This window comes from Monodelphis domestica, chromosome 4 (assembly GCF_027887165.1).
Source record: "Monodelphis domestica isolate mMonDom1 chromosome 4, mMonDom1.pri, whole genome shotgun sequence".
Lineage (NCBI taxonomy): Eukaryota > Metazoa > Chordata > Mammalia > Didelphimorphia > Didelphidae > Monodelphis > Monodelphis domestica.
In genome coordinates, this window is record NC_077230.1 from 217632423 (window position 1) to 217704511 (window position 72089).

Consider the following 72089-nt stretch of genomic DNA (forward strand, 5'->3'; position numbering starts at 1 on the left):
TATAGAAGTATATGAGGCAGATGGCCGAGGGGTAGGTTGTGACTTGGTGTGACAAAGGTGCAAGGCATTTAAAGGTAGAGGAAATGTAGAAGGGGATTAGTCAAGGACTGGATCAAGACTATGGAAGAAAGAAAGAGTGATGAAAGAAGTATGGACTTGGTGAATTAGTCTATCATTTTGATTAGAAACAAAGATAGGTTTGCAATTAAACTTGGAAACTAATTATCATGTAACTGAATCAACAAAGGTAACGAAATGGATGAAAATATATTTAAGTGGTTCTGATATGTCTTGCATTGTGTTAAGAGCTGGAAATGCAATAAAAGGTGAAACAGCCTCTGCTTTCAAGGAGCTCTTATTCTAATTTGAGGAAGAGAACACTTTCAACATAGTTCAACAACATAAGCCTATGTGTAGCCCCTCTCTACCTGGATCTCTCCAGCACAAAAAGGCTCATGAAGGATGAACCAGTCATAGAGGGAGCCTTCTCTCATGCCACCTGCCCCAACCCTCCTGCCTGAATACTGACTTAGCACCCCACTCCTGTAGATGTAGACCTTCCAGGTTGACCCACACATCAGTTACCAAATCCACATTTTGTTTGCTTAGTCCTGGCATTGCTCCAACTATCAGTCACTTTCCCTCTTTCCCAAGACTTGTGGGTTGGGGTCCCTCCAGTCTGTTGGCCTCCATGGTAGATATGACCATTCACAACTCTTTAATGAGTATAATTCTACTAATAAGATAGACTGTTGAGTCTTCCCATTGGTCTTGCTACTGAACCCTAAGGACCATCAGACCTTTCCATTCAATCTTCTTCTGAGTAGGATGAGCTGAAACACTAGTTGATAAAAATTCTTTTGGAGTTAGAAGCTACACTCCTGAATATTCGTCATTTTACTACTCTCCTCCTCATGACTGGAGTTCCTTTTGTCTGCTTTAGTATGGAACCCCAGACCTCCTAGCAACCACAGGTCATCCACAACTGGTTGGTTGCCTGGGGTTTAGCCGAACATCTGTGTGGCCTCATTTTCCTACATCAGTCAAAAATGAGAACTTGGGCTGGTGGAAAGGCAGAAAACAAGTATTCTTGTATACTAAATTACTTTATATAAAATCATTAAACACAGGGAGTTAGAACAATCAGTATGAGACTTGTCTGTGTTCCTTCAATTCCTAAACCTAATTAGTACACCAATATAGCTATCATTTTTCTCAAATATAAACAATTTCTCTGATGGGGGGATTTGGCTTTTTATAATCAGCTCCAGTACTTTACTGAGCAGTGGGAAATAACTCTTTGTCAGGTGTGGGAGGAAATAAGATCATCAGCCAGATGACAAAAGTACTCTCTCAGAATGTATCTTAGAGACTGCTCTGAAATAAAGACAGCTGTAGGTCTGAAAAAGTTGCCATTTAATTTATAATCAAAAGGCTCATTAAGTACATAGAATGAACAGTGTTCTAAGAGAATAGTCTTGATCACATCTGTCATCCTATCCATAAAAACTTAAATTATCTAATAAAACTTACCACAGAACAGTTGGACATATACTTGAATTATATACAATATTTTACAGTAAGTTAAAGCACTCTAAAGGTTCCTTATAAAATTAGACATTTACATTAATCCAGAGAATTCAAACGTAGTTTTTATACTTTGAAATAAAAGCACAATTGTTTACATAATTCAAAAAAGCATTCATTGCTAGGCATTGGCTTCATTTGGAAATCCAATCACTACACTGAAGACAAAGAGTAAGAAATGTAAACTATTTTAAACATTAAAATGGATAAATGTTCTTTGGGGGAAAATACATTATTTTATGTGGGTGTGTGTATAAGTTTAAAGTGCTTTATTTTTATTGTTTTATACTTGCTATAACTTTACAGTGGAAAGTTAAATCAAAGTGACCACAGATGACAAAATTCTAATTTTCTGTTTTTGAGATATTCTCCAACTCCAGTCTCCATATTTAGAAAGAAAATTTGCAATAGAATTAAGCTTTTGAACTCTTGAGCAATTAATGATATTTATTCCTGTTTAGGATATTAGCACCTCTACTTTCACTTAGTGAAAATGTCCTACATTTTCCATTTCCAATGCATTGTCATTTGACCCTCTGGGAAAATGGAAATAAGATTTGTAGGAATCACTGTGGGTGAAAAATGAAAAAGAAGAATTATATATTGTTTCAATTCCTGAATTTAACCTTGCTCACTTGGAACTAAAAAAAGATTCCAAAAATTATTAAATTTTTTTTAAATGACCAGTGTATCTCTGAGGGATGTGGAAATATTCTTAATGTTCTAGTAAATATGTTTCTTTAACCTTTTTGTAATCTTGTCTGTATATTTTCAATTTAACTTTTTAAAGTAATTTTAAAAAATGTTTAGAAAACTTCAGACTAAGACTTCATAATTTATTCCTAAATTGCTTGTTTGTTCATTTTAAAGTTAAAACCATACAGACCTTTATATTGTGAAGAAGTGAAGTTAGCAAACTAAAATTATGTTATTTTAATCCACTAAAATAAGGAAAGAATCCTTTCACTCTTTGAAACATTCTTTTACTGTGGTTGGATATTATTTATACTATTTCATTATATTTTCTTGTACTTGCTTTTAAAGCAATTTAAGACAACATTTTTTAAAGCACTTCAGGTGGGACACTTGAAACGTTTTAACATATTGGAATAAAATCGGAAATTTTTAATGATAATGTAGCTTAAAATATCTTCTTTCACAGAATTAAACTTAATCTGGAACATTAAAAAGAGCAAGGAAATAGTTTAAGGTGCTACTTACTTTTTCACATGTCCATCAGTGAAAATATTTACATTCATTTTTATAGACACAATTGGAATTTCACATGGTGAATGCTACCATAATTCAAGTTTTACCATCTCTCCACAATAAACCGTAATTTCCAGAGATGAAGTGAATAACTGAAGGAGATTTTTTTAGTATTTAACTTAAACTTTGATATACAATATATCCTACCCTAAAGCTAATGGGGAAAAGTAGAGTTGGGCTGACTTTTAGCTTCTTCCAGCAATTCCAGATATAAAAGGCACTAAAAATACTTAGTGCTTATAATATTACAACATTTTACATTTCTTGAGATTTCATTAATTGATGTGGACTGAGATCCCTGGACACATGAGAATGTATTTTATCAAAGAAAATGGATGCATAAAACCAGTTCCTAATACCCCAATGAAAGTTATTTGACAATGAGTGCACTAACTTAATACTGATGGCAAATCAATGAAAATAATTACAAGGCCATAAACCTTCGCTTTTATAACGAGGGAAGATGCCCATTTCAGCTTTTAGAATTTCTAGTCTGCTCTTTAAAAGCTATTTCTTCATCTATTTACATGATATATGAGAAAAATTATTTTGGCACCTGAGTTGAATAAAATAGATTCACAGGTCTTTGAAGAATCTAGAGTTCATGAATCTTCAAATACAAAGTTGTATAAATGATTATATATGGAAAACTTTCACACGTATATACAATACACATAATTTTTCCTTTAAAAACGCTTGACAATATTAAGTAAATTCAATATTAAGGCCAAAGAACCGATCCCCTGGCTGTTAGTAAAAATGGTGCTGTCTGAAAGGTATTACTGAGATATTTGGAGTTTTAAGACTTCTAGGAAGGTAACTAGAGGTGTTTACCATTTTTTAAGCTAAAAGCTAGCCCTTTTTTTGTGATGTAAGAGGGCCACTAGGTCATGAAATCTTGTTACCTTGGCTTAAGAGGTCTTACTGGGATGACAAAACAGGCTAGTGAAGGCCACTCTCTTTGTAGACTTTTCGGGTACCACCTGATGACACTCTCTGGGGGAGATCCATCAAAAGAGATATACTTTAATCTTCAGTTATTACACAGACCACTTTTGAACCTCATGGAATTTGTTTCATACAGAAAACTCACCATTCACCATGAGCTGTGTGTAGAAAAGACATACTAAGGGACTTGTTACCAACACTATTTAAAAATAGCTCTTTAGTGGATCTTATTCAGTCGTACTTTAGGGAGACTGCACTTTAATACTCTCTTCTCACAGCGATTTGTATTTTGAATGATTGATTTTAGATTCTTAGTTTTATTATTCTGCAGCCTTAATTCTTTTACTTACTTCTATAGCTATATTTGGCCAAATACGCTTCTATCTTCAATAAATATGGCAGTTTTCAAAAAGAAATAACCAGAAAGTTTTGCTAACTGTTTTATAACCACATTCCAAATGATATTTGATTGGGTATATTGGGGCGGGGGGAGGATTATTAGAACTACACAATCCAAGTTCAGAAGTTTTCCTGAGTGATGAACAACAGAGGAAATGCCTGCTATTTCTTTTATCAAGAAAAACATCACATTCTTTTTTGTATTATCACATTCTTTGCATGATGTATGCAAAACCAGAAAACTAAGAGTTGACATGCTCTTTTCAATTGCAATAGAGCTCCTGGGTATTTAGGTGGAAATGTAGTAAATGGAAAAGCTGAATTTTATGCTATTGTAAATGAATTCAGTTTATAGAAGGATAACACAACAATTATCCTAAGGGAAAATAAAAGACTAACTTTCAATTTCTTCATTTTGATGAATTTATGTCATAGCCAAAAAAATCACCAAAAGTACTCAATACTGTATAGCAACATTTTGGCAAACCTAGTGAACCTTAGCTTAGTTTCTCTTATTTACAGAATACATAGGTAAAAATGTTCAATTTCCTGTAATCATACCAGCTTTACAAAATTAATGATTTTTAAAGTAATATTTGAAATGTGCAAATATACTAATTTAAATTTTATTCTCTGATGAGTTCTGTGGTTCCAAGATAGGGAGGAAGATCTATTAATATATGAACCAATACTTTAACACAAATATATTTCCTTCAATCTTTCCCCAAATCAAAAGTGCATTTTCAGTATAAGTATACGATACATGAAAGTACAAAACATATCAACACTGCAGTGGATTTTAAATTCAGTTCAAATGATGAAGAGAAAGTTGCTAGCACAACAAATCTGGAACAAGTTCCTGGGGATTATGCAAGGAATCATCAAAACGAAATCGTTTGGAAACCGTACTAATGTCCTCAGGAATATTCTCCTTATCCTCTCGGTCACCACAGGTTCCATTACAAGTAGATTTAGTGGTTTTGTCTTCTGAGTTTCTGACTGTGTGCTCCTGAGTTTGAGAAGAGCAGGAAGTTTCTTCAGGATGAAACAAGTTTACAAAGTCCCGTTGCTGGAGCCAAGGATGAGAGAGACAGTCTTCTGCTGTCGGCCTGTCCCTGCGAATGAAATGGAGAAGGTTCGTGAAGGTCTGCTATTACGTAGAGAACGCGCTCAGTTCTCTGGACCGCTTCTTTGAAACAACAAGCCCTAATTTGGAAAGGGAGGCTAACAGAACTAGCCCTAAAGTCTCAATAACCAGACTTGATCCAAATTCTGGATCTATGCTCACATTAGAAATTGCCCAGGCTTCCTTTGCTATGGCTTTTCTACATTCAAAGGAGGAATAATACTATCTACTTTACTTCTTAACTGGCACGGTAATTAAGATCAAAGAAAAGAAAATGTTCTGAATTCTTTAGGCTAATTCCAGTATGCAAAAATATCATGGTTAACATCATCTGGCCAACTTCCAACTGCACTTAGATGGGCAGATACAAAGTCCAGTTTCTGAGAATTTCCTTAACACTTTCACACAGTTACTCTAGCCAATTTTAGATTTTTCTTATTCAAAAGCATTACATCTAATTACTCTGACATAATTTCAAAAGATAATTATTAGCCAAGTCTTAAATTTATTTTTAATGTAACAGGTATGTGTTCATGAGAGGCAACACGACTTAGGGGGTAGACTGTTGGGACTATGACTTGGAAATACTGGAATTCAAAACTTCCCTCAACTATGACTAGCTGTGTGAACCTGGGTGAGTTACATAACCTTTGTCAACCTCAGGCAACTTTATGAGGCCATCAATCAATAGCCAATTTCAACCTTTGTTGGTGGAGGGAATTCTCATACATGGAGTTCCCAAACAAATGAAACTAAAGGTCCTAGATGCACTAAGTCATACTGTGTGTATATACAAATATTTATACATACGTACACACATATAGTGTCAAATATAGTAAAACAGAATGTTTTTTTAAATATTCGAGTTAAATATTTTTACTTCTTCAATTTGACCTTAGCAATTTTTCTGAATTAATGAGGGTATCCACATGTATCCTCTATTGATTAAATAGTTTGCTTATTGATAATATTACTTACTCTGGGTTTTTTACTAAAAGACACTGAATAAAGTCTTTGGCCAGCTGTGAGACTGATGAAAACAGTTCTTCAGAATAATCCACATTGACCTGAGAAATATTGAGGTATGTTTCTTGATTGTCTTCTCCCACAAATGGAGATGTATGCATTAATAACATGTATGCAATTATGCCAACATTCCTGAAAAAGAATAAGAAGGGATTTTGAGTTAAATATTTCACCTTAAATTTTGCTAGGAAGTATACTAGAACCTTATATCCATGTGATGCAATGTTATAAGTGAAACTGGCTTATAATAAGGTTGTTTAAATACTTTGGTAGGAAGCAACTGGTTTGCTCAATAAAGTTAGGTCTAGAGGTTCAAATCTGGTCCCAGACACTTCCTAGCCTGGATCAGTCACTTAACCCTCATTGCCTAGCCCTTACCACTCTTCTGCATTGGAGCCAATACATAGTACTGATTCTAAGACAGAAGGTAAGGCTGAAAAATAAATAAATGCTTTGGTCATTATTCCAAACTGTATCGCTAATACTTTAAATACATGCCCAAAACAAAACTTGCCATTGTCCCCAAACAGACTCTTCTATCTGACATTCCCCATGTTGGCCAATCCCATTCCCCAGGCTTCAAACTTCTGTGGTCTTTAGCTCTTCTTTCTCCTTCAGTTTCCATTTCTAAACAGTTACCGAATCTGAGTGAGTCTTTATCAATAATCTGTCTTGAATGTCCTCCTCTTTCTGTTCACATGCCTCAGTTAGGCCTTTCTTCCCATGACCTGGCCTGGTGCCACAGCTGCTCTAACTGGTCCTGGTAGTTCGTGTCTAGCTTCCCAGCCCTCACTTTCCTGAGGGTAGATCTTCCTTATCAAAAGTTTGGATGGTTTTAGCACTGTACAAAACCTTTCGGGGGCTCTCAGCCGCTGTCCTTCCAGGATAAATCACAAATTCCCTAGCTAGTCATTCAGGGTCCTGTATGAGCTGCTGCCTCCTCCTACAAGGCCTGGAGACACCTGAGGCTCGAGCTTCTCAGGTCACAAGCCCCTCAGTCAGTCAATGAGTCATGTGCCTTCCTTCTGTGCTGTCATCCAGCAAAATCAAACACTTTAGTCATCTTCTGCACGGGTCTGGTGCTTTCCTAACTCAGTGACTGTCCATACCACTGACCTAGGCTTGCAATTTCTTATCCCAACCTCTTCTTCTGCCTTTTTAAAACCTCAGAGGCCACCTCCCACTCCAGCTAATCCTGATCGCCTAGTCAGAAATTACCTTTTTTCCCCCATCTGCCTTTGCACAACACTTTGTGCTTACTGCTCTTATTCTGAAAAGATTGATTCTCCAATTGTTACTATATACATGGAGGCAAGACGAGGTCAGCACAGGATCAGGCAGGGGCTAATGGACCAGTTTGAGGCTAACATATCATGAATGAAGAGGAATAGTAGGGAAAATGACTGGAAATATAAATTGAAGCTAGATGGAGGGCCTTGAATTCCAGGTTAAGAAGTCTGTAGTTTATTCTAGAGATAATAGGGAATTCGAGCAGCAGAGAAATGCAATTCGATGTCTCCATTAGATATATTACTGTGATAGCAGAGTGAGGGCTGGAAGGATGGTCAATATAGGAAAGACTGCAGAGAAGGAGGCCCCTGAGAAGGTCATCATCATAATTTAGGTGTGAGGCAATGAGAGGCTATTCAAGGGAACAAGCAAGGTGTGAGGGAAAGAGAGTAAGGGCAGAAGGGATATTTTGGAGGCAAATAAGACTTAGTGGTTGACTAAATGTGGGAGTGTGGAGAAGGGATATGATTCTAAGGTGCTGAGCCTGAATGCCTGAAAAAAAATGGTGGCATCAAACAGAAATAAGAAAGAAAAGGGAAAAAATCTAGGACAGCGTTGGTGAAGGTTTTCAAGTTCACATGCCCAAAATGCACCTTCAAGCTACCTGTGAGCCCCCTGGATAACCCCAGAGAGTGGAGGGAGGAAGTGCTCACTTTGGGCAGTTGGAAAGACAGGTAGGCATGCAAAAATGTCCTTCGGCACTGGGAAGAGGGGGAACAGAATAGCTCCCCAAGTGCCAGCTCTGCATGGGCGCCAATACTTTACTGACACTGATCTGGGGGAAGGTGAGTTCAATTTTGGAACTGTTAAGTTTAAGGTAACAGAATGATTAAAGGGAGAATTTGAGCAGACAGGTGGAAATTAGAGGGCCTTTTATCTCAATATAATGTACATAATAAGTATTTATAATTTAAATTTATTGTATAATGCTGGTAAATGTTTTTTCAGTGATTAATGTGGCTGAGTCAAATAATAAGTAGAAAACAATTTTTTAAAATGAATATAGTGAATGACTCTCTAACATTAAATGTAGCTATTTGCAATTAGTTTCGACATTTCCTAAAGCTTGTAATTAAAGATTATGAAATAGAAAAAAATGTTAAAATGGTGAAGATATAAAATATTAAGATTAACAAAAACTTACCACATGTCTGTTGCTGTGGTAATAGGATCATAGTTCAACACTTCTGGGGCTGAAAAATAAAAGGCAAATTGTATATCATGTGCAAATTATTTTATATTTAAGTTGCTTTTCATGTTTGTTTAGATCTCTCATGATATTATTTAACAAATTTAATGCAGTGCCAAGCATGTAGTGGCTAATCATTAAAACTATTTGTCAATGAATAAATTGCTCAAAGAGGTCCAACCAAATGGCATCGGTTGGGTAGCAAAATTTCACTATTCCAGACCAAGTGTTAGGAGAGTCAACCTGAAGAAACAAAAATGGCAAATTCTAGACTATTTTACATTAATTATCATAAAAATAATTTCAGCACATTATTCTTTAATTCCAATGACCAAAGGAAAAAGGTGTCTCTGTTAAAGCTGTTAGAAAACAGTGGTCTATGTTACCTTTCTTTGACCCAAAGAGTACAGCAGTGAGCATAGCTACTCCCCAGAAATTAAGTGGGTCTGACCAGTTTTGTTGGTCCGCACTGTTGATTTTTTTCCCCCACCCTGAGATGCCAGCATTCCCTGACTGCCACCTGCAGTGCTAGGGAACGGGGACACACCCTTTGACTTCTAGACATTTTCAAACCATGGATTGAACATCTGGTTCATAAACATCCTTTATGTTAGACGGCCCCACCTCATACTCTCAAAGAGCTTCCGTTCTGCCAACCACCTCAACGTTAATAAATCCCAGTTGCATTCCTGATCTCTTGCTGGCCAGGTGGCTCATGGTACTGAATCATGGTACAATACTTCAGTCAGCAACAATAAAGTCCCAGAGATCCCACCAAAAATATGCTGAATAAATACATCCTGGAGATGAATGTCCCAAATAATTCTCTCCACACTACAAATGATCTGTTTCTTTCTTTCTAAAAATTAATTTGGCTATAGAAAGTAAAGGGAAAATTCTTACCTAGGTACTCTGGAGTTCCCATTATTTCTCTCAGTTCACATGCATTCCCTATTTTCCGAGACATTCCAAAATCTACAATTTTTATGTCTCCAAGTGGAGAAATACTGCTTAATAAGATATTCTGAGGCTGCATAAAAGAAAATACAAAGATAATTAATGTCCTATGCAATAGCTTATTCTTTGCTAAAACTATAGAAATAATTTCAGGAAAGAAACACATTAAATTTTAATTCATTCAGTTTTAGCTATTTTGGAATTACTCAAATGTGAGGCAAAATGGGAATATAATATAAATTTTATATACATATATATAATATGTATAATCTTCCCATTTCATATATATATATACTTAATCTTGTAGCTCATAGTTCCAAGTTTAGGTTTTATTACAAGTACTTTTTATAAAGGAAAATAATAGTACTTGGTCTCCCAGATTCAAATAATTTCAAATCATAATTGTGACTTATCTGTAATTTCACTGATATGGGGAATTACTGGTGGCTCAGAGGAAAGAACACTGGGGCTAAAGTCAGGAAGTCTGTTGTTCATTTGTTTCAGTCACATCTGACTCTTTGTGACCCCATTTGGGGTTTTCAGGGAAACCTGAATTCAAAATTACTAGCTGTGTGACCCTGACAGTCATTTAATCTCTGTTTACCTTCATCCACTGGAGAAGGAAATGCCAAACCACTCCATTATCTTTGCCAAGAAAACCCCATGAACAGCACTAGCATGTTTTGGTCTCCAGGATCACAAAGAATCAGACATGACTGAACAACTGAATAACAATAACAAAACTTCTAGTACCAAGGGAGGTCAAATCGGCACCTGCTCTGCAACTGTTTTTAGAAAACTGATTGCCTAGGGGACTATGAAGGTAAGTGACTTGCCCAAGGTGATACAGCCAGTAAGCTTTGAGGATTTCACACACACACCCCTCCAGGTCTTCTAAGGCCCATTCGTTTAGGCTAAGATACTTCTTTTATGTTCTCTTTTTGAAGTTCACAATTACATAATTTATGATCTTCAATGTTTTATAGGCATAAAAATATTACACTACTTAAATGTCAAAGTTGATTGATTTAACATGCTACATTTCTATTTTAGTAATCATAAAAATATAATGAGGACAGTGCTATTATTTACATAACAGAAATGTGACTACACTTACTACCTCATTCATCTAGTAATCTCAGGAAAAGAGGTGCCCCAAATAGACAACTTTTCTAAGTAAATTAAGTTTGTCTTGTCCAGACCAACCAGCATTTTTATTATCACAACTACTTGAACTTAGAGCTTTTAAAAAATTAATACAATTTATCCATATATATCCCAGCCCCTCCCCACATTTCAGAAAGTATCATTTAGGAAACAGACATGTTCATATGTTTCCACCTTTCAGTTCACTCTTTGGAGGTAACATTAACAAATTATTGTTCCATTATTAATTCTGTAGTTATTATGCATGATGTCCTCTTGGTTCTACTCATTCCACTCTTCCTTATCTTATGTAGTTCTTTCTAAGTCTTAAAAAAAAAACAACAGCCTGCCTGCCCCTCATTTCTTATGGCACAGTAATATTCCACCACTGTGTGTTTAGCCATTCCCCAAGTATTGGGCATTCCCTCAATTTCCAATTCTTTGCCATCACAAGGAGCTGTTATAAATATTTTGGAATATATCAGTTATTTTCCTTTTTCCTTGACCTTCTTTGGAAACAGACTGGGTCTAAGGGTGTACACAGTTTTACAATTCCAAATTGCTCCCCAAAATAGTTGGATCAGTTCACAGCTTTGCAACAGTATATTAGTGTCTCCTTTTTTTCATATCCCCTCCAACAATTATCATTTTGCCTTTCTGACATTTTAGCCAGTCTGATGGATGTGAGATGATACCTCAGATCATTTTGGTTTGCATTTCTCTAAGTGGTAGTGATTTAGAACTTTTTAAATATATCTAATATATGACTTTGATTTCTTCATCTGAAAATTATCTATTCATATCTTTTGCCCATTTATCAATTAGGGGATGGCTCTTAGTCTTATAAACTTGGCAAAGTTCTATATATATTTTAGATATAACACCAGTCTATAATTTTTTTTTACCAATTTTCTGCTTTCCTTTTAATCTTGAGAAATAGTTTTATTGGTACAAAACTTTTCAATTTGATGTATATGAAATTATTCATTTTACATTTCACAAAACTATCTCTTGTTGATACATAAATTCCTCTCCTATCCATAAATCTGATTGGTGATATGTTCCCTGTTCTTCTAATTTTCTAATATCTTCTTTTATGTCTAGTTCATAAATCCATTCTAATCTTACCTTCTTGAATGGTGTAAGACATTGGTCTGTATCTACTTTCTGCTAAACTACTTTCCAGTTGCCTCAGCAATTTTTACCAAATAATGATTTCTTGTTTCAAAAACCTGGATCTATGCTTTTGTCAAATATAAGGTTATTATAACCTTTTAGCTATAGCTTGTGGTATGTCTGTTCTGTTTCATTATTCTATTTCTTAGCCAGTATGGACAGTTTTGATAATTACTGCTTTATAATGTCATGTAAAATCACGTACTGTTAGACCTTCCTTTATGTTTTTTCATTAATTCTTTTGATATTCTTAATCTTTTGTTCTTCCAAACGAATTTCATTATTTTTTCTAACTCAATAAAATATTTTTAAAAGTTTAATTGAGATAGTATTGAATAAGTAAATTAGTTTAGGTAGGATTGCCATTTTAATCATATCAGCTCTGCCCACCCATGAACAATTAATTATTTAGCTCTGACTTTGTGTAAAAAGTGCCTAATAATTGTATTCTTATAGTTCTTGTGTTTCTTTTGGCAGGTAGACTCCCAGGTATTTTATTCTATCTGTGCTTATTTTAAAAAGAGTATCTTTCTATCTATTCCAACCTTTCTAATGTAGATTACAAAACTTAAGGTAAAGGGAAGGTGGTCTGGATGACTGCCAGGAAGTATCTGCTGGGCTAAAACAAAAATGCAACACATTTTTAAACATAAAAGAACCTTTGGAAAAAATAAAAACAGATTACATAGATCCTTTTCTTGATTTTTCAAGGCCATCTTAGGAACATCAATTATTTCACTATCCTATATTTTGTCCTCCTCAGGGACTAATAAGGCACATAAGTCTTATTTACTTTCTATGTGGAATTATCCAGATGTAAAGTTATTTTTTTGGAGCTGCTTTTTATAACTTTTCTATCTTCTTCTTGCCAGGTTTTCAGGATGCCTAACTCTAATAGCTCATCATATCCTTAATTCCTTGTGTCTAATCTTTTATAATAAATACTATCTTTCTCCAAATGACTCTTCCAGCCTTATCTTAAAGTAAGATCTTTCATACTCCCAGCCAATCTGACCTCTTACTTGTCCACTAAATACTCTCAGTATATTGCTTTAAAACCTTTGCTTATATCATTTATTCTTGCCCCTAATCACGGCTTAATGAAATGTTACCTATCCTTCCAGGTCCAAGCCCAAATGCTACTTACTCCATAAAGTGTTCTAAATGGTCCTACCACCAGAAGTAACATCTTTCTTCAAAAACCTCAAAATACTTTGTTTTTTGTTTTGCTCTAAATTTTTTTCCACATTACACGTCAATACAATTTTTAATAATTGTTTTCTGATATTTTATGATCTGGGTTCCTGTGTTATTCATTATACAATACAGACTTTCATATTTATTATGTTGTGAAAGAAGATGCATATCACTTATAATAGAGAAAAATTCATGGAACACAGTTCCTTATTTTTTTGTACACATGAAGAAAGTGTCTCCAAAAACCATTCTGACATGTCCTGCCAAGTTGGAAAGACATCAAGTAGAGGCTATGAGGACTATATTTTTGTCATCTAAGAAGCTATCTACCTAAATTTAGAGAGGCTCATCACCAGTTCTGGCCACAGGCAGGGATGGATTTTTTTTTTTTTTAAGAAAAGACTTCACCAAGACTGTCTACTAAGAGTCAAAATATCCATAGTAAATGTTGGACTTGGAGTTGGGAAGACCCAAGATTAGACTCTGCTTCAGACACTTAAAAGCTGTGTAATTGTGGGAAATTCATGTAACCTTTCAGCCTCAGTTTCCTCATCTGTAAAATGGGAGATAAACAGCACATACCGCAAAGGATTGTGAAGTCAAATCAACACAGCGGAGGTAAAGTGTTATACAAATGCTATATATTATTATCATCTTTACTAGTAGAGGGAATACCTGCACTGGGCAAAAATTCTGTGGTATTATGCATAACCTTTCCTTACTTACATACATAAGCTCTTTAAGGGCTAGTACTATCTCTTATTTATTTCTCCTACCACTTTTATAACATATAGGGTTTATTTAATTCATTCTTGAATTTAGAAGTATGAGTTGAGAAACCACACAATCAAGTTGGCTGGATTTGTGTCTAAAGAACAATTAAATAGATTCTGAGAGAAGATCTCTAAGAGTAAATGGCATAAATTGAGTGTCTATAAGATCTGGTTTTGGAGCTTTAAGAACATTTCTGCTCACTTCCCTGTTTTTAGCTATATTCTAGATAATTGAGATGACTAAATGATCTGTGGACAAGGAAAGTATTACTGTACACTGGCTTCTATTAACTTGGGGAGTCTGTGATAATGTCCTATGGAGTGGAGGTTGTACTATGAAGAAATGATTTCTTTGGGAAATTAAGTTTATCAAATAGTTGAGAGGAATTTTTAAACCAATCTAAAATTTTTTAAGGAATTTAGGAAATATTTGTAGACATTTATATGCTGAGAACTAGAGATATTGATTGACCACATCAAGATGGAATATAACTTTACTAAAAAACTGTTAGCAGTTAGTTATAATTCCTCTATATCCTTGACTTTTCCACTAATTTAGACTAGATAATTTATAAATTAATACAAATCCATGAGCCTTCAATGTTCTTATAGGAAGGAGTATAATATACAATTACATTTTTTATAACCACTCATTGAGTCACTTTCAGTTGTATCTGACTCTAGGACTCCATTTGAAGTTTTCTTGGCAAAGATAATGGAGTGCTTTGCCATTTCCTTCTTCGGCTCATTTTTATAGATGAAGAAACTGAGGCCAACAGGGTTAAGTGACTTGGTCAGGGTTACCCAGCTAGTAAAAGTCCAATGCCAGATTTGAACTCAGAAGGTTGCATTCTCCTGACTTTAGGCCTGACACTATCTATCACATTACCTACCTGCCTCATATGAACCTAGGAAGAGGCCTACGTAACATATGCCAAAACACATGCCCAAACTGGAGGATGCCAGCATATTCTTTGACCTTGCTTCCTCCAGTGCAAACTAAATAGGAACAGAAACACTGCACGTAACAAGTCACATGTAATATTACCTTCAAGTCAAGGTGCACAATATTGTTTTGATGTAGATAAGAAATTCCTTCCAGTATTTGTCTGATAAGTCTGATGATATCATTTTCAGAGACCATTTCAACTAGGTCAGGTAAACATAGGTTGAAAATTTCTCCACCTGCAGCACTGAAAGAAAATCCAAATAAAATCAAATTGAATTTTTTTATACTAGGAGATTTTTTTGGAATGCAACTTTTAACCAAAAAAAATTTCTATTATATTTTTTAAATTGTCTGTTTAGCCCACATATTCATTTAATAAGCTGAAAAGAAATGGATAGATTTAATGAAAAAGAATAAGAATGTTTATTATGGAAATTATTTATATAAAACTGGGTATTAGAAATCAAAGCTATTATGATTGTCCTATTTGCTTGCCCCTGTAAATTAAGTACCACTAAGAAAAGCTGAAGACTGGATAACAATCAATATATATTTTTGATGCTTTTCAACTAGATGACCGAAAGTAGGCTTATATAATTTCCAAAGTTTAGGATAACTTTATCTTTAATGCATTTGTAACCTCTTTATATTAATGTGGTTATGTGGATCATGGAAAGAAAAACTACTATTTTAAAAAAGCATTTAAAAGTCAAATTAAAATCCTATTATAATTTATAAAACAAATTTCAACATCAAACCAATTCCACAGCTTGCAATTATTTTTAGTCAATTTGATTGCTAAAAACACCAGAATCAGGTAATAAAGTCTCTAAATTAAAATTCAGATGCAAAATTCATCTGTCTTGATAAAGATTTAGCAAATTCATATACAAGGATCAAATAATTAATATTTTAATGCATCATTTAGTCTTTCTAAAGGTCTTAAGAAGAGTTTATTAATTTTCACTTGTAAGTGCAACATACTTAATATACTTTAAAAGTATTTATCATTAGTAAATGAGGGGGAAATTACACTCAAAGCTTCACATGTTTGTTTATTATATACAATCACAACTAGGATAAAAATAAATGTTAACTCTGGAGCTTCTCACTAACCTAGAAATTTTAAAAATATACATATTATCAGAACACCAAAAGGCAACAATCATGGCCAAAGAGTTTATGAACATTATACTATCAGAAGTTGGCTAATTATATTAAAGCAAAAGGATACTTGTTTCCTAGTTGATGACAGCTATGAAAGGTTACATGTTTTTAGACTAGGAAGGCAGGTTAAAGTTCTAGGAAACTGAAGAGACAGGAAGAAATCTAGAGATAAGAGAATTAGAAAAATGACGCCTGGGCATGTTGACCAGCATATGCTTTCACAATAGGAAAGAGAATCAAGAGTGAAGAGAGAAGACAGAAAAGTTCTAAACCCTGTGGGGGAGGGAGCCAAAAACACAAAACACCTGTACCTCAGAAGCTGCTAAAGGCATTAGTGTAACATGCTGAAGGCATACCAATTAGTAAGGCTCATCACTGTTTGTTATATCTAATATTATTGTAGCATAATGATACCACCCTTTACAATTACATTTGCAAAACAGCATAATTACTTTTAAAAGACAAGGGAGTATATGTGTATTTTATAAAGACTACCAGAAAAAAAGTAAAAATAGGAAGATTCTAGCACCTAAAAGTTAAAACAAATGTAGCTACCACAATGACTAGACTTTTCACTACAAAGCAACCAAATGTTTTTCTTAAAAAAAAACAAAAAACATTAATAATCAAAAGAAAATTGTAGTTTGTTCAAAATATTCTAAAAACCCTTAATTAGAGGAAATAAATGAAAAATGAAATCACTTTTATTAATAAGGGTGGTCAGGATGAGATAGCTTTTTGAATTGAAATCCTTTCTTTGAATTTCTTTTAGGACCTAAGAAGGCAGTTGAGTCTATATAATTAAAGAGCTAGAGGGAAAATGTCACCGAATCTATTGCCCTGTGTCTAAATTCCAACATGATAAAATGGCAATTTTCTTGGGGTGCTTAAATGTTGCACTAATTTTCTCATTATACATTGTAAGAAAATAGGCATGACCCAAAGCCTGGCATGGATTCTAGGCAAAACAATCCCTTACTCACTTCTGAATGTTTTTCAGGAACATCACAATTCTAACAAAATTCAATGACAGTGTAGGTGTCAATGAGACTTGATTTAAGAGTAATTTCCAAACTCAGAATTATAGTTTTTAGTGAGGATTTTGGTCCACAAGTAGTATTTCTTAAAATCTTGTTACCAGATGGTGAATAAATATTTTATCCCCATTTTGCGACTACAGAGAAAGTGCTACAAAGGGCCATTAAGTATTCAGCTAGGGAGACAATGACCAGGTGCTCTATATTCATATCATATGACTTTTGAAAAGTAGAGCAGCTAAAAATAAGTCTTTTCTCATGATCTAGTGCTTTATGCTCTAGATCACATTGACTTGTTATATTAATAGTCTAAGGTCATTTTACTTTTTTCACCTGAAAATGCTGACAAAGAGGTACTACGGTTTGGAAAAGTGATTTAAAAGTAAAAGCAGCAGTTCAGGAAAAGGACATACAGATAAAAAGCCAAGGATTAAGTTGAAAATTTCTTTTCATTTGACAGGTTGTGTTACTAAGAAATAGTATAATCCCTTTTAAGTTCATAATGCATTCAGTAGGCCTCACAAAATAAAGGATTTATAGGGTCATCAGTTTAGAATTGGATGAAACTTTAGACATTTCTAGCCTGATTTCATCATTGTATAGATGGGGCCCCTGAGGTTCAAGGGTTTTTGTGGGAGGAGGCAATTTTTAAAAAAATGTTATTTTAAAAAGAAATTCCTTTTGAGCTCTTAAAAGCCATGTCAACAAAACATGAGCAGGCCCTACTGGGCCTGAAATGCACCAGGTGCGAGTCTCAGAATCCACCTATGTTACTTAAGAAAGCAGTTTAATTTAGTTAAGTCAGAAAAAGTCAGTCAGAAAATAACCCATTTTTTGTCTGCAGCAACTCATGGAATCATCAATTCAGACATGAAGATATTGTGCTTTGCAAGGTGGGCAGAGTTCTCATACTAATGTTATAGAGCTTTAAAAATATTTAACGATTTAATGTAACTAGCAATTTGCTGGACCCTCACCAAAGCAAGGCGATTATTTTTAACACCTTCCTAATCAAATCCCTGTGCTACTCACCAAGTGGCTTTTCCAAGCTGTTCATGCAGCCTATGGTTTCTCCTCTTCCTACTCCTAGACTTAAATATTTCACTGAAAAAATTGAGGCTCTTTGGCTTCAGCTCTCTTTTCTCCTCTCCTCCTCCTCTTCCTCCTCCTTTACCCACCTCCCAGGAAGAGATGGCCTTTCTCCCAATCAAGGTAAATTCTGTGTGAACTCTTGATCCCATTCCATCTTCAGTCTTTCACTGGCTTTGTTGCTACTGCCTATAAAACACATTCATATGCATTCTATCCTTGGAAAAATCCTCACTCGATCTGACCATCCTTGCTAGCATTAACACAATTCTCCTGCCTTGCATGGCCCAATTCCCTGAGAGAGATGTCTGCAATTGGTACTTCTCCTTCTTCCCCCTCACTCTCTTCTAAAATCCCTTCGGTCTGGCTTCCAGTCAAATCATTCCATTGAAACTTCCTTCTCCAAAGTTACCGATGATTTCTTGCTTGCCAAAACTAATGCTTTTTCTCAATCCTCATTATTTATCTTTATTGATCATCCTCTTCTTGAGACTACACTCTCCTGGTTCTCCTCCTCCCTGAATAGTCAGTCCTTCTTGGTTTCCTAGTCTTGAGACTGGCTTATTATTCAGATTTTGTCCACAGATCAAGATCTGCCCTGGAACCTCTGTTCTTTATCTATACAATTTCACTTGGTGATCTCATTAACTCCCCTGGATTCAATTATCACCTCTATACCCAGATGATCCTCAGAGCTGTTTATTCAACCCTAATCTCTCTTCCCTGGCTGCCAGGTGGCACAGCCGGTGTTGGGCCTGAAGTCTGGAAGACCTAAGTTTCCATTTGGCTGCAGATACTTACTAACTGTGTGATCCTGGGCAAGTCATTTCACCCTGTCTACCTCAGTTTCCTCATCTGTAAAATAAGCTAGAGAAGGAAGTGGAAAACTACTCCAGCATTTTTGGCAAGAAAACCCCAAAAGGGGTTACTAAGAGTCAGACATGAGTAAAAAAATAACTGAATCACAAAACAACAATCTCTCTCCTGATCTCCAGACTTATACATCTTCAACTGCCTATTAGATGTATGAGAATGAATGTTCCATAGAAATTTTAAACTCAACATGTCTAAAATTGAATTATCTTTCCTCCCCTGATCCTCTTCTCTTTCTAAATTCCCTGACCATCAAGGGCACCGCCATCCTCTCAGTCATCCAGACTAGCAATTTCAGTGTCCTTCCAGATTCCTGATTCCCATTCAACCACCCAAGTCTGGCTGATTCTGCCTGCACCTCTCTTTGTAGATATCCTCCATGATATCTCTAACTACATCTCCCTCTGTCCTCTGACAGGGCCACCACCCCGGTGCAGGTCTTCCCTTCCTCATGCTCAGATAGTGCACTAGCCTGCTGGCCAATTTCCTTGCCTCAATTCTCATTTCTGCTCCAGTATGTCCTCCACCTAGCCACAGACTTGCTCTTCCTGAAAGCTGGGGAACTCTTGCCACATCATCCCCCTAGTCAATAAACGCCAGTGTTTTGGCCTTCTTGCTTTCTTGAGCATGATGCTCCATCGCCTTATTTCTATATATCCACTCTCCTTCATTGGATATTTCCTTGTTAATAAATAAAATCAAATGCCCAGTCATTTTATAGTGCACTACAGTTAAAATGTTGAAAGAAGAAAAAGTATTGGCTTTTTGTATAACTTAACTAGATGTGTTTTATGGAGCTATAAGAACTAAATTCGTATTTTAAGGGTCATTTCAAGATTAAATTAAAAGAATGTAGAAGTCATTATCTGAAAAAAAACCTTAATAAAATCTTGGCAGATGTCATCGGAAGGGATATACATTTTCTTTTTTAATTAATGAGGACTGGATGTTTTTAGGGTAGGCAGATATCAGACGGTATATGCTGCATATATTACTTTGTATATAAGTATACTAACAGCTTATTTTTAGTTTCAATTTTAAAATGAAATAAAGTCATCTTACAAACCCAACAATTATGCTCTGCTGGCATGGCTTTCAAGAAATCATTAAGAACTACATTAGATATAATGTTTTATTCTTTATACAAAGCATGTTGTTGTTAACATATTGCAATTCTAGTTATATGTAAATTTTGAGGGGAACTCTCTTCAAATCATGCTTCAGCCTGAGTTATAATTTATGGGATTTCAAAGCTATTGTTCTTGTATTGAGTTACTGCAGGTCACTGAAAAATTTCTCTAATTTGTATTATTATTTCTTCTTTATCCCAACCCATAGAAAGATATCTGCATAGAACACTAGATGAAATTTATAATTAAGGTAACATCTACTCAAGATTTTTTTTTTGTGGGGGAAGTAGAAAAAAGAGAAAATAAATGCTTGCTAATTGAAAAAAAATCTATTAAAAAAGGAGAACAACTTGATCACTTCTAAAACACATATTTCACAAAGATTTCTTCCCACATCCCTCAAATTTAATTATAATAGCTGATATGGATAAAGTACTTTAAAGTTTACACTGGACTTTTCTAGTAACCTTATAAGATACATTGTCTAATTATTATTATCATCAAATTGGGCCATAGGGAAGTTAAGGGACTTTTTCATGGTCATCCAACTAGAAGACATAAGAACTGGGATTTGAAGCCAAATTTCTCATTTCGAAGTCTAGTGCTCTTTCCACTATGCCAGCTTACTGCCAACTTAACAACACGGAGGGTTTTTTGACAGTTTTAGTTAGTTCTTATCATTGAGATATGTAGCTAAAATTGATTTTCCTAAGGTAATAGCTAGTGGGTCAATAGTAGGTCTGGAAAAGGAATTTTTTTAATAAATTGAACATGGCTGATATTTTCAATGGTTAGTGGGGCCCAATTAAAAAAAAAGAACTATCTTTAGCCTACATAAAGAATTTAGACTCTGATTCTGGTTCAAAGATGGTTCTAATGAACTGTTTCAAATACAAAATTAAATGTGAGTGGCTTAAGCAAATATAACTAGGTAATATAAAGAAAAGAAAGTAAAAGTTTCTAAAGACAATTTTGTATTTCTCAAACTTAAAAAAAGATTAGATTAAAGCAGGAAAGAGGCAGAAATTTTAGTTGGTAGTCATGTGATTGGGTATTTTCTTTTTAATGTAAAAAAAAATTCCTTAATGCAGTAAAGAACTGAAGACAAAATAGTTAATAGTCCTTAAGATGGTACAGAAATTAGCAACTAATTTAAATTGTTCTGAAAATATTTATTTTGTTTCTTTACTTCTGATGTATCAAAAATAAAACAAAACAAAAAACCCTGCTGATCAGTTACTACTTTAAAACAAATGCCAAAGAATTGATAAAATGTATACTTACTATTCCAACACCAAAATGATTTCATTTGAAGTTTCATAGACTTCATGGAGATTAATCACTCGGGAACTAGATGCTGTTAATTCTAACACGGCAATTTCATGTAGGATCTCTGATCGACAATCTTGGCCTCTTCTTCTCTTCTTTAGAAATTTAGCCGCATATTCTTGGTCAGTGGATTTTGAAATACATTGTCTGACCACAGCAAATTTTCCTCTGAAAAAGAGAAGTCAATAATATTTTTTAAACATTTCCATTCTATCAAGGGATACAAAGATAAAAGAGTCCAGAGAGAGAATAATTCCTCTAAAACCATCAAAGCTTTCAAATATCTATCACTTAGATATTTGCCATATCCTGATTTCCAAACTAAGACTACATCTTAAACAGTTACATAAACAGTGTGCTCACTTCATCAAACCTATTCTGATAAAGTGGGTGATAATAATTATATACTTGCTTAAGAGAATGAGACAACTCATTGTCTTAAGAGTAAGAGTTGTTCTTTAGAATTCTAATAGATACATGTAAATTATGATTCTAAAGAATAAAACTGATGAAGCAAATTAAGGCTGAAAAAAATTGATGAGTGATTATAACTGGTGAACCTGTGTGAGAAGAGAAATTAAAAAATTACTCCATCTGATTGATTTTTAAGGTTTAAAGTTGGGTCAAGATGTATTATTTCTCCTTAATACTCTTATTGAGTACACATGTAATAGATGAAATTGACCAAAACAAACAAGCAAACAAAAATCAGCCCCATAGCAAGGAGGCACAGATATTTTAAAGCACTGCTTTACAGCTCTTTGAATTTTCCCAAGTATTAGTATTTATAAAATTAAATATTAATAAAATTTATTGGCCACACATAAAATTATTTGTATTCATAACTAAGGAAATAAATCTTCTGTGGCATTTTTAATTTAAAGATTTTAAATACTTTATAAACACAAAAAATGTTTATATTTATTTTATATCAACTCACTAAAATGTAAAAAATTTATTTCTAAAAACACACACAGCACATACACAAAATAGTCTCATTCTCACTTTTTTAGTTCTAATCACTAGAAAACAATTCCTTCTAATAATGTAATTCCTTTAAAAAGTGTGATTTATTAATCTTAATAAACCTTACTTTGGTGAAAAGCAAAAACTTTAAAGCAAAAGTTACAACTAAAAGGTTTTTTTTTTTTTTAAGAAATAATCTAGAAAATAGGAAAACGTCCCCTCCCTTAAGGTCTCCATGGTCAAATGGAGGAAAAGAATTAGCAATCAATATATACAAATAAGTTTTGTGCAGGATGAATAGGAAATAATTAACTAGAATTAAGAGATTTGGGAAAAGCTTCCTGTAGAAGATGAGATTTTGTTTGAAACTTAAAAGAACAAAGGGGGAAATCAAGGTGACATAAAAATGGAAGATATCTATTTATGCAAGGTACCTGGATATTGGGTAATTAGGATCACTAACCAAAAATAAGGCCTTCCTCCAAATCTTTCAGATTTTAATTTGCAGATGTTTATAGTTGCATTTTAACTTGTAGATGTTTACAGTTACATTTTATGAGATATTTTTTAAAGGCAGTATGGAGAAGTAGTTAGAAAGCCTGACTTGGGATTACAAAGGCAAGTCCAGTCTCTGACAAAAAGGGCTATTTGACCCTGGACAAGTCACTTAAACCCTCGCTGCATCAGGCAATTCTCCAAGACTATAAACTGCCAAAGCTGCATCAGCACAAAGAGTTTTCTTACTGGGAGTGCCCCATACCATGAAATCACAGGACCGGTCTTATCCCTATTTTATAAATCAGACGTCTGGCACCAAAGCTAAAATTTTCATTTGTATGCTATTAAATCAGGTTATTTAAATTGCTTTTGTCAAATGCCAGGTAATCTATAGCCAGGTAATGAATTTTCCTTCAATTCTGAATTGCTAGTGACATTTTAAAAGTGTAAATGGCACCCTGCTCCTCAAAGAAATTATTCCATATTTAATTGCAAAATGGAAGAATAAGGAAAATGAGTTATGCATCTTAACTTGGCATTTGAAAGCCAAGTTTCTTAATAATTCTCAATTCAAGAACTCAGCAGTTAAAGTACTTTGTAGCTATTCTATTGCATTCTAGAATACATAACAAAATTTGAAAGACAAAAAAAAGAACCCACAAAGGAAGTTGACATTTATTTCTGAATCTGCCTCACCCTTCCAACCACAAGAAGTTCTATGAAAACTTGCTTCAGTTTAAAAAAAAAAAAACTTAAGAAACTTTACCCAACATATTCTAAAAAACAGGAACCCAAGTTTCTTGAGAATAGTCAAAACTTCACTAGTGACTTCTGTATGTTTTCCTTCTGTTTACTTAAAAGTTATGAGTTTTTTTTCTGAAATACTTTATGGGAATCAAAAACAGCTGAATGGAAAGCTTTATCATGCATCACCCATTAAATCTGTGCCTGTCTGCATTCTAATATGCAAAACTACAAACTGCAACAAGATCCTAATTTCTATTTCCCAGGCCCATGAGCCAATTGAAATTCATGAACATATTCAAAGAATATTTTTTAAGTTCATGAAAGGAGAAGTGCCAGCAGTTTCAATTCAATTCATCAGTGTTAAAAAAAAAAATCCAATATTCACTTAATGATTTATTAACCCATCCCAGCTAAATGCTACAGTTTTGTTTCTTTTTCTGGAGGGGTGAGTGAGTTATTACAATGGAGAGTTTAATCACTTTCCATCTCTTTACTAAACCGGTGCCTCACATATATAAGCATATTTACACTACACATCAGGGGCAACTAGATGGCAAAGTGGATAGTCAGGAAGAATCTTCTTCCTAAATTCAAATTTGGCCTCAAACACTTAGCTGTGTGACCCTGGGCAAATCACTAAACCCTTCTACCTTGGTTTCCTCACTTGTAAAATGAGTTGGTGAAGGAAATGGCAAACCATTTTCTTCGTCAAGAAAACCCCAAATGAGATCACAGAGTCAGACCCGACTGAACAACCACAAACTATATATTTCATTTAAGTCAATGATTTTTCAATTTTAATTTGATGCCTCATTTGTAAAAAATTAAATAAAACAAAGCCCCATTTTAATTAATGATTTTGTTTTTATTATCAAAGATTATCATATCAATTATCAAATCAAAAAAATTATCCAAGATTAAGTGCTCTTAATCTCTCAAACTATTACTTGACAAAATATTCTAAAGTCCCTAATTCTTCCCCCATGCCCTTGATACCAACCCCTTATTCCAACAATCACCCTCCACTTCTTTCCCCTATATCTTCCATTTCTACAGATCTCCCCAGTGCTGAAAAACAAAACTGTCCCTTAAACCTTCAAACCACTGGAGAACAATGTATACGGTAGCTGAAATATTATACACTGATCAACTGTGAAGGCCTAACCATTGGCAGCAAAGCAAGTCTACAAGCTAATCACAAGGGACTCATGCAGAACTATTGGAATCTGGGTGCAGATCAAAGCATGCCATCTTCCACTGTATTTCCTTCAAGAGATTGTGATTGTATGTGTGACATGTGTCCTCTCTCATGACATGAGCAATATAGAAATATGTATTCCATGAAAGTATGAATGTGACCTATATCAGACTATTCGCTGCCTCGTGGAGGGTGGGAGGGAGAAAATCTGAATTTTAAAATGTCAAAAAACATTTGTCAAAAGTGTTTCTATGTGTAACTAAAAAAATAAAAACATTTTAAGAAGGAATAATAATAATAAAAAAACCAACTTCTACCCCATTCATGTCAGCAAGGCCATTTAGGGCACATCAATGCCAAGGCTATACTTAATCCAGTGTAGAAGTTTCCTCACTCCACTGAAACTGCTCTCTGATAAAATCACGAATCTCATCTCCAAATCTAAAGGCCTTTCCTTAATCTGAGGATTTTCCTTCTACTGTATCTCCTTAGCACTGGCCACTAACTCCCCTCTGCTTTATATTATCTCCTCTCCTGTTCCCCGATTTATTGTCCCTAGCTTCCTTCCTATCATCAGCCTCTTTCATAGTCAGAGATCATCCCCACACTACATTGCAGTCTTCTTTCCATGATGCTTCTCCTTTATCCTATAGTTTACAAAAGGACCCCCCAAACCACCACACAATACAAAAAGGTAAGTCAATATTTGTTAACATATTTAGGAAAAGTAAAATAGAAGAAAGGACATCATTGTTTCTGTTCCTTTTCTCAACTAAATAAAATGATGTTATATTTCCAGGGCTATCAGGTAAACAATCTTTCTTAAATACACTTATCTTGCACATTCTTATTACTAAAAGATGTACAGTTTTGCCCTGGGATCTATAACTTAGTTCCTTCCAGAGGCACTATTTTAGGATCCTAATACAGGCAGACAAATAGTTAAGGCCACGTTCTTAATCCTTAAAAATATTCTTGATAGTATGCCAGAAAAACAAATTCAGTAATTTACCACTACAGTCGATGTCCATAAGTGTTCTACAAGGAGTTCCTTTGAAAAAGGGAAAAAAAAGGGGCAGCTGGACAGCTCTCAGTAGATTGAGAGCCAGGCCCAGAGATGGGAGGTCCTGGGTTCAAATCTGACCTCAGATACTTCCCAGCTGTGTGACCCTGAGCAAGTCACTTAACTCCCATTGCCTAGCCCTTGCCACTCTTCCGCCTTGGAACCAATACACAGTATTGATTCTAAGACAGAAGGTAAGGGTTTAAAAAAAAAAAGAAAAGGGGCAAAAATGTTAAAGCATAACTATAAAAATAATAGCAAAAAATTAATCATTTAATTTGACTTAATGATACTAATCTCTCATTCCCATTAGCAGTTTCCTTACCTTCCTAGTTCTTTAGATGTAAGCATGTAAAAATTGTTAAAGTTTTCTGTCTTTATTGGAGTTTGGATAGATGTTGACAGCATGCCTGAGAGGCTCCGGCAATCAAATCTTCTTCTGGACATGTTGAGTATAAGAATATTCTTTCTGTTAAAAAAAATACAATATATGATGCTATTTCACAAAGACAGGATAAGTGTAACATCGTATAATTACAAATATAGTTGGTTGGTTGGTTGTTGTGCTTTTGCATTCAAAGAGAACCAGAATGATAGTATTGGCGATGCCCTTAAACTCACAGGTAAGTTAGACTGAAGAGAGGCAGAGCTGCACAATGTTGCCTCTTTTCTAGAGTCACCGAAGTCCAGTGGTGAGACAAAGGTCAAGACAACGAGTGATTCAGTGGATGAGCTGGACTTCCTCAACGTCTAGCCAAGGTCCAAGGGCAGCACCTGCTTCAGCTGCCTTCACGGCCACCTTTGTGACCACCAGAACAAATGATTCTCGTCCCTCCATCCTCCGAGCGATGTCTTCACATGCCCCGGCTAGATACCTGCCTAACTCACTGACGGGTTTGAGGCCTTTCAGTTCCCCTCAATGTGGCTTAGTGCGTCTGCTGAGACGACTACTGGAGCGTGGCGGCTGTTCTTACTATGGCTTGTTGGAGCCGCAGTTCCAAATATAGCTATAAGATATAACGAGCAACAAGAAAAAAAGGTGGGTGCAGTATAAGTTTTAACACCTTTGCAGCCCAAGATTTTTTTTTTTTAATATTCAAGTCATTCATCCATTCTGAGTTTATCTTGGTGTAGGGTGTGAGATGTTGATCCAAACCTAATCTCTCCCACACTGTCTTCCAATTTTCCCAGCAGTTTTTATCAAATAGGGGGTTTTGGTCCCCAAAACTGGGATCTTTGGGCTTATCATAGACTGTCTCGCTGAGGTCATTTACCCCGAGACTATTCCACTGATCCTCCTTTCTGTAGCCCAAGATTTTTTAAAAGTGTCTGTGAGGGGGCAGTTGGATAGCTCAGTGGATTGAGAGCCAGGCCTAGAAATGGGAGGTCCTGGGTTCAAATCTGACTTCAGATACTTTCTAGCTGGGCAAGTCACTGAACCCCCATTGCCTAACCCTTACCACTCTTCTGCTTTGGAATCAATACACAGTATTGACTCCAAGACAGAAAAAAAAAAAGTGCCTGTGAACTGAATGAGTTAATTCATTTGCAGAATGTAGTTAAATAAAATTCTTTAAAGTCCTTTATGCCCTTAAAAATCTTTCTACTTATCACTTATCCCAAGCCTCTTATTTTACATATGAGGAAACTGAAGTATAGTGAATTGTACAAGGTCTCACAAGCAGTAATTGAGCTGATATTTGAACCCAGATCTTACTGAATCCAGACCCAGCACTTTCTCCGACACCAATAAAGTTTCCTCTTTCAACTCAGAATAATGCTTCAATTGTGCTCCAACTTATACAAAATCACATTCCGCTTCATGCTTCAGCCCGAAGAGACGGAAGTAAAAGTTAAATGGTGTGAGGTCATTTTTGTGGGCATACAACTATGCACTGAATGTGTTGCATTTGCTTGTGGATCCTGCTCCTTTTGAACTATGGAATTAACTCGGTGAGGAAATGTGGGAATATACTTGATTCTCTGCTCTACTTCTTTCTATCTAACCTCTTCTTTCTGCTCTTAGTGCAGGCCTTTCGCCTTTCACCTAAATTATACCAGCAGAATCTTAATAGGTCTCCCTGCCTCCAACTTTTTCTCGCTCCTTTCCATCCTACTTGGCTGCTAAAGTGATTTTCCCTGACCTGGGATCTGAGGGTGCCACTCTTCGACTCACTAAATTCCAATGGATCTCTGTAGCCTACAGGCTGAAAAACACACGTGCCTCCATTTGTCTTTGGAGGATCTTTACAACATGGTTCTGACTCATCTTTCCAGACTCATCGATATTCATGACTCCTCCTCAACGTCTGGTCTATAAAAATTGGCCTTTGCTCCATGCCTCACATGGCCTTCCATTTCCCCTCTCAGCATCGCTGAACGGTGTCGTCCTGCATCTTGCACTGCTCTGTCCTCACTTTCCCCCATGGAAACCCCACACTTCAAGATGTGCGGAAAGTCTTCAACATCTCCTCTTCTCAACTAGCATGTATATAGTTGGCATAAACTTATTCTTTATATACTTATATATGGGCATGTCTGCCCTTACAGAAAGTGAGCTCCTTCAGAGCAACAACTATTTAGCTTTTGGTCTTTGTATTCCCAGTCCTTATAAGGCACAATGCCTGACATACAGTAGGTGTTTAATAAATGCTTGTTGCCTAATTGATTATATCATGGAACTTAGTACAATACGTGTTTATTAAATTCACAATTAAAGAAGATTTTCAAAAGCCATCACAACTCTTTGGATTCCTCTGCTTCTTTTAGAAGATTCTTCTAAATATAACTGGATTGGGGGCAGCCGAGTGGCTCAGTGGATTGAGAACCAGACCTAGAGACAGAGGTCCTGAGTTCAAATCTCACCTCAGACACTTCCTAGCTGTGTGACTCCATTGCCTAGCCCTTACCACTCTTCTGCCTTGGAGCCACTACACAGGATTGATTACAAGATGGAAAGTGAGGGTTTTTACAAAACAAACAAATAAATATAACTGGATTGTCTAATTGTAGTATGATGAGAAATTATCTGACGATCGCTATGTCACACATGTACATGTGAAAGGTGTTCATTCAGATCTATCTGTAGCAGAATCCTATATCCATTCCCACTGAGAACAGTAACAACCCTGGCTACAACACACAATGAGCCAGAGGAAAAAGACACAGAACAGGCCCCAGCTGGGGGGGATTTCCTAGACCCTCTGAATGCCAGGGGAGAAATGACACACCCATTCCTTCAGAGCAGGAAGGCCTGCACCTGATTCTCCATCTGCAAACAAGCAAATCTGCCTGGAGGTCAGGACTGTGGTCAGTCTATTACCTACAGATGGCAGTCACGGTCCTTTCTTCTCTTGGAGTATTGAAGCCACATACTAATGCCATATGCTAGTCACGGTGTTCCAATATGCTGTAACTTATGCTGATCCAATACAATTTTTGTTATTTTTGACAGCCATTTTGCTAAAGCGATTGTATTCTTATAGGACTTTGAAGGTCAACAGGTCCAACCTTTTATTTTACCCCTTATTTCCTATTTAATTTTCCTCGGTTTCCTTAGGAAACTGAAGCCCAGAGAGGCAAAGTGGCTTTCTCATCAAGGTCATACGGTAGAAAATGAGAAGGCGGAGATTTGAACCTAGGTACTTGAATTCTGTGTTTTTTTTTAAATTTCCATTATTTTTTTTTATTACATCATGCTGCCTCTCATAGCCTCAGGCAAAGCAAGAAGCATCAGATGTCTAGTCTGGCCAACAACAGTGCTGAAAATTTTAATTTGGGACTCTCCCTTCTTTCTAATGTCTAGCTAAGTGTGTCATCATGAGTCTTTTAAAATTTTTATTTTATTTTATTATCAAGTCCTCATTCTCTCCCTCTTCTCCACTGGGAAAGAAAAACAAAATATTCCAAACACATATAGTCAAGCAAAACAAATTCTTACAATGGTAATGTCCAAAAAAAAATATGACTTAATGTGTACATCACCTCTCTGTCAGGAGGGGGACAGCATGTTTCATCATGAGTCCTCTGGATGGTGGGGTTGATACTTGGGCTGATCAAAGTTCCTGTCTTTCAAAATTGTTCTTTATAGAACTTTGATACAAAATGATGTTACTGCATTACCAGCTCTCCTAATTCTGCTTCTCTTGCATCAATTCAAACAAAGGAAAGATCTTTTTTTTCTTAACAGTAATAACACAAAGAACTAATGCTGGAGAATCACAACTGAGGCCACCCACACTTCCTTATTGGGGCTACCCATATGCAGTAGGAGGGTAGGCCTGGGCCTCCTTTTAAGACAGGATGTCAGCTAAAGTTTTTCTTGCTTTAGGCATATAAGTCACTTGGAAAGGAAAAACTTTTAAAACAATAATAGCCACTGGACAATTTTCTAGATAAGATCTGGACCCATGTGGAGCAAATAAAGGTTTTGCGATCCAAAGCAACAGTGGCTTGGTTCCTAACTTCCTTTAAGAGCCTTGATGGCCCACATTTCCCAGGTAAGCTCAGTTAAAGTCAACAGAAGGTGCTCACCACTGGCTCTAACCCAGTGTGATGGTGAACCTATGGTATAGGTGCTAAAGATGGCATGCAGAGAGCTCTCTGTGGACACAGGACACCCCCTCTCCCCCACCCAGTTTGTTATTAGAAAGACAGAGTGACTCCAGTGGAGCTGCTCCCCTCCCCCTCTCTACACTGGCTGAGGACATTCCTCACTTCACCTGCTCCTGGCACTCCATCTCTAAAAGGTTCACCATCACTGCTCTAACCTATTATCCCTTTCTAACAAATAGCATTGTGCTGGATGTCACTCCCAAAGTCTCTAACCCTACAAAAGAGGCATCCAGCCTGAATAAAGCAAGGGTATAACCTTAAGGAACCCCTCCTCCACTAGCTCCTATCTAACACGAACCTTGTATTGCACAGCCTTTCTTAACAGTCATATAAATGAACTATCTATAAAAAGTTCTCTGAGCCTATAAAGTATTGCCTAAGTTTAATTCCTTTGGTGGAATGGTCATGTTTGGTATAGTCGGCAAAGGTCATCTGGGGCAAGTGAAAGACATACTTCTTAGGTTTTCTTCTATGAGCTGTAGAGAACCCAAACAGAGAGATGAATCTCTTTCAAACCTACATGATATCCCCCTGTCTGGGCTAAGAGAAAACTGGTACTCTATATTCCCTGAGCAGAGTCACCAAAGCCTTCTGAACCAGACAGGGCTTAACCAGATGTTCATAAGCTTTTCTTTCACCCCTCTCTGGCCCTACTGCTTTTTTTCCTCCTCCTGATTCTAATTCTAAGATGATATGATTCTTCACAAATTCAGGTGGTATAAATCTATGTTTCTTGAATTCCAGTCAAAATGTTCCTGGTCAATGAGAAAAGAAAGCACCAATAGTTGGGGAAGGTATGTCTAGGAACCAGAGAAGCTAAACTCTGAAGCTTTTCTTGAATGTATTCCCACAGTGCCTCTGTTTCCTGCTCATTTAACCCTAAATTCAGTCAGAGGGGGATGAACCAGACAAAAGCCCTATGGAACATTTACAAATACAGTACAAGGTACTGGTCAATGTATTCCTAGCTAAGGATCCCTCACAAGCCTTGGCTTTTCAGTGGGAATATCTTCTATTCTCCACTTAATAGAGGTGACCATTGCTGAAGTAGAAGCCTTTAGCTATGAGATGTTATTATGTAAAAGGAATTTTTGCTTTAAAAAATTACAATGGCCTGAACTCCCAGATACCATTTTGAATACTGTTAGATTTATCTCAGTCAAAATGATGTGTCCCATATGACTGCCTGCTTTCTACGACAGGGAGGGAGTCTCATACCATGTCAAATGTACCTGCAAGGTATCCACACTTGGTCCTCTCTGGTCCAAACTTAGGTGGAGGAAGTGGTACCATTTCTTGATCTGAATGCCCAGAACCAAGTGACACCTAGTTCATTCACCCTGAGCACTTCTATTTCTTAGTGGAGGGCTCCTCCTGCTATCCATACATGTTTTCATGGCAAGACAACTCTTCCACCTCTGCTCCTGTCCTACTTCTTGATAGACTAGACTCCCCTAATCAGAAATTCCCACCCAATTCCCCATTTTAAGAAGACATTTAATAATACCAATAAGATTCCCAGAGAACTCTGTAAATGGGACCTTTTTACTACTCTTTGGTCCAGTGGTCAGGGGCACCAAAACTGAAGCTACGTTCGTGATGAACCAGGAATCCCCATTCACTCCCAGTGCACACATTCAAGCCTCTCTTATCCCTAGCCATTTTCTTGTATTGCCGAGCTCAAGTTCATCCCTCTCTCTTGTTCAACCAACTGCTGAACTAAAATTTGAGACATTTATTCAGCCAGGTCCAAATACCAACCCTTTCATTCCTCATTTAACTCTTCCCTCAATCCAGTTTTGTGACCCCAAATAGAGCAGAGATTACTAGCAATGATTTTGGTGTCCTTTTCTTAAACATCATGATTCCAATTTGACTACTCCAATACTGCTAAAAACCTACTCACTAAATAACAATGAACTTCCTTTTTTCCATTGGGGACTCACCTAATCAAGTACAACGCTTCCTAATTTCCTCATCATAAAATTGCTTGATGTCCTGGGAAGATGCAGGCCTTGGCCTCTAATAGTCCTCCACATTGGCCAAGTAAAATCAGTGTCTACTCCAACTGCCCCTTAGAATAGGCACAGCTATGATAGCTGTTTAGGGTGGGGATGGGGCTTGAGACAGTTTTCAGCACTAGAAGAGATGCCAGATCCTGGCCAAACCTTGTTGATACTGTCTAAGCCTTCACTTCTTAAAACTCATGCAGCTATCTCCCCCACGCTTGTGAACTAAGAGGACCATATCCATCCCCTCACGGAATCACTAAAGGTGGGCCGCAAACACCTGTAGGCTGATGAAATCCTCCAAATAATTACGCTAGTCAAAATACAGCCAGAACTTGTTCTCTGAATAACTTTATGACCATAGATTCAACTGCATCAGAAGTCCAAAGAAGGGAAGATATAGATAATAGAAAGTTTCACTCTCAGTGTATACCAGACAAGACACAGACGCATCACCATCAGGGAAACTTGGTTTCCATGGTAATCCTAGTTTATTTTATGCACTTCTATTCTTCTGAGAAATCTAAAGGCTTTACAAGATAGCCAAAAGGGGTCCATGACGCACAAAAAGATTAAAAACCCTCGACTTAGTGATACTGCGTTTGCTTGTGGTCAACTTAATTCTCCAACAAAGGCAGTCATCATTCTTCTTTTACTTGATACACCTGCCCACACACCCTGCACCCTGCAATGGTGGCACGAATGCAATGCACTTGTCATCTGCCCCTGCCAACATGCTAAGAGCACTGAGAAGCCAAACTCTCACCCAGAGCCAAATGGGACCACCTCTGCAGAAGAGTGTTTTAGTGATACTGTAATCCAAGAGTACCCAGCACAGAAGGCTCCCTTTATTTGGGCTGAGTTCGTCCAGGACCATCATCCCAGGAAACAAAGGATGACTGCTTCTTAATCTGCAGCATTGGGACATGCCCCTCCCCCTGTGATGCCTCTTCTGCCAGAACATATTTGTCCAGGCGTGAAAACAAGTGCTGGGGGGAAGGAGGGGGGGAATCTTATGGTACACATTATATACAGGGTGGCAAACTCTAAGCAGAAATTCAGAACTAGCAGTGCAGTGAAAAGAACACTGAATTTGGAGTCAGAATGTAAGGGCAAATCCCAGCTTTGACATTTACTACTGGTATGATTTTAGCAAGTCCCTCTAACTTTCTCATTTATAAAATAAAGGGATACAAGAAAATCTTCAGGATCCCTTTCAGCTATGGGTGTGCTAGAGAGCTCAAACTGTCTCCAGAGAGAGCTGATAGTTAAATTTTCAGTGAGAACATTTGTCTTGGAAATCAGCATCAGGGCTTGGTTTATTGTTCCCTTGATTGTCTAGCCTTAAGAAATCAATGGAGAAAATGTTAATGATGTTAATAATAAAGATAAAGCTTAATTGCATACATTCCATTCCCCTCTCCTCAAGCTGCCTGTTAAACATTTACCAGCATGCCCCTGCCTCCAGCTCTAGAACTATGATTCTAAGTACAGTTACAGAGTCCTGTTTGGAAAATAATGTGTTCTCTTAGTTCTAGAACAAGTAGGGATATCCTTTAATACACATGTATTGTGGGCTGTTCAGGCAGGGGAGGGGAGTTGTTAATCAATAAAAGCCTAAAACATCACACCTATTTAGAGCTGGGAAAAATGTGACTAAACATGGGCTAAGTACTCAGAGACCTTCCAGATTTACCAAATTGATACAAATTCTTAGACTGCTTTGGATGCCTCCCTCATTATACTAAAGTCTGGCTGAAGTCCTTGCATGGACCTGGACAACCCCAGGACAGTAAAATAGCATCTCATTAATTGGTCAATATTTTGAAGCACTACAGTAAAGAAAAATCAATCACCAAATTTATTCTAATTTGATTGCAGTACTGTACTAGGGGCTATTAATATTGATGACACCGTGTGTTTTTATCAAGGCCTATTTGTAGAGGGGTAAGCTGTCTAGCTCCCATTCTTCCTAAGTACCGGAAGTCACAGCCCTAATGGTTATTAATAATCATTGCTCACAATCTCACAGTATCTTGACTAAATTCTAAATATAATTCTAAAATAATAATATATATAATAAATTAAATAATAATATATATAATAATAATATATTATTTATATATATTTATAATAATAAATAATAATATAATTCTAAAATAATATGATGGTCGCCGATTTAAAATATTATAGCTCAAATCAAAATGACTTTTAACAGCTTTCATTTACAAAGAGATGGAAAGAGTGAAAATAGAGAAATACAAAAAGAGGGTAGAGAAGATATCCAGCCTATCACACTAAATATTGTTCTGGTGCTCTGCTCAGCCTGGCAGGGCTTGTTAACCTTCAACCTGACCTGTGTTCCATCCACGTGGCCTCCTCCAAAAGGGAAAGGTCTCTCTGGAACTAATCTCTCCAGAAGCCAAGTAAGGAAAGCCCAAGTGGAAGCTGAGGTCCAAGTCCCAAGTCACCTACCTGAGGCAGGTCACCAGCTGAAGCTCCAAGTCCAAGATTCAAGCTGAAACCCCCAGCTGTAAGACTCTCAGGACTTTTTATAGTCACCTCCTGGCTGCCCAGTGGGTAGTGTCTGTGGGATTCACACCTCATCCTCTGAAGGTGTCAACTTTTATCATAGGATTCACAAGTTTCTGACTGATTGGGTTAACAGGGTAGAGCTCTCCAAGTAAGTGACTGTGAACTTCTTTACTTAGTATTAAGTAGAAGTTAAGTGGGGTGTTTTCAGGTTTGGGTTGACTAAATTAAAAATTGCTGATTGATAGACAAAGTTTGATTCACACTTCAGACTACTGTAACAGTCTCCTAATTGGGCTCCCTGCCTGTATCTTCCCTCTTTAATCTAGCATTCACAGAGATACTAAATTAATATTCCTTAAAAAAACCTCTGAACAAATCAACAAGCCCAATCATGTCACTGCTCTGTTCAAAAAGCTCAGGGGCTCCCTGGTACCTCAAAGACAAAAAACAAACCCCCATTTGAGATTTCAAGACTTCTGCAATCTGTTCCTAGTCTATCTTTTTAGACTTACTTCACACACTTTATTTCCTGAATACCAAATTCCATCTCCCACCTTTGTTCCTATTCAGAAGTTATTCCCATCCCCATCTCCCCTCCCTCCTTTCTACCTCAAGCCCAGAATGTGTTATCTCCTCACCTGCCTCTGTTTTTGGTCTCCATAGCTCCCTCCAGGTAGGCCCCTCCAGATCCTCAGAGGGATTTATCAGGCTTCCCATCAGTCTCCTATCCAGAAGCTGTTTTGTATTTACTTATCTGCTCCCCACTTCACATCCATCCTCACCCCAGGAAAATGGAAGCTCCTTTAGGGGAGGACTCCTTTTCAAACTCAGGACCTGAGGCACTTAACACATGCTTAATAAAAATGCTTGAATTGAACTCTCTGGATTTCTCTTGGGACAAGAAGAATGTCCAGCTAATCTGGGCAATAACATAATTTGTGGCTAAGCATTAAAAAGGCCTCGTATGGACAGCAGAAAGCAACAATCTTTTCCTCTTACTCCATGCCTTTGCTCCTGATTCTCTCATGCTCCTCTATTGCAAAAGGAAAAATGGCAGGATACAATTTCTCTATCTGAGACTTCCAGAGTGAGGACACCATGGACTGGTTCACGTCTGAACTCCTGTTTATACATTCCAAAGTCAAAGTGAGGTGGTCGGGAGCTGAAACATGCATCACTGAGGACAAGCAGCAGATTCCGGACTAGCGTTTTAAACTTCATCCCCCACCCCCAACACATGCATGTATGCAGAGAGGTCCAAGATTCCCAGGAGTTAAAATAGTATCATGTTAGTAAGGTAGTATCTGATAATGTAGGACAGTTCAACAGTAAGGACTGCTTGACAATCTTATCTGAAGACCTCCACAAAGCGCTATGTGCATAGAATGCTTACCCAAGCTAAGCCATCACTAATGAAGGCTCACCATTTGCCCAGGGAGGAAAACAGTATTATTAGCCTCCTTTTACAAGGTAAAGAAACTGAGGCAATTTGAGGTGAAGCAATTTGTCCATGTCATGCCACCACTAGTGCTTGCAGCTAAAACCCCAGACTTCTGACTCCAAAGACCAATGCTCTTTCTGCCGTATATACTAGGAGGGTTCATTCTGTTCAGGAGCTGTTCCATACTTTTATTTTGTCAGTGTCAATGTGAAGAGTACAAAAAGCTAAGAAGATCATGACCTAGACTCATCGCAGACGCATCCAGAAATGGACTTTGAATACTGCCTTTTTTTTTGTTGTTCTTAATAGAAAGAATGAGGGATCCCCTGAAAGATCTAATTTGGGTGGTGGTGGGGCAGCATAGAATGCAGAGCAGCTGGCACTTGACAAAGGGTAAGGGAGATCTTTCCAAAATCTCTGCCCAATCACACATGGGAAAGGTGATCAGAGAACACACTCATGTGGGAGGGAGGGAAGGGATAGGACAAGAGAAGGAAGGGGGTGGATTGGTGGAGATAGAGCCAATGAATGGTACTGTGCCTAGGAAGTGAGAAATGAAAAAACAAGCATAAGGGACTTCTTTCCCCCTACATTCTCAGGAAAGAAAGGTTACATCCCAATCCCTCTTGAGCGTTTTCGATCTTCTAATTTTCAAAATACCTGCACTGAGAAAAGCATAAATAGGTCTGGTTCTATTGACAAAAATAGGAGCACTCCAGTTAACTGACTCCAGCTTAACCAATTTGGTAGTTAATGGCCCTAGGGCTGAAGTCCCCAGAACCAGTCTCAGCCTTGAACTCTATGCCAAGAAAGCGAGCCACTCTGCTTTCTTCTTCCTGTACTTTCAGAACAAGAAGCAGGCACCATAATTGTCAACCAGGATGTTTTGAGGCTAAGGAATACATGAAGGCCAAGAAATACACAGTACTTTTAAAGAATCTCTATAGACAAAAAATAACTTATTAAAAACTACAAGTAGAATGCTATGAATTGAAGTCCATTAATTTCTGCATTCAAGATGATAATACTTTATTACTGTTAAGTTTGAAACAACATTGCCATATCACATTTTTATGCATGAATGAAGGGGGAGAGTGAGAGGAAGGAAGAATTGGGTAGCAATTAAATAAAAAATTCATATTACATTAAAAATGAGAAACTGTCTAGTCTGCTTATTAAATTGGTATTGTGATTGGAGAACAGCTAGGAAAAATACTTAGTCAAAGATGGAAAAAATCTTTAATATTTACCAAAGCAATATGTTAACTGAGAGGCGGAGTTGTATTATGAATTCAAGTGCTGCACCTGATAGCATACAAGTTCCTTGGGGGCAGGGACTCTTTTATCATTACCTCCATATGCTGAATGCCTAGCCTAGTATGGTGAAGTCTTCTCTCACCCCTCTTAATTCCAGTGCTAGCCCTCTTTTAATTATTTCCTACTCATCCTGTTTATAGCTTTCTCTCTCTTTGTTTACAAGTTGTCTCCCCTATTAGATGGCAAACTCCTTGAGAGCAGAACCTGTCTTTGGTCTCCTTTTATAGTCTTAGCACTTAGCATGCAGTAAGCACTTAATAAATGTTTGTTGATGGCATGTTATTTAGTTGTCTTCAGGGTTTTAGCACTTAGTATGTTTGTTGATAGACTCATGCTGTGTGATTTGGGGCAAATCATTTAACCTTTTATTAGTCCAAACAACTTTCTAAGACTACAAATGAATTACAGATTTGTATCAGTAGATGGAATTGCTACACTGGGGAAGTTAAAAAAAAAAAGCCTGACAATTTCATAGATTTGGACCATTCCTTCCCCACATTAACATTTGTTCACTTATTAACAAAGATATGTGTTTTAACTAACAGATAAAATAATTAATGTACGGATTACTCAATTATGACTGGCAAAGATCTTCTTGAGAATAACATCATTTATATTACTACCTAATAAACTAGTTAACTTATCAAGTAAAGTGTTTATTGAAAAGTCAGGCAATAGGAAAATTTCACACCAATGGCTTAAAAAGGCAGTAGCCTTTTTTCTGTCAACAATGTTGACCAATGTCATATTTCAATGCACTCATATGCTTTTTGAATGTCCTTGAATGTGAAAAGTCTTGTCATGTTAGAAGACACACATCCCACTAGGAATACATGCTAAAGTTTTAGTACATGACAGCTCAACTAAAAATTAAGTCTATGTTTTGCCACTGATTTTCTTGCTTGGACTATTTGAAGGAGCCATTTTTGGTAGAATAACTTCTATAATGTTAATATTTTAACAATTATTAATTTCATGTAACAGTGGTAAAACATTTGCTGAGCATAAATGTCTTAAGACTTTTATACCATCTGACATACTTTTAAAATGAGTCAAGTCTAGAGTTTCCTTCAAAAGTGATGCTGTCTTAACGGAACAATTTTAATTCACTATTTAGTCATCACACAAAAATAAAAGTCAGTTCTTTGTTCCCCAAAATTAATCTTTTTAAATTAAAAAAAAACAACAAACCGCAATCCTGTAATTAAGTTTCGTGCATTGTTGAGAACATTTTAGGGTTTTTTCCCCCATTACTTCTAAAAGTGTCTTCATTTTTCTAATCCTATATTTTACAAAATGGAAAAGTATCATCTGAGAGCTAAGTTGCAGTTTTTTTAAAAAGGATAAGCATGTAAAGTATGCCATAACTAAGATATTAGCAAATAAAAGATGTAATCATTTGTTTGTAAAAAGCCCATCAAATTTTGTGTACTACTTCTAACTACCAGCAACAGAGGAGAAATTAGGGAAACTGGTTATTTTCTAAGGAAAAAGGTAATTTCACATACGTGTCTTAATACTTATAAGACAAGGAGTATTATAAAACTTGCAAGAATAGATAAAACCTAAATGTTACACTTGATAGAAGACTACAGATCTGTTTAAAGATTTTTTGTCATAGCTTTAGTTGAAAAAGCAAATTTACTGATCTCAGCTTTAATAAAAGAATGCTCTTGGGATCAGAAGTTAATGACAATTTTCAGAAGGACTTTGAATGTATTTATTAAGTGCCCATTCATCTATTTTCCAGCTTTTCCAATGTTTCTTTTTAAAAAAAAAAACAAGATGTCTCAGTGAAAATATGTATTTGCGAAGACCTGGCGGTTTTAAAGAACCAACAGCAATCAAAGGATCACAGTTTTAGATCTGGACAGGGCACTTCAATGTCAGGTAGGTCCAATCCCTTCATTTTACAGATGAGGAAACAAAGCCAGCAGAGGTAAAGGTCACATGGGCAGTAGGTGGCAGAGTCTGGTTTTTAACTCACGTTCTCTGATTCCAAGGCTCTTTCCATTCTTTCAAGAAGTCTCATTACAAAGTCAAAAATATCATTTAACATTAAGTACAATCTCTACTAGATAAATAAGACTGATTATGTTATACACTCCTCCTAGTTCTGTTTGGGGATTGTTTTCTCTTTGTTATTTTTATTGAATCCCATTATACAAAGTGCTGCCTCTCTGCCACCATTTATAAAAAGAATAAAAACTAAGACTACGATTGATTGTCAACTCTCATATTTTTTTTTCTATTTTCTATATTGGGGTGGCTCAAATATGGGATCTGACTAAAATGACTGACAACAACAACAACAAAAAAAAACCTTAAGGGGATAAGTAAAAAAAAGCACATTTCTCTCTATCCTTACTTGTAAAAGTTACTTTTTTTTTAAAGGACAGTTGTAAAGAAGCTTGAAGAAAGAAAACGTAAAGATTCTAACAAGAAAAATGAGAGAAACAAACTTCATTTAAATGAGGTCTGAGAAGCAGAACTCATCAGGCAAGAGGGGAATAAAGTTTTATTTAAAAAACGGGGCTGTCCGGCTCGATTTGCATATTCACAAAGTGGAGAAAAACACTGCATCGAAAATAAACAGGAAAACCCAGACGCTACTACCATATGACAAGCAGAAGCGAGCTCCTCTGCTTATTTTTTTCTAACCTAATCTAAGAACTTCAGAAGTGGAAGGATGACACACTGAACGAAAAGTTTCTCACTTCCAACAACTCTACCCCTTCGCCCCCAGTGACCCAAGTTATGCTACTCAGCTAGACTAGAAACTCAGAGTTTGGGGAGAGAGTTAGGGGGGGTTGGGGGGGGGGGCAGAGTCTGGTGCAAGAAGCAGAAAGCAAATCGAGGAGTCCCACGAGCAAATCCCTTTTCCAGTGGTGTAAGGGAAAAAGTTTAACAACCAGTTCTGGTTTGGGGGGACGGGGAAGTGGGGAGGAGGATGTATCCAGGACACACTTTAAAATTTTCATCCACATTAACATTTTCGCCGTCACTTTCTTAAAAGTAGAAAATCAACAAAACAAATCAAGCCCTAACTTGTACTGTTTGCCCATTTCTTAGGTATAAATGCTCACATTGAAAATTTAACCAGCGTCCAAACCGATTCCCCGCCCACCCCGTTTCCTCTGCCTAAACTCTAAGGACTTGAACTTGATTCCAGGTAACTTCAGCCCGCACCACCTGTATTCAACCCTGAAGACCCTCCGGATTCTGCAAAGACGCTGCCACCCCGCCCCGCCCGGGCCGGCCAGGAAGTAGGGATGGAGGCGAAGCCCCCCAATGAGGGCCCCCCTTTTGCTCTGGGGGTGTGCTGGGGACGGGGGTCGGAAGCGAAGCGAAAGGACCCTCCTCTCCACACTCACCCGCGGCTCCGTGCACAACGCTGCCCCCTCGGCGGGGGAAATCCTCCGGTACTGGGTCAAAAAAAGGGGGCGTCGGGGGGACCTCGAATCCTCAAGCTCTGAACAAGGCCAAGACACAGGACTCGTTCCCTCCCTCCCTACCTCCCGGCGGCAGCAGCGACCTAGGCTCTGATGGCTACAGCAAGCAGCAGCAGCAAGAGCAGCAGCAACTGCAGCAACACTAAGTAGACCTTACAGTTGAGGTTTGAAAACTTGCAGTGGGGTTGTCCCACAGCCCAGCCCTGGGAACTCCGCCCCCTCCATTTCTGAGAGCCAATCAGAGTCAACTTCAGGGGCCGGAGCAGACACGTGACGATCTTGGGAGAGCCGGCTGGTGGAAACTCGGGGTGCAACTGTCCCAGGCCGGCCTGGGGTGTCTCGTGGCGGGCGGTGACTAGGGAGTCTGCAGAGATCACAGGCTGGGTGGGGGTGGGGCAAAGCTAATTACAGGCAGAGTAAAGGAGAGAGAGAAACAGAGACAGGCAGAGAGACAGAGATGCAAAGTTGTCCAGTAGTCTTTATGAACTGGAACGCGGAGGCCAGGCCCAGGGTAAACTTTGAAGTAGGTTAACAAGTTTCTCCCCTGCTGCTGGAGATGCTTAATTTCGAAGTGCCTGATGTCTGTGCGGCCGAGGTGGTGCAAAATGACAGAAGGGACTGAGGAATAGTAGGGGTCGTGTAAGAACTTTTTGCAGATGTGGAACAGGCTTCTATGCTATGTGCACAGCAATAGAAGGATGATCTGAACCTATCTCTTGGGACTGGAGAGAGAGGTGAGGGCTGTAATATGAAGATTATGTGGTAGCATGGGAGTTTGTGCAGTGAGATTTGTAGCAGCTATCTCCTTCATCAGTGCCCCCTCTTGTAAATAGGGCTGCATCAATCCTTTTAAAAAAAAGTTAAAAGGGGAGTGCAATTATAAAAATCATTGATTATTCAAGTCCCTCAATGAATGAAAATTAAAATAGGAAATAAATATGGCTTATTACTTGAAAGAGATGTTCTAAAGAATATAATCATATATATTTAATGTTCTGTTTGTTACAAGGCACAGCAATGATGAATTATAGAACACTGTTCAGAAAAGCCTTTAGCTATAGAGAAGTTGTGAAAAGATAGCTCCAGCCCTAGGAACAAGCAAGTTAGGAAGGTTAGAACAGTCATGTGGTGAACACTAACCCATAAAAAAAGGATCCCTGTAGGTCACATATTGATTTCCTTTTAAAATGTAATGTTATCTGTGTTTATTTATTTTTGTTAAATATTTCTCAATTATATTTTAATACAGTCCAGTCCCCACACCATGTGTTTGACACTTCTGGGTTTGATGGAGCACAACATTTAAGGACTGAAACAAATAGACTTTTAAAGATTTAAAGGACAATGATTGGATCTGTGGTTTTATTGATATGGGGGAAAATTCCATTATCACCTTTTAGTCTTATAGAATTGCCTGAAACACTGAGATATGACATCCAAGGTTGCAAAACCATAATGGCACCAAATGTAAGGCCTAGAACCCAGAGCATGCTGGCTTTAAGATCCTATCCATGTTAACTGCATCATGCTGCCCTCATGGCTTGTGTGTGCACGTGTGTTTTAAATCAATAATTTCCTGTCTTGTCTGAGTTTAGAATGGCTATAGAACATTGTATAAACTGTTGAATTCAACTGCATACATATTTTCATTTGTGTATATATATTATATATATATTCAAAGCTATAAAATTCCATACTCTGTAACACACAGGGATTTTTCATAAGGAAATAAAGTATGGAGGATAGAATGAATACAGGATGGAGAGTTAGAAGACATGGATTAAATCTTGGCTCTGTTATTTACCGAGTAGCTAGGTGGCACAGTGAATAGAGTGACAGGCCTAAAGTCAGGAATACTTGAGTTTAAATCTAATGTTAGGCATTTTCCAAACCCTCCACCCCAGGGGTCTGAAAGTGTCTGTCACAACTCATCAACAACATTTACTATCAGTGTAACTTTGAGCTTAAACTACCCTGAGCCTCTAGGGTTGTTTTTTGTTCCTGTCTGACTTTCCATGATTCAATTTGGGGTTTTCTTATGTAGTAATTAAAATAGTTGTTTGTCATAAACTATAGTGATTAAAATAGCAGAAGACATAAATTGGAGTAGATATAAGAGTGGATGAGTAAATTGTGACCGCAGAAAATATGGAAACAAGACAGTGTCTTGTTTTAAATCAAATATAAGGTGTTCCCCAGGGAAATATTCCCAATTATAAAATATACCCAAGTCAACTGGGTTTTATAGAGATTTTAATTAATACAAATGAGGAATTAATGAAGGAGAGAAAGAGAGAGAAAAAGGAAATAATGAGAAAAGGATAGGCCAGCCCAGGGCAGCCCTGGCCAACCCAAGCCTAAGCCCTAAGAAAAAGATCAGTCAGTCCTTAATCACTCACCACAAGATCTGTCCAAGCAAGGATTCTAGTGACACCAGGCCAGCTTCATCTCAGCTGACTCCACCAGCTCAATCCTGAATCTGAATGAATCAGAATCAGAATGTCCCTTCAGCTCTATCTGAGCTCCTATTTAAAGGGAATTTTCTCCTATGTCACCTCCCCTAAATTCTTACATCTACCAATCACAGTAGACGTTTTTCAAAGGACAGACCTTTTCTGTTCACACCTAAGAATGCTTAAATTTTTAATTAAGTTCACACCAGAAAACTCTGAGTAAGTTCTCACCTCTTTGCTCCTTGTAAATTCACAAGTTGCCTTTATAGGTACTTAGCACCCTTTTGTATTAGATCTAAAAATAGGCATAGCTTAAGAACTTTTGTCTTACTATAAGCATGGGTTTAAGTATTTTTCATTGTTCAGCAAGGAGTTTCTTCCCCTAAAGCAGGCTTAAGTAGGGGTGGAGTAGAGGTCTTCACATTCCTGATCTAAGTAGAAGTCTCACATTCCTGATCTAAGTTCCTTCATTGTTTAAAATGGGGAATGGTTTTAACCCAACCTTATGAAGTAGGTCTGAGAAATTTTAAGGTTCACACTTAGCAAAAATACTGGAATGGTTTGCCAGTTCCTTCTCCAGTGTCAGACAGCTAGTAAGTGTCTGAGGCCAGATTTGAACTCAGAAAGAGGAGTCTTCCTGACTTCAGCCCCAGCACTGTGTTACCTGGACCTCAAGGGCCACATATGTAAAAAGAAGACATGATCTGGATAATGGCTAAAGTGTCTTCTAATTCCAGAATTGATCCTATGTCTTATTCTACTGCCTTCAAAAAGATTTCAGTTGGTCAATATTTACTGGATATCAGTGATCACAGTGGCCTCTTAATTGGTCTCCCTATTCTGGCCTCTTGTCCACATAGCTCCCAGCGCATGGCTCATAGACTTACCAATGCATTCTTTGACTATAGCTATCTATTTTTTTAAATTCCCTTTTTTTTTTTAACCCATTCAGTTCTGGGTAGACTCCCCATTCTGATTTAGCAGTGATAGTGGCAAAGTGATGCTAAGAATCACATAGTTTTTAGGCCACCTATAAACATCAATTTAGCTGCCAGTGCTCTGCTTGTGAGATCCTTGGCCAGTGAACAATGATTGGAAAGATTAAGGAAGAAACTGAATCATAGTAGTTTTGACATTTTCACTGTAAAGGACATCAAAAGACAAAAGGAAATGCAGTTAAATGGTAGGAAGCTTTACAGGTTCTCCTTGGATAGGCAAATAAAAGAGTTAAGGAAGGTTAGTTTTTATTTTTATTCAAAAGCAACATTTCATTCCAGTGGCCTCCTTACTCTTGAGATGCCTCTCCTTTGATTACTAAGTCCCTGTACCCAACTCTCAGGAGTTTCTTAGGCCATGCTCACATCCCTCTTGCCTTTACTCCTCACTCAGACCTTTGCACCTCACCATACTTGGCTCTGAGTAGGTATTTCCGTTTTCTTCCCTCATTAGAATGTAAGCTCCTTGAGAGTAGGGACTGTTCCCCCCGCCCCTTGTATTTGTGTCCCCAACACTTAGCACAGTACTAGCACATTGTAAGTGCTTTAAAAAAATACTATCTGTCCCTCCTTCCCTTTCTCTTTTTCTCTTTTCTTTCCTCTCTCAGGTCCTCCCTCCTTTCCCTTCTCTTTGTCTCTTTCCATTTCTCTGTCTTTCTCTCTTCCTCCCTCCATCCTTCTCTCTCTTTTCTCTCTTTGATCTGTCTATCTCTATAGGATTCTAGTCATTTCATACCACAATGCTCTTGATAAACATTTATTAAAAGGTTACAATGAAAAGTGCCAAACTCTGTTAAAAGAAATTATGAGTGGAGAAATCTTTCAAGAACCCAATAAGACTTTCCAAATTAAATTTGTCTATACTTTTATGCTTGCCAAATTCAGTGCTAAGATAGGCACAGAGAAGGATAAGGGAAAGTATCATGTAAAATACAAGAGTAAAATAAATACACGGAAACTATAGGTCTTATCTATCACAAATCTTCAAGAAAAGTCTAGGGGCACTGCCTATGGCAAGGACCAAATAACAAAACCAAACATGAAATTGATTAAATCTTAACAGAGAGGAAACAACTTGTTACTGATGCAGGAGTTATTTCGGGATCTTTTTTCTGTGTTTAAGCAAAGCATTGACATGATAGAACAAAGATAAAAATCAATACCAAAGTGGAAAAAAAAAAGATATGGCTTTGATTAAAACATCAACCTGACCTATTTAAATAAGAATGAGGCATGGAAGGAGGATAAAAGAAGAACATTAACATAGACTGTTATCATTTTCTAAGGAAATTTAACAGATGTCAATTAAATATTACACTAAAGCAATTGTTTTTAAGTATCTTCAATCAAACATCAAATCAGCCAATAATTCTTAGCAATTCTTTACCCTTTCTTTCCATTTCCAATAGTTTCACTGCTTGATTTCACAGCTAGAGTATTAAATGGGTCCTTTTCAGTCTCTCTCTAGGCTCTTGTTGCTCAACTTCATCCTGCAGTTTAATCTTCTCAAATAGCATTTATGTTATTTTATCCCCTGCCTAAGAACTTAACAGTAGGCCACTTTTCCCATTTGGAACCAATCTATTCATCTACCTAGCATATAACCCTACTTAGTATTACTTCTAATATTTCCATATTCCTCTTAACCACAATTCATACTTTCCCTAATGATCTTGTTATTTTCCTCCATGGAGCTTCCATCAGGACTACTCTGCTCTAAGAAAGGAAACCTTATTTTTACATGTTTTATACACATCTAAAGTCTTTACTCACAGACTTTCCTTATCCATAATGTTTTCCCACCTTTCCCGAGTCATCACTTCCATCTTTTTAAAAAATTTATTCAAAAAAATTTTATTAGTAGAATTTGTATCCAGTTATCTCAGTCCCTCTATCCCCTCCACACACCATGGAAGGCATCATCTGGCAAACAAATATGCATATATAGATGATGTCTTTCATGTTTCCTCTTCTCAATTCATTCTCTGGAATAAGTTATTCTTTAAATATTAAACTACTATTAATTTATTTTTATATATTATATATTATAATATGATTCAATATAATTATATTGTTATTCTTCAAATTTTAAATTTGTAACTATATATAATCTTCTATTGGTTCTACTCATTTCACTGTTCATTATCTCACATAGTTCTTTCCAAGTTTTAAAAAAATTAATCTACTATTTTTTTTTTACCATCTTAAAGACTTGTCCCCTCCAAAAAATTTCCCTGGCTTATTTTAACACTAACTCTGTGACTACTTCTTTGTTCTAAGTTTTTCAAAATACAGATATATTGTTTATATTGAACTAATGTGCACTCTTATAATTGTTTTCACTAATTTATAGGTCTTATGCTCTCAAAAACGCTGTAAACAAGTAAAAGAGGACTCTTCATTTCGTTATTTTCAAATTCAGTCAGTCAACAAACAATAAATTTACTCTGATAATGGAATACAAAGGGTGAGGGGTGGTATGTGTGTGTGGTACTCATCCAGATAGGTAATGTGAGTCCATATGGGTCTGTCTAGATATGGTTCAAATGGAGGCATGAATAGATATTTCTATAGTCTCTTCCACTCACCCTTCTCCAACAGAGACTGATTTCTTTCAAGAGGGGAAGTAAGAAGTTGGAGCCAGGGGCTAGCCACTGTTCTCCTTAGTAAGGTGGGATAGTTGGCTAGAATTATATTTATCTGCCCCCTTAAATGTTTTAGTACAAGGAAAGTCATTTTTAAGTCCAAACTGAACTCCTGATTATTATCCCTTAATGGAGGAGCTACATGTCTAAGGTTTGACTCCCTATTCATCAAGTCCCAGTTCCACAAAGAACTCATGAAGTAAATAGCAACTAAGCCAATTTAACTGAGCCAATAGTAAGAAGAAATCAAAAGAAAATGTATAAATGAGATTGTACCAGTCAATACACCAAATGAATAAACTCTCCTACTGGAATCAAGATAACTCAATTCAATTAAGAGAATCCCAGATCTTACCTAAGGGGAAATTACCCCAAACCCCTGGTGTAGCAGCCCTGGCATAGAGACATGATCGAGGTGCTAACTCCTCTACATTTCAGCTTCTTCCCAGAATATTTCTTTCCCTTCTGGGGCCTGAAGGAAGCTTGGAACCACCTTCTCTCTCCAAGCTAGAAGCTTGAAGATCAGGATCTTCTCCCAAGCATGTGTGAAGGAAATTTATTCTTCCTCCCTCTCCTGGAGTTGCACACTTGACTTCATCTCTTGCTGGTCAGGAAATCTTTGGGTGAATTGAGTCACAAGGACAGAATGGCAGCTAGAAAATGGCAGCAATAGAGCGAAGAGACCATGAGACTACCCCCTGGACTACCCCCCCAGCCCCCCAACCCCCCGGGCAGTGCAAGCAAAAACATAAAGCCATAGTTGGCTCCCCAGATGTGATGTGTGAGAGTTAATGGCCAGAGAGAAGGTTTGATAAATTGAGGCAAGAGCAGATTTCGCTGTCTTCTCTTCCATGTTTGTTGCTGACTGGACTTACCTGTGTAGCATGGGCATTTAAACCTTAAGCCATGGCATCTCAATTCATGAAGAAACTTTCTCTATTTTAATCAACTTACTCAGACTCTCAATTGAACACTCAGGCTCTCACACTCCAACTCCAGTGTCCCATTCAAAACTTTCAACCAAACTTTCATGCTTCTGAACTGCTCTCCTTGCCCTCACCCCTAGCATAGACACTGTTGCACTTACACAGGCACCAACACACACACCCAAAATCTAATTAAACTCAAGATATTGAAGCCAGGTTGAACTAGACTCCATGTTGTCCAATATGCGTTGGGGATAGACTCTTTCCATCTTCTCATCTTCTCAAACCTTAAAATGGCCATATCATTAGGTGGTTCTTTGGGCTGCTGAGTGCCCCCACCAATTTTTGGGACAACAGACAAGCTGTTACCCATGTCCAATAGCGCCCTGGTGGCTATGGACCATGTGGCTGTGTATCCCACAGGCGCTCAACTAAGAATCCCTTAATTAAAGAGCGAGTTAGGCATCAGCAACAGGTGGAAAGAACACTTCAGTCAGCTTCTCAACCGACCCTCTTCAGTCGACCAAAGCACCCTTGACCAGATCCCCCAAAACCTCTCCATTGAACAATTTGACATCCCTCCTTCAATAGAGGAAGTCCAAAAAGTCATTAAACAAATGGGTGCAGGCAAGGCACCCGGTAAAGACGGTGTACCAACCGAGGTGTACAAGGCCTTAAATGGAAAGGCACTCCAGGCATTCCACATAGTGCTGACCAGCATATGGGAAGAAGAACATGCCCCCAGAACTCAGAGATGCCTCCATCATAGCCCTATATAAGAACAAAGGCTCACGAGCAGCCTGTGACAACTACAGAGGCATCTGCATCTCACTACTCTTCACTGCCGGAAAGATCATCACCTGTGTTATACTCAACAGACTCCTGTCATCTATTTCAGAGCAGAACCTGCCTGAATCACAATGTGGCTTCCGACCAGATCGCAGCACCATCGACATGGTCTTCACGGTGAGGCAAATGCAGGAAAAATGCCTTGAGCAGAACCTGAGTCTCTACATTGCCTTCATAGACCTGACAAAAGCGTTCGACACAGTGAACAGGGACGCATTGTGGGTGATCCTAAGCAAGCTCGGTTGCCCAGCAAAATTCGTCAAACTGATCCAGCTCTTTCATGTCGACATGACAGGGGAAGTCCTATCTGGTGTAGAGACTTCCTATCACTTCAACATCTCCAATGGCGTGAAACAAGGCTGTGTCCACGCTCTGGTACTATTCAACCTATACTTCACCCAAGTATTATGACATGCTGTGATGGATCTAGACCTGGGCATCTACATCAAATACCGACTGGATGGCTCACTATTTGACCTTCACCACCTGACTGCAAAAACAAAGACAACAGGAGACTCATCCTGGAAGCTCTCTTTGCAGATGACTGTGCTCTCATGGCCCACCAAGAAAATCATCTTCAAACCATTGTGGACAGGTTCTCCACCGCAACAAAACTGTTTGGCCTGACAATCAGCCTCAGCAAACCAGAGGTGCTGTTCCAACCTGCACCAGGGAGGCCAACGAACCAGCTGTGCATTACAATCGACAGCACGCAGCTTTCTAACGTCAACACTTTCAAGTACCTGGGCAGCACCATCGCCAACGACGGGTCCCTAGACCACGAGATCAATGCCAGGATCCAAAAGGCCAGCCAGGCACTTGGGCGGCTGTGCTCCAAAGTCCTCCAACACAGAGGTGTAAGCACTGCGACGAAGCTCAAAGTGTACAACGCAGTGGTCCTCAGCTCGCTCCTATACGGTTGTGAGACATGGACACTGTACCGGAAGCACATGAAACAGCTGAAGCAATTCCACCAAAGCTCTCTCTGGTCAATCATGAGGATCCGATGGCAGGACCGAATCACCAACCAGGAAGTCCTCGACAGAGCCAACTCCACCAGCATCGAAGTCCTGGTCCTCAAAACCCAGCTACGATGGTCTGGACACATCATCCGCATGGACCCACAGCGAATACCAAGACAGGTATTCTATGGGGAACTGTCAGCTGGACTCAGGAAACAAGGCCAACCAAAGAAAAGATTCAAGGATCAGCTAAAGTCCAACTTGAAGTGGGCTGGCATCACACCAAAGCAACTAGAACTCGCTGCCTCTGACAGAAGCAGCTGGCGAACCCACATTAACCATGCCGCTGCCACCTTTGAAGATGAGCGACGTCGACGTCTTGCGGCTGTGCATGAACGCCGACACCAGGCCACAACTGCACCTCCTGTAACAACTGGCGTCCCAGGCCCCATGTGCCACAAACTGCGTGCCTCAGCCTTTGGACTCCAAAGCCACATGAGGGTACATCAATAGATGTTAATGCACAAAGACAATCGTCATTCTCGATCACCGAGAGACTACCACTACTCCCAAACACGAGATGCGAGTCCTGTAACCGGACTCCTGACCCAACTCCAAACAGGTTGTGTAAGGTACCTCAAGTCTCGGGGTCCTCGTTAGCAGGAGGGCTCAGGCAGCCGGGATTTCGGATCTCGGTGGAACCTCCATTAATGTCAACTAGAAAAAACGCAGAACTATTAAATAGTCAAAATCACTCCTTAATCAAGGGAAAAGGGGTTCAGTGCTACTAAGTGCGACAACAGAGCTGCTCCCCGAGACTGCATGCCCTGGTCACTGACCCCTGGGAATGCCACCAACTCAGGATGGACTCAGAGGAACAAAAGAATTTGGGGAGCCTATATACCACTCTAGATGACCTGGGGGCTTGGAGTTAGAGGGACAGTTGACTGACTTTACAATGGTAAGAAAGGAAAATGAGGAGTTCCAGACAGGAATAACAGTGAGGGGCTGCTGCCCTACAATGGACACAAAAGGGAAAGACTCAGCCCAGGGCTGGGCCACCTTGGTAATGGACCTTAGCCTAGGGGGAGAAACCATTGGGACAAAAGGGATTAGCTGTTCCCACCCAAACTACCAGGATGTCCATTGTCTGGTGAAGTGGGACCTTCCCTCAGGGGGAAACCTCTCCAGTGACAAGGTCAAAACCTGGGGTTTCTACACTCAAACTAAATAAACTGGGGATCTCTAGATTTCCATGTTGACACAGGTATTCTTCATAATCTTCCTGAAACAATTCAGGAAGACTCAAAATAGTAGGGAGCCACTGGAGATTCCTGAGTATGTTTGTTGGGGGTGTTTGTGTGTGTGTGTGACATAACTGAGACTGCAACACAGATCTCCTGATCATTAGTCCCATGGTCTTGTCATCATATCATATACATTGAACTAATTGCTTTTCAAGCAATTCGTGCCTAAACATTTATTTATTAAGTGGCTACTGTGTTCTAGGCACTGTGCTATGCACTAGGATACAAAGAAAGGTAAAAGACATCCCCTGCTCACAGGGAGCTCATGTCTAAGGAAAGAAAGAAAATGCAAACAATTATGTACAGATAAGCAATAGGCAGAAAAAAATTGGGAATAATCCACCAAGAGAAGGCATTAGAATTAAGGCGGATTGGAAAAAGTTTCCTGTAAAAAGTAGGATTTTAGTTGAGACTCAGAGGAAGCCAGGAGATGAAGATGAGGAGGGAGAGCATTCCAGACATGGGTGGGCAGCTAGTGCTAATGTATGAATTTGGGAGACTCATTGTTTTATGTGAGGAATATAAAAGAGACCAATGTTACTGCATCACAGACTATGTAATGGTTTAAAGTATAAGAAGGTTGGAAAATGATGGAGTTGGGGAAGTAAAGGGAAATTATAGAGTACTTTGATCACAAAGCAGAAGATTTTATATTTTGTCCAAAAGTGGTAGGGAACGCCTGTAGTTTGTTGAGGACTGAGCCCTGTGGGATATCCTCACTTAGCTGGTGGGTCCTGGATGAAGATACAGAAAAGGAGCCTAAAATAATCTGCCAGAGAATGAAGAAAAAATTGTGGCATGGAAACGTAGAAGATAATATCACAGAGAAGATAATTATTGAAGATGTCAAAGGCTTGAAAGTCAAGAAGAATAAGTACTGAGAAAAGGCCATTAGATCTGGCATCCAAGAGATTGTTAGGAACTTTGGAAAGAGCAGTTTTGGTTGAATGGTGAGGTCAGAAACCAGACTTTAGAAAGTTAAAAAGAGAGAGAGATGAGAGGAAATAGAAGTGTGTATTATAGGACTTCTCAAGGAGTTTAATCCCCAAAGGGAAAATAAGTTTATGGGACAATAGCTAGCAGGGATGAATAGCTCAAGTGAAGGTTTTTTGAAATGAAAAGACATGGGCATGTTTGTAGGCAGTAAGGAAGCAGCCAGTAGATATGAAAAGATTGACCATAAGTGAAAGAATAGTGATGATGGAGGGGGAAATTTGCTGGAGAAATGGGATAAAATAGAGTCACTTTTGTATAGAGAGGGTTTTGTCTTGGCAAGGAGAAGGACTATTTTATTGTATGATATAGGAATGAAGCATGAGATAGTGACAGACAGCATCTGGATGTTGGGAAAGGAGGAGAGAAGGAGCTTTAGGCAAACACCTTCAATTTTTTGAGAAACATATGAGGTAAGTTTCTCAGCTGAGAGGATGGGGGAAGGACTTGTTTTGAGCAGAGATTCAAAGGCTTAGAATCACTACTGAGATGAGCGGGAGAGTGAGTTTATTCAGAAGTTTTAAAAGGATTGCCTTGTAGCATTGAGAGCCCAGTTGAAGTTGAGTATCATATATATATGTTTTCTTTTTTTGGGGGGGGGGATCCAATCAGAATGGTTTAGTGATTTTTCTCCACCCTCCACCCTAAGTAGCAAATGTGTAGTAGTGAAGGTCGAAGATGGTGGGAGAGACCCGCCACCAAGGCTGAGCCTAGGAAGGGCAAGATTGGTAATAGGATAAGAAGAGTGAGGGACTTAAAAGCAGAAGACATTGTAGACTTGAACTGGTTCACCAAGGGAGGTGAGAGTAGCTAGTGTACTGGTAATGTAGGGAAACACTAAGGGGTTGAGGGATTGGGGTAGAGTTTGGGGTTGAAAGGCAGAGGGAGAGGTAGAATAACATCAGCTTGTTCTAAAACAAGGGAATTTCAGAGGTCATGAACATGGAAGTGTTGTATTTGTGGGTGATGGCAAGGCCAGGGATATCTTATATAGGACAGGAATGCCAAACCTTTCCCAGATTTCACTTCTGAAATCTTATATTCCATACCAGGGGAAATGGGGATTAACAGGGCAGTAGCAGAGAGGCTGCTGACCAAACTACAGTGAGGAAGTTCTAGGGGCAGACTGCTGAAGTTAATGAGTGAGGAAAACCATAGAGTCATATCTATGAAAAAACTGGGAGAAAAAAACCAAAACGAAATTCACAACCACATTTATGACTTAGTTCTGCTGGCCACCCAGTAGTAGGACTGATGGGGATTTTAACAATTTCCTCATACTAACGTTCTGTATTAGGGACATTGCTAGGAATATTTTTACCTGGGACAAGCAGAGAGGAAGAAACTCAGCTAACATATAGTCTGGGGGGTGGGGGAGACACATTCTAAGATTTCTACTCTACTGCAAATACTGTTGCCATGAAGAAGAAATGTGCTGCCACTTCCATGTAACAGGGTGAACAAAGAGGAAATTCCAAGTGGGAAATGCTGTTGATGCCTTCCATGCCCTTGGGCAAAATGCCAGTAGTTCAGTCCAATCATGGTTTTACTTGGAAGGCAAAAAGCAGATTGAAGGCAAATCTCCAAAGGCTCCAGCAATGATCTATGGATTACTTTAGACCTGTGGGAAATCCCCCTTATAAAGTGTTACTGTGTTTATGAGCTTAGAATCACAGGTTAAATTCAGACCAACTAGAAGTCCAGTGGAACAAAGTAATGCATTAGCATCTTTTTGGTTTCATTGTTTGCTGTGTCTCTATAGATATTTGTCTCTTGGGTCTTTGTCAGTTACCAAGAGTTCCAAGGTGCTTCTCGCACTAAAGGGCTGTTCCATCCGCTTTCCTAAGGAAACTCTTGCCCTTCCTAGCCTCTATGAGATCAACATAAGTTTATTCTGCATGAGTAAGGGTGAAAGACTCCAAAAGAAGCTGCACCAACTGCTCTTCTATCAGGCAAGGCAAGTTACAAACCCAGATTGAGAACAAAGAAAGACCATCAGTAGAATAGCTGTTAGCAATGCTTCCTATCCACTGGCGAATAAATGGATTCATCCCATGTTAGAAAACGATGATCTTGGGCAAGTTTGAGCCTTACTTTCTCATTTGTAAAATGAAGCAAGAATATTAACCGTACCTTTCTGTCAGGCTTGTAAGGATTGATTTAGATAATTAATGTGAAGAGTTTTGTAAGCTGACAGGAGTGAGCTAGGAGAGGCTCCCCGTTGTTTGGGGAAGGACATTATAAGCAGGAGTTAGAAGAACTGGTTTCCTTTTGATGCTCAGACATTGAATAATTGCAAAACTCACTTTATTTCTCTGAGACTTAGTTTCCTCATCTTCAAAAAGGGGGTAATTATACTTGCAATACCAGGGAATGTTGCGAGTTAAATACTTTGTCAACTTAAAGTGCTATATATAAAGATGACCCAAGTCTTGGCAAGCACACAGCTCAGTAGGAGGGGTTTGTTGTGTCTGGACAGACTGTGTGGCCCTTGCATCAATTTATAATCAGTCACTAACCAGAAGATAATAGAAGGTGTTCATTTTGTTTTAGCAGCACTGAGAATTATGTTTGTTTTAAAGATGTAGACAACATTATTTTAATTGGTGTAAATGACAACAGAATAGGAATAATTGTTTAATCATTGAAAAAAATACAAGGTCTATTGCCTGAATTTGTACTTAAAACGTTCAGCAACAGTGAATCAAACACTTCTGATTGGTCACTGCCTGAACACAGGAATAGAGCAGAAACTGATCAATTGCCTGGCTCAACATCAATTTTTAAATGTGTTTTCAATCAGGATAATTCATCAGGGATTAGTTTGTATTCTTTGTCAAGAAGATTTGTCCAGTGTCAGCAAGCTTGCTTGATACTTTCAGAACTAGAAATCAGTGAACTTTTTGAAATAAAAATCTAATTAAGCACCGAATATATTTATCAAGTTCTTCTTTAAAAAAAAAACAACAATATTTTATTTGGTCATTTCAAAACATTATTCATTGGAGACAAAGATCTTCTTTTCCTCCCCCCCCCCCCCCATAGCCAATGCATGATTCCACTGGGTTTCACATGTCTTCTTGATTCAAACCCATTTCCATGTATTTGCATTATAGTGTTCATTTAGAGTCTCTCCTCAGTCATATCCCCTCAACCCCTGTAGTCAAGCAGTTGCTTTTCTTTGGTGTTTTTACTCCCACAGTTTGTCCTCTGCTTGTGGATAGTGTTTTTTAGATCCCTGCAGATTGTTCAGGGACATTGCATTGTCCCTAATGGAGAAGTCCATTACGTTCGATATCAAGTTCTTCTTGGGTGAAAGGAATGCTACCTACGTGGAAGGAAATACAAAGATGAAAAACTAAATATCGTCCCTTTTCTCAAGAAATTTACAATTTACTAGAAGGAATCTGACATGAACAAATAAGTGGGGCTATCACTAGCAATTCTGGTACTCAGAGAAGTTCCACAAACCAAACCTGGGGCTGGCAGCATGAAATGGCCCTCAAAAGGATTTTTAATATAAATTCAGATGGAAGGCAAGAAGAGACAAATCCTAGGAGAGTGATCTTGGTGAGCAGAGACCTTGGAATATTGAGAAGCTCATTGCAAGGAACAGGGCAGGGTTAGGAAGGGAATTAATGAATCTTGCTAACTGGATATCTGGGAAGCTAGATGGTGCAGTGGATAGAGCCTTGGCCCTGAGGTCAGGTAGACCTGAGTTCCAATCTGGCTGCAGTCTTACTAGCTATGTGAGTTATAGGAGTTGACCCAGGGAATAAAACAAAAGAAAATTAAATCTTTTTGCTGAGTAATTTATAATTTAAGGGGGGAAGCTAAGTAGTGCAGTGGCTAGAATGCTGAGCCTAGGGCCAGGAAGATTCATCTCTGAATTCAAATCTGATCTCAGACACTTACTAGCTATGTGACACTGGGCAAATCCCTTAACCCTGTTTGCCTCAGTTTCTGCATCTATAAAATGAGTTGGAGAAGGAAATGGCAAACCACCCCAGTATCTTTGTCAAAACAACAACAACAACAACAAAAAACAAACCCATATAGTATCACAAGGAAACAGACATTGCTGAAACAATTGAATAATAAGAAAAACTAAATATTAGGCTCATTGGTATTCTACCTACTGCAGGGGTATAAGTTCTGTTAGTACCCTCTACCTGTGAATGCCCTGGGGCAAATCCATAGTCTCTCCACACAACTTATAGCTCTGCTAGAGAAGAGATTCGTTAAAATTATTCTAAGAATTACTAAGGAACGAAAGAACATTTTCATCAGGATATGTGACTGTGGGAGAGAATATTTCCCCACAGTTTAAGGAATGATTTCTTGAAGGAGATAGCATATAAGCGGAGCTCTGAGACGCATTTCAACCTGCAGAAATGAGAAGGTAGATCGTTTGGGGGGGGTCTTCGAAAAATCATAAATACAGTAGATGACATGATGAGATCAGAAAATAATAGTAGTCCAAACAAACTTGTTTGGAGTACAAAGGAGAATAATATGAAAAAGGTTAGAAAGGCAGAACCAGATTGCAGATGTGTGTCTGTGAATTGTGGGATGCTAAATACAAAGCTTAGGAAAATGCATTTTATCCTGTAGGCAATAGGAATCCATTTCTGATTTTTAGCAGATATGTATCACAATTAGGCTTGTACAATAGTAAAATTATTTTGGTATATATGTGAAAGAGTGGAAACTAGAGATAGGGTCATAGAAGTCTAGACTCAAAAGAGACTTCAGAAATCTAGTCCAATTCCCCTCATTATATATATATATATATATATATATATATATATATATATATATATATATATATATAAAGAAACTGAGGCCCAGGGGGGTTAAGTGACCTATGCAGGATTATATAGATATTAAGCTACAGAGATGGAATATGAACCCAGTCCTCTCACTTAAGAGTTAATGCTCTTTCCATTGTCTATGTTGCTTATTAGGAAGTTACTATAATATTCTAGGTGAGAGGTGATGAGGTAATAACACTGGATAATGAGCAAATGGAGGTAGCAAGTCCAGACAACTTTTTCTAGGAGTTTAACAGTGAAGGAGAGGAAAGATATAAAATAGCTTGAGGGGTGACAAGGTCAAGGGAAGTTAGTTTTTGTTTTTGTTTTTTTTTTTTAAAGATAGGAAAGAACATATTGGTAGGGAGTCAGAAATATGCCAATAGACTGAGATTAATGAGAAAAAAGGGTCCAAGAACATGAGGGCAAGGAGGGGGGATGGCATCGAGTTCCTCCTTTAAAAGGAGGAGGAAACCAGTCCAGACTATAAAGGAGGAGAGACTGAGCAAAGACAGAAGGATATTTGGAGGTCTGGAGGATGGGAAATGAGGTAGTTCACAAAGGATGCCTTGGATATTTTCAACAGGAAATCAAATTGAGAAAAGGTGGGGGGGAGAAAGGTGGAGTTGGAAATTTGAGGAGATACTAAAAGAGTTAGAATGCTTATGATAGGAATGTGACATGGATTCAATATGAGATGATTAAAATGATTGCCATTCCCTGGAGAGGGGCCATTTGACATCGGATAACATTAATCAGAAGTGGAGAAAGTAAAGATCATTTTGTGTTTTCCTTCAGAAATGTTTTGGAAAACCTCTAGAAATCAGAAGCAACATAGGACCTTCCCAATTAACTCCTCTTATAATGAAAATCCTTGATAATACTGGGAAATTTAAGTGATGCTTGCTTTAAAGGAAACTTGTCATGAAACATAACCTATTTTCAAAGCCCTTTTGGATCAGGTTAGTAGTTTGTTTGTTTTTTGACCAAACACCTTTATAGGCATTATTATATCCCCACCAGAGAGAAAAAGAAATGAGCAAAGAACAATTTAGAAATCTCTTTAATACTACATGCATTAAAAGAAAGCTCATTATGATTAGAATGTTTGGTTTTAATTGCTCTTTTTTTTTTAAGTCTTTATAGTCATTCTTCCCTCCTCTCCTCCCTCCCTTCTTTTCTTTCTCTAGCTCTAAAACTGCTAGTGCTGAAGTGGATAGAATGCCAGGAAGATTCATGTTCCTGAGTTGCCACTGAGTTCCCAAAGAGAACAGTCCCAGTACCAATGCCTTCTGCCCCCTCAGAATCCAGTCCCTAGCACCCTGGCTTCTTAGAGCTTCCATGGCAGTTGGCTTGCTGGCTGCACCATCCTGTCTACAATCCTGACCTCAAGGTATCCATGGCTAGGACTCCCAGGTCCTTGAGGGGATCACCTTGAACACCTGAAACTGAGGACAACCAACCCAGAACAGAAACTACTATTCCCAGCCTCTTTCCTCAGAATTGGGGTGGTAAAAGAGAGGGATCAAGGGAAGGGATGTCCTTTCTGTCTTATCAGTTTAGTTCATGACATCTTCACCATGGGTGAACTATGATCTCTTCACCAAATGAGGGGATGTCCATCAACTGGGGAACGACTGGACAAGTTGTGGTGTATGGTTGTAATAGAATACTACTGTGCTGTAAGGAATGACAAACAGGATGATTCAGAAAAAAATGGAAAGACCTCCATGAACTGATACACAGTCAAATAAACAGAACCAGGAGAACATTATACACAGTAACTGCAATATTGTTCAAGGATCAAATGTGAATGACTTAGCTCTTCTCTGTAATATAATACAGTGATCTGACAATTCTGAAGGACTTATGAAAAATGCTATCTACTTCCAGAGAAAGAATTGATAGAATTTGAATGCAGATTCGAGCGCACTATTTTCATTTTATGTTTTTCATAGTTTTTTGAATATGTGCCTTCTTTTCACCACATTACTCATGAAAATATGTATGTTTAGATTGTTTGCTCTCTCAGGGAGGGAAGAAGGGAAGCAAGGATGGAGAGAATTTGGATTTTAAAAAAGTGAGAAATTAAGGTTAAAATTCTTTTTTCATGTAATTGGGAAAAATAAAATATTGAAAGATTAAAAAAAGAAAAATAAAAAACAATAATCTTTATCCTCTGGATACAGCTAATAAAAGAGAGCAAAAAGAGGATGGTGGAAAAGTGTACAGTTGGCAAGGGTGAATTTGCTCAGTCTTATCAATTTTAAAGATGTAGGTGACCAATAAAAGGAGGCTGTACCACACATGTGGTAGAGGACCCAGGCCTCCATGTTGCTTGAGTATGCCCAGACCAGCTTTGTATTGCATATACACCTAGAAACACACACAGGGATACATGCACATAAATACACACATATACCTATATGCACACATAAATATTTATTGTTGTTCACTTGATCAGTTGCAGCCAACTCTCCCTATCCCTGTGGACCAGAGCGTGCCTGTACTATCTGTGGGGATTTCTTGGCAAAGATACTGGAGTGGTTTGCCATTTCCTTTTTGGGTGGATTAAGGCTAACAGAGATTAAGTGACTCGCCTGGGGTCACCCAGGTAATAAGTGTCTGTGGTCCAATCTAAATTCAATCTTTTTGCCTTGAAGGCCCAGTTCTCCATCCATTCAACCATCTAGCTGCTCTATATACACACCCATAGGTGTATATTATATATATATGTGTGTAAATGAAAAAAATATATATATATATATAATATCGAGGGTATGTGTGTATACCTTCATCTACTCTTGGATCCTTAGTAGACCATTCACTCCTCTTCTGTCTGAGCCTGGATTCTGGGAATTCTGTGAAGTCAGTAGCCTCTTCAGTAGGCTTCCTTACCTCTTACAAGAACCGAGAGTAGAGGAGGAGACGGGAGATATTGTCACATTAAACTGGAACGCAATAAAATCATCATCATGAAGTCCTGACTTTACTTTTGCAATCTTTTTTCTCACAATCCTCTTGCATTAGTAATTCAAAGCAGGCCTAAACCTGCCAAACTCATTTGAGTACAAATTTCAGGGCCTGGAACAAAGTATATAACAGAACTGCAGAAAGAGTGCGCTGCTCAGTTGCAGTGTCAATGCATGGACTAGAATCATCTGATTCCAGTGACAGAGTGAATCTCCAGCCTCAGTTTAGATTTTGCCTCTTGAGAAATTTCAAATACTTTAAAAAATTAAGCCTACCAGTCATACGTGCCGGCCTCCTTTAGCAACAGCTTTTCAGAAAATTTCATAAATTAGATTCCCTTTCATCCAATGGGGAAGGGCACCTCTCGAGTGCCTTCTCCCTGCCATAAAGCACATATTCTACACACAAACGAACAAGTCTGTTGTTTATAAGGAGGCAAAATGTGCCATGATTTGTCCTGTACCCCTGTGGTCTACCTAGACTTTGTAAGTGATTAAATCTTCAAATCCCAGCACAGGCTCAGATTTTCATTGTATTTCTTCCCAGTTTCACAATTCCTATAAAATGGGCAGGAGGTGCTGAACAGAATGGCTGATGACGCCAGGCCATGTGCTTAATTCATTATAAACATTTCAAGTTACTAAAGCTCCTTAAAGCCAATTAAAACAGAAATTTTCTAATGCATTCAGGAGTCTCCTGTTTTATGGAGTGCTCTGAGAAAGCCATGAAAAGTAAACAATATTCCAAATGTAACAAATACTCCTGAGGGAGAATTTAAAACTGGGTTTTGCTGGGCTACTTTGTATTATTATTTAATGTGATACATGAAGTTAAAACTTGGAACTTTAATTTTTCACACTATGGTAGGAAACCATGTCATATCATTTACAGTTTTGCAGGCAAAGTCTAAAGATGTTTTCATCCTTTTAAGTAAGGCGAATTGGTGAAATGGATGGAGTGATAGACCTGGAGTCAAGAAGACCCAAGAGCCTCAGATGCTTACCAGCTGCATGACCTTGGGTAAGTTATTTAAACTGCCATTTGCCTCAGTTTCCTCACCTGCAAAATGAGGGTAATAATAGTACCTACCTCTCAGGATTGTTGTGAAAATCAAATGAGAAAACTTATAAACTGCTTAGCACAATGCCTGGCTCATAGCAAGCACTACATAAATATTAGCTATTATTATTATTATATTATTATAATTAGTGAAGAAGACTTGAATTGGAACCCTACCTAGAAACTCCTTAGCTGTGTAACCCTGGACACGTCACTTCATTTCCATCTGCCCATTTCATCATTTGTAAAAATGCAGCTAACAATAGGATCTACTTCCCAGTGTTGTGAGAATCTGATGAGTATGAGTGTAAAGCACTTTGCAAATATTAAAGAAGTTTATACATTCTAGCTATTATTATTATTAGTTATTGAGTGCTGGGGGTACAAAGGAGAATAAAATTGAGCCTCTCCTCTAGAGGATCTCTCAAGTAATTGGGGCAAAATGACATGTAAACAACTATGTACACACATGACAAATAAAAATAAATGGAAGATCATCTCAGAGGGAAGAAAATAGCCTGTAATGGCTTCTTGCAGCAGGTAGGACTTGAAGAAAGCCGGGGAAAACAGAAGGAAGAGATGAAAATGGAGAGAGTTCCAGGCATAGTGGGCAGCCAGGGAAGTACCTGTCATTTATCAGGAACAGACCAGAGTTCAAGGGCCCCAAACCAAATACTTTTAGGTCCTTCAGATTTTTTCTATTTTATACCAACTCAAATTACTAGAGATTTGACTCCTTATAGTTTGAAAATGCATCCTGCTTCCACCTGAAATGAACCAAAAAATACTCCATGTTGGGGATGCTGAGCATTTGTAAGATTTTTGACAGAAATTTTAGGCCATGCATCTTTGAATGCAACAGCTCTGCTATTCTTCTTGTTGTTCTACTTAGTTGGTAGTTTTTAGACAAGAAGTTCTGGATTCTGGAAATTCAGGGACTGGAATAATATATATAATCTTCCTTTCCCAATAACTTCCTTTCCCAATAAAGTTAATTTGGTTCTTCAACCGGTCCTTGAAATCTTTGATGTGGATACTTCCAAGATCAATGTAAAGCCCAGCTCATCCATACTTCCTCAGAGAGCATCCACCCAGCATGTTAGAATAGCCCCATCAAGAGGTGATGAGATTCTTAACTAGAGTAGAGGAGTACAATGTGAAAGCAGGAAAGAAATAGATTTCAGAGACAGAATAATATAAGGAAAAAATGGAACTGAATAAATACAGGGAGTAAGAGGGGAAAGATGAGGATATATCCTGAAAGGTTATTTTTTCAATTAAAAAATTTTTTTAAACTCTTATCTTCCACCATGGAATCAATACTGTGTATTGGTTCTAAGACAGAAGAGTGGTAAGGGCTGGGCAATGTGGGTTAAGTGACTTGCCCAGGGTCACACAGCTGGGAGGTGTCTGAGGCTGTATTTGAACCCAGGACCTCCTGCCTCCAGGCCTGGCTTTCCATCCACTGAGCCACCCAGCTGCCCCACTCCTGAGAGGTTTTGAACATGAATGACTAGGGATTTACTGAGGCTAACAACAGAAACAGAAGAATTGGGAGAAAAGGCAGATTTGAGGAACAGAGAAGATAATGAGTTCAGTCTTGGGCATGTTGAGCTTGAGCAGTCAGTGGGATATCTAGAGTGAGAGAGAAGAGAATTAGAAATGTTGGACTAGGGCTCACCAGAGATATGGAAGCTGGAGTCATCCAAATATTAAGATGGCATGTGAAGCCTGAAAATAGGCTGAATGGCATGAAGAAATGAAATTAATCCAGTTGATTGCACTCCTGCATGGATGCCAACCCCAAGCTAGCAACTCCCATGTTATTATTAATTATACTAATAGCTTACATTTATAGATTGGTTTACAGTTTTCAAACTGCATGCCTAATGTTATTTTATCTTCAAATAACCTGATGAGATATTACTCTGATTTTAGAGCCGAAGATAACTGAGACTGAGATGTTAAGTGACATGCCAGAAGGCAGATTGGCAGAATGGAAAGATCAATGGATTCTGTGTTAGGACATCTCTGCTTCTCACTAACTATGATCTGGGACTAACACTTTTCCAAGACAACTTCTCTGGGCTTCCTTCCCCTCATTTGAGTCAAGTCAGTAAGTATTTATTAAACCACCAGGATATTCAAGGTACTAAGCTAGGTCTGGGGACACAAAGACAAAATGAAACAGCTAACACCTTCAAGGAGATTGTGCTCTAATGCGTCTACATCACAAATCTATAAATTACAAAATTATTTGAAGACAGAGAGGGTCATTTGTAAAATGAAGGTGTTGTAGATAGTATCCAACAATCCTTCCAGTTCCAACATTTTTCTGATTGATCAGATTAGATCATCTATCTAGCAAATGGCTTTAGCCAGTTCCAAGAACCCAGATCTTCTGTGGCATTCTTTCAGCTACTTCATACTTGGTATCCTGCCACTCTATAGAGAAAAGCATTTGCTTCCTACATCCTGATGTGCCTTGGCAGATGGGAAAATAAGCCCCTACAAGCCACTTTTCCATTATGGTTTTCTTTTTAATATCAAGGCTATATTCTTAGGAAGCATAACAATTTGAGGCAGTTTAAAGAGACGTATTTTCCCACTGAAATACAGATATACTATTAACTAAGGATGCTCCTAGGAGCTATTCTTTATTCACTATTTATAAGAAACTTTAACATTACCCATCCTTATGTTATCAAATTAATTAAATACATGAATAAGACATCTGCTTTGTTTATCTCCCCATTCCCCAACCCCCCAAAACTAGAAAGGTACATATGGGAAAGGAAAATTTTATGCTAATCTACAGCATTAGACTGTTTTAGGGGAACTAATTAATTTTAATAAGATGGAAAGCACCTATTATGTGTTTATGTTTTTATTAGGACAAACACACCTGGACAAATTTATTAGCACAAATGCACCATTTATTAGAATGACTCGGCGTCCTCTGTCCTAGACTTTACAGGGTGGCTGAGTATGTAGTAGTCTCTACTGGGCTGCCCTAGGGAAGAGAACCATCCAGATAATTATTCCCTTCTCTGTCTACCTTCACTTCCATCTTCAAGAAAACATTAGGTTTTGTTGGTTATTTAGTCGCAGAGTAGCAGACCTGTGAATCGCAGAAAAAAGGGCAACGTAGCCATAACTAAAAGCTTCAAAATTCAATTCTTAACCCTATTCATCATATTTTATCCTATGTGATGCCTGCCCCGAAAGGTTGGAACAGGAGCGGTGACCGGCAAACACAGTGCTTGATTTCCTTCACCAGCTGAGAAGGCCTTTTACCTTGCTGGGGGAAGGCAGGAAGACAACTTGTTATTTACTATATATAACAGAGAAAAATTAAAGTCTTCCTCTGGTCATTACATCCAAGTAATCCTGAAATCTAGGAGGCTAAGCTATCAGAGCACAAGCTCTGGGACGTATTGCCAAGCTGGGAAGACTTTGACTATGGTCCTGCAATGAATTAACTAAGCCACACTAATGTATGTGAGAACTGGACATCAGATGATGATTGTTTTTGCAATAGCAACTCATGACCCCATTTACTTGGACATGGAAGGAGCAGCTACCTAATAAAAGCACAGTTCTTTGGGAGAAGTTCTTGTAAAGTATTCTTTGCACATATGATTAATATGACACTAGAAAAATAGTCTGTGGGTTTGGGGGGTGAGGTAGTACTGTCCTATTTTATTTACCCAAAAGAAGTTGGGGGGAAACAGACAGAACTGGGAACTTGTATCATGATCATTCTTAGGTCTGAGTGCACATTATCTCAGCTCTGTCAAAATTCTAGATACTAGATATCGAGATACCTAATGATACTCTAGAAAGAGCATTCAAGGGAAAAGGCTTTGAGAGAGGAGAAGGAATTCAGTCTACCAAAGGGTTCTTCCAGAGAGCAGATCCAAAAAGGGAAGGATCAAGAAAAGCATTCCTCAGGGGTAGCTAGGTAGTGGTTGCCTATTGGAGGAGGTTAGTCGTTGTTCAGTTGAGTCTGGCTCTTTGTGACCCCATTTGGAGTTTTCGTGGCAAAGATACTGGAGTGGTTTGCCATTTCCTTCTCCAGCTCATTTTATAGAGGAGGTACTGAGGTGACTTTCTCAGGGGCACACAGTTAGTAAGTATCTAAGGCCAGATTTGAACTCATAAAGGCAAGTCTTCCTGACTCCAGGCCTGGCACTCTATCCTCTGTCCCATCTAACTTCTCTGTAGTTGCCTAGTAAATGCTTAGTGATGGATTGATTGAGGAAATGTTCTTACCATGGCTTCACTGATCTTGGGTTTCAATTACTCCTTAAACATTTTTGTGCTACCCTTTTCACTCAGAAGATCATATGCTTGGGTAGAAAAAACAGATGCAAAATGAATTGAATTGTTCTACTTTCTCCCATTTATTACCACTTTCCTTCTTTCATTCCCCTTCTTTTACTTTCTTCTTTTTTTTTGCCCTCAATTTAGGGTTATTGTTTTTTAAAGCTCTTTTAATGATCTTTAGTATTTATCTCCAAAATGGATCTGTTCTGAGTTTTTGGTACTCCTGATGCAGCTTTCCCAGAACTTTTATATCTTTTTTCATATTCTTCCTCAGCTATCTGCCCTTGTGTCCATCTCCTGTACACATTTCTTGGTAAAAGGGGCAGGGCTATCAGTAGATAAGAGAGTCAGGCCTGGAGACAGTTGGTCCTGGATTCAAATGTGACCTCAAACACTTTTTAGCTATGTGACTCTGGGCAAGTCATTTAACCCTAATTGCCTAACCCTTACCACTCATCTGCCTTGGAACCAATACTCAGTATCGATTCTAAGAGAGAAGGTAAGGGTTTAAAATTGTTTGGTAAGTTCTCTATGAACTCACATAGACTTAAAATCTGTTTCCCCCTTCTTTCCTCATGAAAATCCTTTGAATTTTTGTGATCAAAATTTGGTTTTTGGGAGCAACCCATCCCTTTTTGGCAAATCTATTCTAGAGAATCTTGGACCATGAAATCCTACCTACCCTTTCTCTGAATATTTTGAAATCTGTTCTCCTGAATTCATTCATCCAACTCTGCCTTTTTATCCCCATTTGTCAAAACTCTGTGGTTATTTGGTCATCAATGGTCAGTTTTCCATCATTTCTACCTCAACAAGTTTCTCCTTATTTGTTAGAATTGTTAGCAACTCCTCTAGTTGCCTCCCTTACTTTTTGAAGAAGGAAATGTTCATCAAGGCAAGTTAGAATTTATCAGCTGCTCCATTTTTAGCAAGAGAATGCTAGCAGATTCATAGATAGTTGAGGTTCCCCATCATTACTCTAGTACACTAGTTCCTTCTTTTAAGTTTTGTAATCTCTGTTCTCATATCCACTTCCTTTGTTTGATTGCCTAGTACTCTTCCACTAACATATCATTGCAATTTTACCTACCATTGCTCCTCACCCACTGTGCTTCTCTTTTCATGTGTGGATTACTACATATGTTCTTAATGTACACCCCTTTTGTAGATTCTGTTCTTTTTACATAATGCACACATTTTCATAACCATATTCCATTCATGACTCATATCCCATGAAATCTCAGTGAGAGGTATGAGTTTGAGTCTTCTGCTTTGCATTATTCTCTGTTCATTCTTCCTCATTTAGTTGGACATTTTTATATGAAAGTCTCTACAGGCTTGCTTTAAAACTTCTGTAGTAAAAAGTTTGTTGTGTTATAAGAATGTCTATTCTAGCCAGACCTAAAGCAATAAATCAGGTCTTCTGTACAGTCATACCCTACTATTGATTGTAATTTGGTATTTTATAAGTCATCCCTTCTTTATTCCGACAATCACATAATCTCAGAACTGGAAGAGATTCCAAACTCCACCTCATTCAACTCAAATCTCTTCTCCAACGTTGCTTGCAAGTAGTCATCCTGGACAATGGATTGTACTTCTGGGGCAACACATTCTACTCTTGCGTAGTTTTAACTATTGACATGAGAAAGATTTTCTTTATGTCAACCCCAATCTGTCTCTCAACCCATTGCACCTATGTGCCTTCTAGGAATATGTAGAAGCTAAATCCCACTTCCATAGGAAATTCTCTACATATCCGAATTCTACTACAATGTTCCCAGTTAATTGATTAAAATAGTTAACAAGCTCAGGTCAAAGACAGGCTCCAGGGGCATTTGACTGGAGATCTTCCCAGAAGAGCAAAAGATAATCCCTGCTCTCAAGGAGCTCACAGTGTAATGGGAGAGGAGAAGTACAAACAACTACATACAAACAAGATGAGATGTATATATACAGGACAAATTAGAAATAATGAGAGAAGGTACCAGAATTAAGGGAGAATTTGGAAGGCTTTTTCTTTTAGAAACTGGGGTTTTAATTGGACTTGAAGGAAGCCAAGGAAATCAGGAAGCAGAGATGAGAAGGAAGTATATTCCAGGCATAGGGAGATACCCTGAGAAAATACCTAGAGTCAATAATGAAGTGCCTACTATGTGGCCAGGTGCTCTGCTGAATGGTGAGGATACTAATACAATAATTACGACCATCTCTATTCCCAAGGAACTTACCTGACCTCACTGAAAGCAATAGTTTCATCTGTTCACATATTACAATCTACTCAAATATTTTTGATTTTGACTTCCTAGTCCAACAATCATTCTTTTTGAAAGAGAAAACTGAATTGAATAACATAAAATCAAATTTCACTTTATCATAAGGACTTAATTGTTTTATAAATATAAATATAAAAATCTGTTCTAAAATTATTGATTTTTCATTAATATAAAGTGAATTTTAGTTTACCATTATCAATACTATTAGCCCATAGTCCTAATGGTTGAATATTCATTTTTCAGTGCATGGTACAGGTCAACATTAGAAACAGGTTAGCAGCTGAGACAAGACTTTTAGGACTCTAGAGCCATAGAGGTCTAGGTTTGGAGAGGAGCCAAAATAAGGGAGGAGAAAGTGACTCATGGCCAGGATAGGATGACATTGAGTCTAGAGAAAAAATATTTGTAAGGATGTAAGGACCAAGGAGCTAGGAAATACAGCACAGACTTGAGTCACAGAAAATGGCCTCTAAGAGAAGAGGAAGTTTGAATGCTGAGAAGACTCAGATGAAAGCAATGTTCTTCCTCCTCAAATTTTTTCTAAACTGATTGCTCAGACCATTTCATTTTGTCTTTTTCACTCTCCCTTGTGTGAAAAGGGAATCCTTTGTTCTCTTTGTCTATTCTTAGTTTACACTTGTGAAAGGGAATCCTTTATTCCCTTTGTCTATTTTGAGTTAACACTTGGTTAACAATAACTTAAGTACTCCAACTTAGTACCCTAAGTATCACTAGGTAGAAGAGCTGAGAAGCCACTTGGAGAGCTCCATCCTTTCAGCTTAATCATCCAGGAAAGGAGAATTCTCACCCTCAGAAACTCAATTAGCCAAGCATCTTGTGAATCTATTTGATAAGAATTTACACCTCCAGAGGGCAAGAAGTGGATCTCACAGATGACTACTCTGTGGGCAGTGCTAGACAATTTGGAAACTGTGATTGGCCCTCTGTGATGGGGACAAGAAGTCACCATAAAAGTAATGGAATCCTTCAGCTGGGGGCTGGTGTGGTGGTGGCTGGTATTGTGGAGGTAGTCTTGTGGAGATTGTCTTCTGGGAATTGTCCTCTGAAGATAGTCTTCAAGGGAGCTTTGCTGGAGACTTCAGCTTGGATCTCAGCTTCAACTTGGTTCAAACTCCTGGGCTGCTTTGTGGGTGAATGAAAGGGCTGACTCCTTTCCTAGCTTCTGAAGTGACTACTTTCCATCTTGGAGGAGGCTGTGGTAAATTACTCACCATCAGCCCTCCTGGCTGAGGACTATTATAGGTATTTTCTCTAACCTCTTTCACATTTCTCTACTTTATTGCTTCCCCTCTATTTTGGTAAATAAACTTCTGACTTGAGATATAATAATTTCAGTGACCATGTTATTTCATATAATTTTAAGTCCAACCATTAAATTTAACCCTTACATGTGTAACTATTATTCATGTATTTTTCCTGCCTAGCTCCTAAAGTCCTGGAGAATAGGGTCCTATCTATGCTTGGATTATGAGTTTTTAAACTGAATTAAAGGGTAGATAATTAACTGAATTTGAGGGTGAATAATCACACCAATTCCAAGAAGACACTTACTCAATTCTACCTCAGGCTACATGATTTGCTCACTCTTTTATTCCAGGCATGATTGAAATGAAAGATGGAATGATTTGAAATATTTTATTATTATTCACCATATACCACCGAGTCCCCATTAAAATGGTTAAAAGTATAATGAGTTTTGACACTTAAAGGAGTAAGTAGACCTCAATTATCTGGAAAATTCCCTTGTGTAGAAGATCTCATTACTCAATGAGGTATTCAGACAATTATCCAACCTGGCAGATGGTTGGTTTATTTGATATAAATAAGAAAACCAGTTGTTATTGTACTTGACATTAGAATCATTTAGCTGTTTGTCAGATGATACAATAATAGCTAGTTTTCTATAGCACTTAAACATTTTCAAAGTGCTTTATATTAAAAAAATATTTTGTCCTCAAGTCAATGCAACAACCATTCATGAAACATTTATTAGGTACCAGGCATGTTGCTAAGCACTGGAAGTATAAATACAAGCAAAAAGAAAGATGGCCCCTGCCCTTAGGAGCTTACATTCTAATGGAAGAAGACAAACCATAAGAGAAAGCTGCAAAGATGGGGGGAAGAGAGTCTAGAAAATATTAGATGCAGAGGTGTGATAGAGACATACAGAGGAGTACAGCTAGGTGGGAAATGAAGAGATAGCTGACCTGGGCATTCTCCTTAAATAGAAGTTCTGGGAGGAGCTTTCTACTCTCTAATCAGAGAAAGGGGCTCCAGGGATAGAGAGTACTGATGTGTGAGTTCCAGGTCTGACCAACAAACCTGTGGATGCTGTTATTGTCTCCATTTCAGTGATGGAGAAGCCCAAAGCTGGGTGAAGTTAAGTGAGTTACCCAGAGTCATACAGCTAGTAAGTGGATTTGAACTGAGGTCTTTCTGACTCCTGGTCTATCCATTGAGGAATGCTGGGTGGTTATGCTTTCCTAAGAGATTTGGCTCAGACATTCCAAGAACCCTATGCCTCACTAATGCCAACATTAGCATTGAATACTAAGGAGTTCCTGGAACTCTGGCCTCACTTGACCGTAGTCATTCATGGGAGATCCACAAGAGATATAAAGAGCCCCAAATGTCACCTTGGCTCCACTGTGGTGTTTTTGTCAATGTTTGCAAAGTACAAAATTATCCAGCTGACAGCTTGCATCCACCCTCTAGAAGTACTGCTTGGTCCTTTTGGAAGAACCTTGCTTCTGAAAAGGGAGTAAGAGATTGCAAAGACTGAAGCTAAGTATTATGTAGCTGTCAGTTGGTGTGGCCTTGTTTAATGAGGTCACTGGGTCCACTTCTATAGATTTTGAGCTTTGGAGATCCCAAGATCTCTGAAACTGCTATCTTATCTCACAGACTGATTTTTTCAGAGTTTTGGAGGGAAAAGGGTCATGACTCTGTTCTCTTGTTTGTTTTTAAAATTTCTGACATTGGAATAAATCATCACTTTTGGGGGAGGTTGTCTAAGCACATGTTCAAATTTCTTTAGTGGATTTGTTATCTGCAAAGCACCCCTCATGGGGGCTTGGGTGGTGGTATGGGTTGAGTAGGGGGAGATCTTATAACTCTTCATATTAGCATAAAAGTGACCAAAACCATAACAGATCAAAGTCTAACCACCTAGTTTATCTTTGCAGTATTTACATTAGATCTTTAGATCTTTAATTCTCTGGGTCTTTCTCTTCACTTAAAAAAAAAAGATTCTGGGTTCAATTGTCTTTTCTGAGTAATTTGGAATTCTTTCTGTTCTCTTGATCCCATATTATTTAAAATATGACATACTCAAAGTCTCCACCACAATAATCCATTTTCAATCATAATTTGTAGATAATGTATAGATCCTGTGTTTTGACTTGTTTTTCTTTTCATTTAAGTCAGTATTTTTCATTATTTATGTGGACATTTCTCTCTTTTTTGGTATGTTTTCTGTGTGGTTTTAAAGACCAAACCCTACTTCATTTCTAATGGAAAGAAAGAATATTTAGTAAGCATCTTTATTGTGTTTTTGTCTACCTTCCTACTTTTAGTTAGCTGACATATTGGTTAGACATACCCAAGTCTTTCTCATCCTTAAAACAAAACAACCTTTTACCAGATGCTATCATCTCCTCAAACTACTGTTTCACGTCTCTCATCCTTTTCTCAACCCAACTCCTGGGAGGGGGATCATCTGCAATTGCTGTTTCTCAACATGGTTCCAACCTATTTTGTTAGCCTTATTAGACATTAAAGCCCCTCCCATACCTCAGGATCCAGCCAAACTGCTGGAGCATTTCTCAGCTTCTCATAGAGGACAGTCTATCACCCTCCTCCAAGTTTTTGCACTGGCCATCCCTCTTGCCTGGAATGCATTTCCTCTTCACCTCAGTCTCTTAGAATTTCTCCCTTCCTTTGAGATACAGCTCCAGAACCACCTACTACACATGAAGCCTTTCCTGATCC

General features: G+C 38.1%; 1 protein-coding gene across 1 annotated transcript; it reads right to left on the minus strand.

Annotated features, from left to right (window-relative positions):
- Positions 1 to 1399: 1399 nt before the first annotated feature.
- On the minus strand, positions 1400 to 41751 carry STK17B (serine/threonine kinase 17b). Its single transcript, XM_007494545.3, has 8 exons — positions 41420 to 41751; positions 26455 to 26598; positions 21613 to 21825; positions 15132 to 15276; positions 9738 to 9864; positions 8790 to 8838; positions 6308 to 6487; positions 1400 to 5318 (listed from the first exon to the last, which is right to left on the minus strand). Exons 2-8 carry the CDS (start codon positions 26574 to 26576, stop codon positions 5036 to 5038), a joined length of 1119 nt encoding a protein of 372 aa, XP_007494607.1. The 5' UTR covers positions 26577 to 26598; positions 41420 to 41751; the 3' UTR covers positions 1400 to 5035.
- Between the last annotated feature and the right edge of the window lie 30338 nt (positions 41752 to 72089).

Coding starts and splice junctions, on each gene's coding strand:
- STK17B (XM_007494545.3), bottom strand. CDS start 26,576: ATGTCCAGAAGAAGATTTGATTGCCGGAGCCTCTCAGGCATGCTGTCA. Junction 21,826..26,454: donor ACATCTAAAGAACTAGGAAG/GTAAGGAAACTG, acceptor TCTCTTTTTCAG/AGGAAAATTTGCTGTGGTCA. Junction 5,319..6,307: donor CTTTTAGTAAAAAACCCAGA/GTAAGTAATATT, acceptor TTTCATTCGCAG/GGACAGGCCGACAGCAGAAG.